This window comes from Sorex fumeus, unplaced genomic scaffold (genome assembly GCF_029834395.1).
Source record: "Sorex fumeus unplaced genomic scaffold, SorFum_2.1 ptg000063l, whole genome shotgun sequence".
NCBI classification, from domain to species: Eukaryota; Metazoa; Chordata; class Mammalia; order Eulipotyphla; family Soricidae; genus Sorex; species Sorex fumeus.
In genome coordinates, this window is record NW_026606120.1 from 56,458,853 (window position 1) to 56,530,135 (window position 71,283).

The window sequence follows — 71,283 nt, forward strand, 5'->3', positions numbered from 1 at the left end:
TCTCACCCTGTCTCTGTGGCAGGGCATTCCCTTTTGTTCTCTCTCTCTCCTTTTAGGTGCTGTAGTTTGCATTGAGTGGCAATCATGTTCAGACTATAGTCCACTTTCAGAATGCATCGCCCATCCTGGGAGGATCCTCCCAACACCCTTTATTTGGTGCTTCCTTCTCTATCTGAGCTTCCTTTTTCCTTCATATGTGCGGCTGGCCTCCAAGCCATGGAGTAAAAAACCTCCTGATATATGTCTCGGCTATTCTTGGGTGTTAGTCTCCTATTTTGTTACTTTATATTCCCCGGATGAATGCAATATTTCAATGTCTGTCCCTCTCTTTCTGACTCATTTCAATTAGCATGATGCTTTCCATGTAGTACCACTTGTATGTAAAATTCATGACTTCGTCTTCTCTAACAGCTACATAGTACTTCACTGTGTAGATGTACCAAAGTTTATTTAACCAGTCATCTGTTCTCAGGCACTCAGGTTTTTTCCAGATGCTGGCTATTGTAAACAGTACTGCAATGAACAAACAAGTGTAGATGTCACTTCGACTATACTTTTTTGCTTCTCTGGGATATATTCCCAGGAGTGACAACTCATAAATCGGAAGTGATACACGCAATTTTCTTTGAGGGTGATGGCAGAGTATATCCTTGAAAAAATGGTGACACTCCCCATTTATTTAGTATTTCTGTCGATGTTGCGATTAGTTAGAGCACACACCAGACATCTAACATTCTTTGCTGTAGCTGTGAGGACTTGAGGGTGTGAAGGGCCCATGTGGAGCTAGGATTTAAGTTGGGGATTTCATTCCTGCCACTAAACATAGCATATTGTACCCCCACAACTATATAGGGTACCTTGGGCATTGCCAGGAATGATTTCTGAGATAAGGGCCTGGAGGAAAACCCTTGGCACCACTGGATGAACCCACAAACCCCCAACCACACCAAATCAAACAAAATCAAGTAGTCTATCGAGAGATAGTCGCAGGAGCCATGGAGCAGGTAAGAGAGCAGAAAATACAGAGCCCCTTATTAGTCACGAAATGCTTCCAGCATCTGAGTCAACTTGTAACTTGGCACTAGGGACTCCATGCAGAACTGGACCTTTTTGTTCCGAGGGTCTGCACAGGTCTTCTTGTCTTCCTTAGTTATGAAGCTAGGAGGGAAGGAGAGGAAGATCACACACTGGGAAATTCTATGGACTTGGGAGACCCCCTTCCTGCCCAGGGCTTTCTACCCAGTCCAGCTTCCTTTCTCTGTTCCTGGAGCCCAGAGCCTCTCTGGCATCTCCTCTCCTTCCCTTCTTATGTCAGCTTCACTCCTGGGCTCTTCTCTTCCCCAGTCTCTTCTCCCTTGGGGCCTCTGGGATCCACCTTAAAGCTTGGAGAAATTCAGGGAATTTCCCTAACACTGTCCATCAGGTCTCCTCTCCCAGCCCCCAGAGCACAAGACATGTGATTGAACACCTACACGATGCCCCGGTGGGGGCACTCACTGCTGGTTTTATAATAATCTTTCATTCTCGAACAGATGAAGTTCTGGTACTTGCTATAGCAGCAGTCGATGTCTCCGCTGAAGGCTGCAGAAGAGAAAGGGCCATTTCACGAGAGAATCTGTTTGTAAAGGGGTCAGGTCCTTCCCCTCATTCCTGCAAAGTTCTGGGGAGAACCAAGATAGAGGGACTCCAAGAACATGTTTTTTTTTCTTCCTTCACAAACTGTCTGCATCTTCTTTCTCCCCTCGGTGGGGCTAGAGGCTAAGTTGTGTGTGTGTGTGTGTGTGTCTATGCACACGCGCACGCCATCTGTGTATGTGTGCATATTGTGTGTGTGCTGTCTGTGTGTGCTGTCTCTTTTTCTGTGTGTGCTGTGTGTGTATCTCTCTCATTCTTTCTGTGTGTGTGTGTGTGCATGTGTGTGTGTGTGTGCGTGTGTGTGTTTGGTGACCCGCACAGGTTCAAAGCAGTGCCAGGATCAGCTCTCCCAGGAAAGGAAGGATGTAATCATGATCAGACATCACCCTGTCCATGGGAACTCACCAGGGATGGCCAGGTGGTAGAAGGTCATAAAAGACGAGGGACCAGGGGCCCGAGTAGATCTTCCTTAGAGATAGTTACCACCCCCAGGACCCTCCCTTGCACCCACATCCCGCCGATAAGATGGGCCGCAACCATAGGCAGGTGAGTCTCAGGTTGGCCCCCTCTGCTCTAGACCACACCCCCCCCCTTTACCATATATCTCAGGTTCAGCTTCAGGCGGAGACATGGTCCTGGGCCCTATGTTGGAGACAGACATGGGGGTGAGAGAGAGGACAGAGAGGACAGAGAGGCACGAGTCTCAGTGTGTCCACCCGGTGTCCCCCTGACTCACTGCCTTATGTCACTTACCCCAGCAGCCTCAGTGCTGTGGAGTATGTGAGCATTTTCTTCCTTTTTACAGATGAGAAGCAGTTCACTGCGTGTCTACATACCACTTTAATACCAAACATACAATCACTTGTCCAAGACTGCTCTGGCTGCTCTCACCTTTTGACTGATGATTCCAATGCTCTTAGAACCATGGTGTAGCAGTGTCTCCTATCTGCTTCCAGTTCTTTGAGAAATATGTTGGAATTGGAATTACTGGTTCATAGTGAATATTCTTTCTAAAATTCGAAGAGTCAATATTCCTGTAATCACTAGTATCAAAATGGTGGATAAGGTATGTAGACCTGCATTGCACTAAGTCAATAACAAAACTTCTTTCTCATTTCCAGTTACCAATGGTATAGGTAGAACTTGTAAAATTAAAATTTTAATGGTCTTATAGTCCTGTAACAGCTTCCCAACTTGGTTATGTGCTAATTCTCCCACTAAATAGCTATGTGAGCTCAAAGAAGAAATCAATAAGACTGAAATGTCTGAATTTCATTGTTTGTAAAATGAGAATAATGAGGTGAACAGATGAAACTAGGTTATCTGAGAATAGTCTATCATTCAGGGTTACTAGGAGGATCCAAAATGTTTATCCAGAGGACGCAGGGAACAGTTTCTGCTTGAAGTGGTAAGTACTAGGTATGTGTTTCTGGATGAGTAGCTATATCAGCTAGGTGAACTTGGGGAAGTCACTTGCATGGCTGCTTGTATTTCCTTCACAAAATGATCATTTTTCACTAGATGATGTAACTTCATCACTAATACTGTAGATTTCTCTGTTTCTTTCTCCAAATTTTTAAATAACTCTTGTTATTTTCATTTACCCTAATGGTCTTAGGTCAGCTAGAAGCAGCTATCAAATAATTCAGGTCATGCAAAGGGAGAGATTAAATTCTCTAAGATCACCTAGTCATCTGTGTATATGTTATCTTTGGAGAGAGAGAGACAGAGAGAGAGAGGAGAGGGAGATAGGAAGAGAAAGGAAAGGAGGGGGGAGGATATATATATATATATATATCCTCCCCCCTACTACTACAGAATTTTTGTTTATTTCTTGTAATTATTTATTTCCCTCTCACCAGGTACCCCAGAGAGTGAGAGGCAGGACTGGATTGCAGAACATCAAAGATCAAACTCAGGACCCCTGCTTGCACTGAGCATTTCCTAAGCCTTTGAGCCATTTTCTGGGCCCCTTTGTTCCTGGGGATCCCCAAGACCAGAGCTGTCAAGCTTGCCTCAGTGTATGCTAAAGAAAGAGAAATCTTTGGGCTGATTTGCCAATTGTCTGCTGTAGGATCTCCCTGGTAGTTGTGAGGGGAGACCCTTTCTCAGCACCCATCTTTCCATCACACTATTTTGACCCCTCACTTTAGCCTTGCACTGCTCTACACATTAAAGTAGCTTTTTCAGAATCTACTTCACCCAAGACCCGAGGAGCCAGGAAACCTAACGATCTATAAGAGAAATAATGCCCAGAATAGAGTTATGGGCTAACTTATGTGAAACTTTTTCTTAACCCCTAGCTAAAGAAATCAGAGCACCCTAACTTATGGAGCATCTAGGAGAAATAGATAACGCATAGTGGCCCAGTTAGCATTACATGAAAGGAAGCAGACTTCTTTACCTATAAAGCCCTAGACAAAAGGCTTCTAAAAGCATTTCACGTGAAATTCCCCTTTCATTCTGAAACTTTCTTCCAATAAACACTTGCTACATTTTTAAAAAAAAATTTGTGTGCATCCAGTAGTATTCTTCCAGAACCAGGATAATCTGGGAAGACCAGAGACCCCACTCTCCTATGTTCCCATGTCACCACCAGACTTTGGTTTCCCAATGGTGCTCTAGCCAGGTGAGGGCTGGCAACCACTGAGGCATCTCCCTGGGTCCTGCTGCTGCCCTCAGCCAAGTGTCAAATCACATCTACATATTGAGTAGGGGCTATCACGGACCAGACCAGGAGTGACCACAGACCTAACCATCCATGAGAAGGTCACTGGACTCACCTTGGGTAACTGGGGCCGGGATGCCAAGGGCAGCCACAGCCAGCAGGAGCATGAGAAGGGCAGCTGCAAAGCGTTTCATTATCTGGTTGCTGGGTAGTTCCCAGGCTCAAGCACGCAGTTCGCAGATTCTCTTGGATCCAAGCTCTGCCTTGTTTTTATAACAAGAGGAGGATCATGGGAAGATTGGGAATGTTGTTCTCTGCCTAGATCATGGACAACACAGTCTTTCAAAAAAGGGTGCAACGATTGGGAAAGCCACAGGAAATAGAAGATGAAAACAACTGGATTCTGTGCCAACTGCCCCATGGATAGTGAAAAGAGACAGGGAAAAGTCTATGAAAGAAACTTCCTCTAGTAGATTCATTGAATTCCCCACATCAGAGCTTTCCCGAGTTGATAACCATTGAGTGCATAAATAGCATTTGTACAAGGAAAGAAGCTATCAGAGCGGGTTCTTGACTTCGAAAATCCAGTCATCTAATTGCTCATGGAAAATGGAGAGGTCCCAATCTTTAGCTTATATCTCCCTTTGCTGAGTAAACACTCTCTGCCATTCACTCAATCTCGTTATTGTAGGGTAATTAATTTTGTGTAGACACATTTGATTCCCAAATCCCATAGGCTCACATCATTAACTGCCCACATCACTTACTATAAAAAGAATCCCTTGGCCTGTGGATGTTGTGCAAATATCTTATTGTCTGAAGCCCAAACTCCATAAGACCTGAGAGTATAAGGTTGGCAAAGACACCAGTGATTGGGTGAAATGCCCCTATGTCGTGTTGATACTGTTGAGCTTGAAACTTTCCCATGAAATAGAAGCAGGCAGCCAGTATAAGTCTGTATTTTCTCGTGGAAAGCAGGTGCCTTGTTGATACTTGGTGTCTACTTTGGTTTGACATCAATGGTGTCAATGCTTACCATATCACTTTGACCTTGCCATCGCAACCTTGGTTCATTGCCTTAGCCCAAAAGAGACATACTCAGGATAAGTCGTTTTGCCCGTATGCTCATCAAATGCCTCCCTGCTATGCTCTACATTGGTTTCCATGCACACTTTTGTTCAGGGTCCAATTCTTGTCCAACGGTTCTAGAGGGCACAGGCCTGAAGATTGCTCAAGGTTCTGTATTTTGGATTTTTGCCTAATCGAATTGGAAGAACTGAATAATCTCTCACAAAACTTCAGAAGTAGAATTTACTCATAATGGTGGACCCAGCTGAGCTCATGCTTTTTCAGACTGGGCCCAGAACGAAGGTCATAGCTCAGTGTTACAGAGTGTCTGTTGGGGGAAGGGACAGCAGGTGAGAGAGTATAGAGCAGTAGTTCTTAAGTATATTACTTGCACAGCAGAGCATCATTTCAAGGTCCTCGAGCTCATTCTGCAGTCACAAGATGGGATTATATCAAGGCCATCCAGGGCACTCCCACAGTAGCAGCCTGCTTCTGGAAGCCTTTTATACCTTCAGCTGCTCTGCAAGTCGTGATGGAGACAGGGGGAACAGATGTCTATTCCCTCGATCTGTGGGTGGGGTGGGGGTGGAGACAGGAGTCTTTATTCCTCTTCACCTGGCAGGTCAATAAACATCTCAGCAGCAGAGAATTCCTTATGTGGAAGGAGCCACCAGTGTGAAGGCCCTGTGAGGTACTGGGACTTTGTAAGCCGGATAGTGTAGAATGTACTGTACTACCTCGCAGTTGCACCCACACTGCCAACCCTCTCTTGACACTGCAGTGGTGGCCAGAGTAAGAAACAGTGAGGCTAATTTGAGGTTTCTGAAAAGGACTGTATGCAGGTTGGTTCCCTAAAGGAGATGGAAGGAGTTGGTGTTTGCTAAATATTCTGCTACTTCTGCACCCCTGCTTCAGAGAGTCATCAATCCGAGCAGCTGGGTGCTTCCTCGCTCTGTCACCACTTTCTCTTGCTGTGTCACTGACTAACACAGAGAACCTTCAAGACTCAGATGGGACTACCAACACAATAGTACTTGGAGACTTCAACATCGCCTTATCACCTCTGGATAGATCAACACGAACAAAACCCAGCAAGGAATTATTGGCTTTGAAAGAAGTAATAGAAGAGAAAGGGCTTATGGACTTATACAGGGCTTTACACCCCAAAAAGAAAGAATACACATTCTTCTCCAGTGCGCACGGAACATTTTCCAAAATAGACCATGTGCTAGGACACAAAACACACCTCAACAGAATCAAGAAGATAGAAATAGTATCAGCCATCTTTTCAGACCATGATGCACTGAGGATAGAAGTGAATCACACACAGACACGGAGAACCAAATCAAACACCTGGAAATTAAACAACTCGATGCTGAACAATGAGTGGGTCAGGAACGAAGTCAAGGATGAAATCAAAAGATACCTGGAAACAAATGAGAATGAAGACACAAACTACCAGAACTTATGGGATGCAGCGAAAGCTGTATTAAGGGGAAAATTTATAGCTCTGCAAGCCTATCTTAAGTCGATAGAAACGATGCACATAAACAATTTGACCTCACAGCTCAAGACCTTAGAAAAGGATCAACAGAAAGAGCCTAAATCAGGCAGAAGGAAAGAGATCATAAAACTTAGAGCAGAAATCAACGACATGGAAAACAAAGAAACAATCCGAAAGATCAATGAAACCAAGAGCTGGTTCTTCGAGAAAATAAATAAGATAGATAAACCACTAGCAACACTCACAAAGAAACAGAGAGAGAGAACCCTAATAAATCGAATCAGAAATAAGAATGGGGATATCACAACAGAAACTAAAGAAATTCAAGAGATCATCAGAGACTACTTTGAAAGTCTCTATGCCACGAAACACGAGAACCTAGAAGAAATGGATAAATTCCTGGATCTCCCAAAGCTGAATCAAGAAGATATAGAGTACCTGAATAGACCCATTCACATCAAGGAAATTGAAACTGTAATCAAAAGTCTTCCCAAAAACAAAAGCCCAGGCCCAGATGGATTTACTAGCGAATTTTTCCAAACATTTAAAGAGGACCTATTGCCAATTCTTCTCAAGCTTTTCCAGGAAATTGAAAAAACAGAAACTCTCCCAAACAGCTTCTATGAAGCCCATATCTCTCTAATACCAAAAGGAAACAAAGACACCACAAGAAAAGAAAACTACAGGCCAATATCCCTGATGAACACGGATGCGAAGATTCTCAACAAAATACTAGCCAATAGAATACAACAACTCATCAAAAAGATCATACATCATGACCAAGTAGGATTCATCCCAGGGATGCAAGGATGGTTCAACATTCGGAAATCAATCAACATAATCCATCATATCAACAAAAGAAAAGATAAAAATCATATGATCATATCAATAGACGCAGAGAAAGCTTTTGACAAGATCCAGCACCCATTCATGATGAAAACCCTTGCCAAAATGGGGATAGAGGGGACTTTCCTCAATATAGTTAAAGCCATCTACCACAAACCTACAGCAAACATCATCCTCAATGGGGAAAAACTGAGACCCTTCCCCCTAAGGTCAGGGACGAGACAAGGATGCCCACTCTCTCCACTACTGTTCAATATAGTACTGGAAGTACTTGCAATAGCGATTAGGCAAGAAAAAGATATTAAGGGCATCCAGATAGGGAAAGAAGAAATTAAGCTCTCACTATTCGCAGATGACATGATACTATACTTAGAGAACCCTAAAACCTCTACCAAGAAACTCCTAGAAACAATAGGCTTGTATAGTAAAGTGGCAGGCTATAAAATCAATACCCAAAAATCCATGGCATTCCTATACGCAAATAGTGAAAGAGAAGCAAGTGACATCAAGAAAACAATCCCATTCACAATTGTGCCCCAGAAAATCAAGTATCTAGGAATCAGCTTAACTAAGGAAGTAAAGGACCTGTACAAGGAAAACTACAAAACGCTACTTCAGGAAATAAAAGAGGACACGAGGAAATGGAAAAATATCCCCTGTTCATGGATGGGGAGAATCAACATCATCAAAATGGCAATACTTCCCAAAGCACTATACAAATTCAATGCAATCCCTATAAGGATACCCATGACATTCTTCAAAGAAATGGAGCAAACACTCCTGAAATTCATATGGAACAATAAGCCCCCGCGAATAGCTAAAGCAATTCTTGGGAAAAAGAAAATGGGAGGAATCAACCTCCCTAACCTCAAACTCTACTACAAGGCAGTAATAATTAAAACAGCATGGTACTGGAACAAAAGCAGAGCTGCAGACCAATGGAACAGAGTTGAATATACTGACATTTCCTCCCAAACATATAATCATCTAATTTTTGATAAGGGGGCAAGAAAAGTGAATTGGAGCAGGGAAAGCCTCTTCAACAAACTGTGCTGGCAAAATTGGACGGCTACATGCAAAAAAGTGGGCTCAGATCTCTGCCTAACACCATGCACAAAAGTAAGATCAAAATGGATTTATGACCTCAACATCAGACCAGAATCCATAATGTTTATTGAAGACAAAGTCGGCAAAACTCTCCATGATATTGAAGCTAATGGTATCTTCAAAGATGTCACGCCACTGGCTGAGCAAGTGAAAACAGAGATAGACAAATGGGACTATCTTAAACTAAGAAGCTTCTGCACCTCCAAAGAAACAGTGACCAAAATACAAAGACAGCCTACAGAATGGGAAAGGATATTCACCAAGTACACATCCGACAAGGGGTTGATATCAAGGATATACAAGGTACTGGTTAAACTCCACAAGAAGAAATCACCCAACCCCATCAAAAAATGGGGTGAGGAAATGAACAGAAACTTTCGCAAAGAAGAAATTCGAATGGCAAAAAGGCACATGAGAAAATGCTCTACATCACTAATCATCAGAGAGATGCAGATCAAAACCACAATGAGATATCATTTCACACCACAGAGACTGGCCCACATCCACAAGAACAAAAGCAACCGGTGCTGGCGCGGATGTGGCGAGAAAGGGACCCTCCTTCACTGCTGGTGGGAATGCCGGCTGGTCCAACCCTTTTGGAAAACAGTATGGACGACTCTCAAAAAATTAGAATTTGATCTGCCATTTGACCCAGCTATAGCACTCCTGGGAATATATCCCAGAGAGGCAAAAAGGTATAGTCAAAGTGACATCTGCAATTGTTTGTTCATTGCAGCACTCTTTACAATAGCCAGAATCTGGAAAAAACCTGAGTGCCCAAGAACAGATGACTGGTTAAAGAAACTTTGGTACATTTACACAATGGAGTACTATGTAGCTGTTAGAAAAGATGAAGTTATGAAATTTACATACAAGTGGTACTACATGGAAAGTATCATGTTAAGCGAAATGAGTCAGAAAGAGCGGGATAGACACAGAAAGATTGCATTCATCTGGGGAACATAAAGCAACAAAAAGTGAGAGTGACACACAGGAATGGCTGAGATTAGTACCAGGAATTTTGCTCCATGAATGGAAGGCCAGCCACAGGCTCTAGGTGAAAAGGAAGCTCAGATAGAGAAGAGATTACCAAATGAAGGGTGTTGTGAGGGCCCTCCCAGGGTGGGAGAAGCATGCTAAAAGTAGTCGATAGACCAAACATGATTGCCACTCAAAGCCTCTCTTGCAAAACACAGTACCCAAAAGAAGAGAGAGAGAACAAGGGGGAATACCCTGCCACAGAGGCAGGATGGGACGGGGGGGGGGGGGGATGAGGGGGGGGATGCTGGGACCCATGGGGATGGATGACGGGCACTGGTGGAGGTATGGGGACTTGATCATTGTATAACTGAAACCCAAGCACAAAATTTGTAAGCCTATAACTGTACCTCATGGTTTTTCACTAATAAAAAAAAAAAAAAAAAGAAAAAAAAAAAAAGAAAAATGAAAAATAAAAAATAAAAAAAATAAAAAAAAAAAAAAAGACTCAGATGGGATAGATGAGTAGGATAGATGAGTAGTACTGAGTAGTACTGAGTAGTACTGAGTAGGGCCTTAGCACAGGGCAGGCTATAATCCTCTATGTGGCTGCTCCAGTGTCAGTTTCCCCAAAACCATCCTGACAGCAGCCAGAACATCCTAAGCACTGACCATGCTGTAGGTAAGGAGCTTTGGGCAACATGAACACTGTCCCCCACATTGAGATGAGGTGCTTCTGCCCTGAGAGTCTTCCTAGAAGGCTTTCCAATCCGGCCTGGGCCCCTCTCATACAGAAACCCCAGCATCCTGCCCTCTCTGCCATGTGACTGCTCTGACCACACCCTATGATACAGGCTGGCACTGTGTGCTTCTCCTGCGCACGCTGAGCTCCCCCACACTACAGGGGTATGGGGGTTAGGATCAGCCCAGGGATGCTCCCCTGTTCTTCTCGCTACTAGAGTCACTCCTGCTTTCTCAGATCTGCTCCTCCTCACTGGATGTTTTCTTCTGGTTCCTCAACTTCCCCTCTTAGCCTTTTCTTTTCCATCTCTCTCTATGCCCTGAATTATCAGAAAGTCTGTTTCATGCACTGTGCCTGGGGAGGGAAGGGAATCTTTCCTGCAGAGAATGCTGTTCTACTTCACTTGATGTTTGTTGTTTTGATTTGGCCAACCAGTAAATCTCATATCCCCTTTGTAACAACTAGAGTTTATGACTCCAGTTAAAATGCTTTTCCACCTCTTCTGCTCATGTTCTAAACCAGAGAACATCTTCGTCCAAATACTGCGTGAGGGCCAGAGAGATGCCTCAGTTGGCAGAGCACATGCTTTGCTTAGAGGAGGCAAGAATTTTATCCCCAGAACCAGAGGGTCTCCCAGGTACAGGGTGTTACCCCAAGCTCAGACCTCAGAGAAGCCCCTAAGTACTGGATGTGACCCACAAATAAACAAACAATAAAATAGAAGCAAAAGAAAACGAAACCAGTGTGTCACAGTCAAAAGCACGGAATTCCTGAAATGCTTTATGACACTCAAGGTGAATCCCGAGTTTTATTTCTCACTTGTGCTGCGAATTAGAGCAGGGCCGGGCCAGAGTTCATGGGGAGAAACCTTCTTTGAAGCCCCAAGTCAGAAGACAGCTGGTCTGTGAGAGGAGCTCAGAGATGGGCCTGTGGTCAGTCCCTGAAGCCAGGTCAGAGAGGCAGGATACAGGGGAGTGGGGAAAACAGGGTCCCCCTCACACAGGAGCCTGTGGCTCCATCAGGAGGTCCCCAGGTGTGTGAGCCCCCTTCCCTCACTGGTATCTGAGGATGGTTCAGATCTAAGGACAGCGGCTGAACCATGGGGTGTTGCCTTGTCTCTGCCCACATGACCAGGTCTCCACTGCAAGTGTGAGTGCCAGGAGAGTGCTGGAAGTCCCTCAGCGGAGTAGGTGATAGGAGAGTGTGGATGCTTCCAGAACTCCAGTGAATGGGCTCTCAGTTGTTGCCCCACACTGGAGGCCTAACTCGCCCCGTAATTGCCCTGTAATGAGTTCTTGGGGATCTGCTCTGGACCAAGTTGCCTTCTGGTTTCTCTCAGTCTTATCTGATCTTAGATTCTTGTGGTGAGTTTCTGGACCCTTTTCTCGGACTATTTATTTAAAAGTATAAATCTCAGTCCTCCTCTTTGACAAACACAGAAATCTTTCCTGGACTCTTATCAGTTTTATGTTCCTTTCATGTCTTTCTCAAGACCTCATGAGCCCTTCCCTTAAAATGTAATCTTTAAGGGCCTGAAGGATAATACAGAGGGTAGGGTGCTTGCCTCAGACTTGGACCATCTGGGTTCGGGTTCAACCTGTGATGTCTCAGAGTCCCTGAACTTGCAGGGATTGGTCCTAGAGCACAGAGCCAGGAGTAAGCACTGAGCACCATTGGATGTGGCCCCCAAACAAACAAAAATTTCGGTAATTCTGTTCATCCTTACATAGGGATTCTTACCAGCACGATTTGTATCTCATTGTGGGTTTGAAATGCATTTCTTTAATAATAAGTGATAGTATTTTCCCCTTGCCTGTAAGTCATGTGAGTCTCCTATGGAAGTGTCTCTTCATGTGTTTCCCACTTTTTAGTTTGTTTTGATTTGGGGGTCATATGTGGCTCTATGCTCTGGGACAATCCTGGAACATTCTGGCAACTGTAGGAGGTTGCAGAGATTCAACCCGAGTTGGTTGGCCTCAAAACAAACAACTACTCACTGTACTTGGCTCCAACCTGGCTTAAAATTTTTTTAAAGTGTGTCTACTTTGGAGTGTGAGGTCCCTAGTAGTGCTGGGATCGAAGCTGGGCCTTGCATGGACTAAGCCTGCCATGGAGCTCTAGCCCTTGCCCTGAAATAGGTGTTGAACAAAAAATCTTGGTTTTGTGTAGAACTCATTGTTTTATTCTGCTTTTTATGAGTCTGCAACCCAGGTTTTGTAATGATAAATAGAACATATGCTTCCATACTAGGAATGTAAATTTGCTAATTTATGTTCTTAACTTTTTAACTTTTAAGATTTTCTTAATGTACTATACTTTTTTTTAAGGCATCATTTAGGATGCTACATCCATTAAACAAATTGAAATATAGGCAATAAGGCAAAGAATGATGATTAGCGATCTCCCTGTTCCCGTAGGGGGTGTGAAGTGTCCATATGGTGCTGGGATTTAAGTTGGGGCCTTCATTTCAAACACTGATGGCTGTAGGGCAAAGGAGAGGCTCTAGCACAGGACTCTGGTCCACCCAGGTTCGCCCGGGTAAAGGTGTCATTGACACCGCCACCAGCACGACTTGTCACCTCCTCACTACCCTTTGCCCCCTGGACCTCACACTCCCATGGTAGCAGACCCAGTACTCAATACTATGACGGTGCCCAGGACCTTCTGCTTTGGCTACTGGAATATGGAGTTGCCATTTGTTGGCTGAGTGAGCCATGGGTCTGGAGCTACATCCAGTGCTTTCATGAGCCTATGTTCACTAGCATTGAGCTATAAGGGACCCAAAGAACTGTAGAGGGCCTGGGAAGGACACAGATCAGCATCCTCTCTCAGTCAGGCTTGTCCTGGGAGCAGAGGGATCCATTCCTCTAGAGCAGCTCCCAATCCAAGGAGGTGCAGCTGCAGATCTGCCCTTCCTCCTACAGAGTGCACTGCAGGCCCTCCTGGTGTCTTCATAGAAGGCTGAAGTCCTGACTGTCACAGAACCATGGAGGTGACCTGGTCATACTCTGTGGTGTGGCCTCACTGGCAGCGGGAAGCAGTTCTGGCAGGAAGGCAGGACTCCTCCTCTGTCATCTCCCTTTGACTCGTGGGTTCTGCATACTCAACTGCAGGGAAATGAGGGGCCACCCTGCTTCCTGACAATTGCTAGCAGCTAAAATCCCCCCTGTCAGCTGACCATGATACCTGAGATGCCCTGTCCTCCTTTAGGACCCAGACACAGGTTCTGAGACTTGTCTCCTTCACAGGACTCATCCCTGGCTTCCCTGCATGGCTGTTTGTGTGCTGTGTAATGGCTGTGTGGAGAGGATGGCGATTGAGGGGTTCAGTGGTGGATAGGGCAGAACTCCTTCAACCAGGAGGGAGGGAGGGCACCTAGACGAAACTGTGACCTCCAGAACCCAACTGAGTAGGACATATCTTTAGTCTCTGGGCTTATTATTAAAAAAAACACATAAATCTGAAGCTATACACAATTTACTTTGAGGATAAAGGTAGAGTATGTTTTTTAAAAAAATGGTGACACTCCCCATTTCTTTAGGGTTTCTGTCAATGTTGAGATTCGTTAGAGCACACACCAAACCTCTAACATTCTTTGCTGTGGCTGTGAGGACTTGGGGGTGTGAAGGGTCCATATGGAGCTGAGATTTAAGTTGGGGCCTTCATTCCTGCCACTAAACATAGCAGATTGTACCCCCACAACTACATAGGGTCCCTTGGGCACTGCCAGGAATGATCCCTGAGATAAGGGCCTAGAGGCAAATCCTTCGCACCACTGGGCATCCCTACAAACCCCCAACCACACCAAATCAAGCAAAAGCAAAAAGTGTATGCAAAGATAGTTGTAGGAGCCAAGGGGCAGGTGAGGGAGCAGGAAGTACAGGACCCATTAGGAGACATGAAATCCTTGCAGCATCTGCTCCAACTTGTACTTCATCACTAGGGACACCAAGCAGAACTGGACCTTTTCGTCCCGAGGGTCTGCACAGGTCTTCTTGTCTTCCTTAGTTATGAAGCTGGGAGGGAAGGAGAGGAAGATCACATACTGAGAAATTCTATGGACTTGGGAGACCCCCCTTTCTGCCCAGGGCTCCCCACCCAATCTGGCCTCCTGCTTCCTTTCTCTGTTTCTGGAGCCCAGAGCCTCTCTGGTATCTCCTCTCCTGTCCCTTCTTAGGTCAGCTTCACTCCTGGGCTCTTCTCTCCCCCAATCTCTCCTCCCTTGGGGCCTCTGGGATCCACCTTAAAGCTTGGAGAGATTCAGGGAATTTCCCTGACACTGTCCATCAGGTCTCCTCTCCCAGCCCCCAGAGCACAAGACATGTGATTGAACACCTACATGATGCCCCTGTGGGGGCACTCACTGCTGGTTGTATAATAATCTTTCATTCTCGAACAGACAAAGTTTGTGTACTTGCTGTAGCAGCACTCGATATCTCCGCTGAAGGCTGCAGAAGAGAAAGGGCCATTTCAGGAGAGAATCTGTTTGTAAAGGGGTCAGGTCCTTCCCCTCATTTCTCCAAAGTTCTGGGGAGAACTAAGGCTGAGGGACTCCAAGGACATTTTTTTTCCTTCCTTCACAGACTGTCTGCATCTCCTTGGTCCCCTCAGAGGGGCCAGGGGCTGAGCTCTGTTATGTGTGTGTGTGTGTGTGTGTGTGTGTGTGGTCAGTGTGTGTTTGTGTGTATGTGGGAGTGTGCTGTCTGTGTGTGTGCTGTCTCTGTGTGTGTATGTGTGTGTGCTGTCTGTGTGTATCTGTGTGTGTGTGTTCTGACCTGCACAGGACCAAAGCAGTGCCAGGATCATCTCTCCCAGGAAAGGAAGGATGTGATGGTGATCACACATCACCCTGTCCATGGGAACTCACCAGGGACGGCCAGGTGGTAGAAGGTCATAGATAACGAGGGACCTGGTGCCTGAATAGATCTTCCTTGGAGATAGTCACCACCCCAGAACCACCCCCTGCACCCACATCCCGCAGACAAGGGGGGTCGCAATCATAGGCAGGTGAGACTCAGTTGGCCCCCTCAGCTCTCGACCACCCCCCCCTTTACCATATATCTCAGGTTCAGCCTCAGGTGGAGTCATGGTCGTGGATCCTAGTTGGGAGACAGACAAGGGGGTGAGAGAGGAGAGAGAGGCACGAGTCTCAGTGTGTCCACCCGGTGTCCCCCTGACTCACTGCCTTATGTCATTTACCCCAGCAGCCTCAGTGCTGTGGAGTATGTGAGCATTTTCTTCCTTTTTACAGATGAGAAGCAGTTCACTGCGTGTCTACATACCACTTTAATACCAAACACACAATCATTTGTCCAAGACTGCTCTGGCTGCTCTCACCTTTTGACTGATGATTCTTAGAACCATGGTGTAGCAGTGTCTCCTATCTGTTTCCGGTTCTTTGAGGTATAAGTTGGAATTGGAATTACTGGTTCATAGTGAATATTCTTTCTAAAATCTGAAGATTCAATATCCCTGTAATCATCTAGTATCAACCAAACTTCTTTCTCATTTCCCGTTACCAATGGTATAGGTAGAACTTGTAAAATTAAAATTTTAATGGTCTTATAGTCCTGTAACAGCTTCCCAACTTGGTTATGTGCTAATTCTCCCACTAAATAGCTATGTGAGCTCAAAGAAGAAATCAATAAGACTGAAATGTCTGAATTTCATTGTTTGTAAAATGAGAATAATGAGGTGAACAGATGAAACTAGGTTATCTGAGAATAGTCTATCATTCAGCGTTACTAGGATGATCCAATATGTTTATCCAGAGGACGCAAGGAACAGTTTCTGCTTGAAGTGGTAAGTACTAGGTATGTGTTTCTGGATGAGTAGCTATATCAGCTAGGTGAACTTGGGGAAGTCACTTGCATGGATGTTTGTATTTCCTTCACAAAATGATCATTTTTCACTAGATGATGTAATTTCATTCCTAACACTGTGGAATTCTCTGCTTCTTTCTCCAAAATTTCAAATAACTCTTGTTATTTTCATTTACCACTTATGGTCCTATGTCAGCTAGAAACAGCAATCAAATAATTCATGTCATGAAGAGGGAGAGATTAACTTTTCTAAGATCAATTAGTCATCTGTGTATATGTTCTTCTGGGAGTCAGAAAGAGAAAAAGTGGGGGGGGGGCCTGGAGGGAGAGAGAAAGAAGAGAGAGAGAGAGAGAGAGAGAGAGAGATCTCCCTACAACTACAGAAATTTATATTTATTTATTTATTGTAATAATTTATTTCCCTGTCGCCAGGTGCCCCAGACAGTGAGGAGTGGGTTGGATTGCAGAACATCAAAGATGAAGCTCAGGACCCCTGCTTGCACTGTGCATTTCCTAAGCCATTGAGCCATCTTCTGGGTCCTCTTTTTTCCTGGGGATCTCCAAGTCCAGAGCTGTCAAGCTTGTCTCAGTGTGTGCTAAAGAAAGAGAAATCTTTAGGCTTGCCATGCCAATTGTCTGCTGTAGGGTCTCCCTGGTAGTTGTTAGGGGAGACCCTATCTTAGCACCCATCTTTCCACCCCACTCTTTTGAGCCCTCAACTTAGCCTTGCACTGATCTACACATTAAAGTAGCTTTCCCAGGATCTAAGCTCCTCCCAAGACCCAAGGAGCCAGGAAACCTTGAAGACCTTGCTAATGGTCTGCAAGATAAAGAATGCCCAGAACAGAATTAAGGGATAACTTATGTGAATCTTTTTCTTAGCCCCTAGCTAAAGAAATCAGAGCACCCCGAACTTATGGAGCATCTAGGAGAAACAGACAACGCATGGTGGTCCAGTTAGTATTACATGAAAGGAAGCAGACCTCTTTACCTATAAAGCCCTAGACAAAAGGTTTCTAAAAGCATTTCACTTGGAATACCCCTTTTGTTCTGAAACTTTCTTCCAATAAATACTTGCTACTTTTTTTCTTTAAACTTTGTGTGCATCCAGTAGATATTCTTACAGAACCAGAATAATCTGGGAGGACCAGGGAGACCCTGACATGCCATATTCTCATGTCACCGCCAGACTTTGACTTTCCAATGGTGCTCTAGTCAGGTGAGGGCTGTCAGCCACGGAGGCATCCCCCTGGCTCCTGATGCTGCCCTCAGACAAGTATCAAATCACATTCCCATCTAGAGTAGGGTCTGACATGGGAGGAGAAAGGTCACCACTGATCTGTCCTCCCAGACCAGGAGTGACCACAGACCTGACCATTCATGAGAAGGTCACTGGACTCACCTTGGGTGATGGGGGCCGGGATCCCGAGGGCAGCCACAGCCAGCAGGAGCATGAGAAGGGCAGCTGCAAAGAGCTTCATCTTCTTGGTTGCCGGGTACTTCCCAGGCTCCAGAATGCAGTTTGCAGATTCTCTTGGATTCAAGGTCTGCCTTGTTTTTATGAGAAGAGAAGGATCATGGGCAGATTTAGAATGTTGTTCTCTGCCTAGATCATGGACAACACAGTCTTTCAAAAAAGGGTACAACGATTGGGAAAGCCACAGGAAATAGAGGGTAAAAAACCTGGATTCTGTCCCAACTACCCAATGGATATGAAAAAGGAGGGGGGAAAGTCTATGAATGAAACTTCCTCTTTAGATTTACTGAATTCACCAATCAGAGCTTTCCCCAGAGTTGATGACTATTGAGTGCACAAATAGCATATGTACAAGGAAACTATCAGAGCGAGTCCCTGACTTTGAAAATCCAGTCATTTAATTGCTCGTGGAAAACAAAGAGGTCCCAATCTTGAGCTTATAGCTCCTTTTGCTGAGTAAACACCCTCTGCCATTCATTCAGTCTCTTTAATTTGGGTGATTAATTCTGTGCTGACACGTTTGATTCCCAAATCCCATAGACTCACATCATTTACTGCCCACATCATTTACTATGAAAAGAATCCCTTGGCCTGTGGATGTTGTGCAAATATCTTATCATCTGAGCCCAAATTTCATAAGACCTGAGAGCATAAAGTTGGCAAAGACACTAGTGATTGGGTGAAATGTCCCTGTGTAGTGTTGATACCATTGAGTTTGAAAGTTTCCCATGACATAGAAGCAGGCAGCCAGTATAAGTCTGTATTTTCTCTTGGATAGCAGGTGCCTTGTTGATACTTGGTGTCTACTTTGGTTTGACATCAATGGTGACAATGCTTATCATATCACTTTGACCTTGCCATCACAACCTTGGCTCATTTCCTTAGCCCATAGAAGGTCATTTTGACATGCACAGGATAAGTCGTTTTGCCCGTATGCTCATCAAATGCCTCCCTGCTCTGCTCTTCATTGACTTCCATGCATTGTTCAGGGTCCAATTCTTGTCCAAACCTTTTAGATGGCACAGGCCTGAAAATTGGTCAAGGTTCTGTATTTTGGAATTTTGACCTGATCAGACTTGGAAGAACTGAATAATCACTCACAAAACTTTAGAAGTAGGATTTACTCAGAATGGTGGACTAGCTGAGCTCATGCTTTTTCAGGCTGGGCCCAATTCCAAGGCCATAGCTCAGTGTTATAAAGTGTCTGATCAGAGAAGGAACAGCAAGTGGGAGAGTACAGAGCAGTAATTCCTAAGTATGTTACTTGCACAGCAGAGCATCATTTCAAGGTCCTCGAGCTCATTCTGCGGTCACAAGATAGGATTATATCAAGGCCATCCAGGGCACATCCCATATTAGCAGCCTGCTTCTGAAAGCCTTTTATACCTCCAGCTGCTCTTCTATTCGTGATGGAGGCAGAGGGAACAGATGTCTATTCCCTCTATCCTTGGGTGGGGGTGGGGGAGGGGGACAGAGTCTTTATTCCTCTTCACCAGACACATCAATAAACACCTCAGCAGCAGAAAATTCCTTATGTGGAAGGAGCCGCCAGTGTGAAGGCCCTGTGAGGTACTGGGACTCTGTGAGCTGGATAGTGTAGAATGTACTCTACCACCCCGCAACCACACCCCCCCCCCCCCCGTTGACCCTCTCTTGATATTGTGGTGGTGGCCAGAGTAAGAGACAGTAAGGCTGATTTGAGGTTTCTGAAATGGACTATATGCAGCTTGGTTTTATAAAGGAGATGAGTTGGTGTTTCTGTGCCCTGAATTATCAGAAAGTCTGTTTCCTGCACTGTGCCTAGTAGGGAAAGGATCCTTCCTGCTTTTTGGGTCACACCTGGCGATGCTCAGGGCTGACTCCTGGCTCTGCATGCAGGACTCACTCCTGGCGGTGTTCAGGGGACCATATGGAATGCTGGGAATTGAACCGGGTTGGCCATGTGTAAGGCAAATGCCCCACCCACTGTGCTATCGCTCCAGCCACAGAGAATGCTGTTCTACTTCACTTGGTGCTTGTTGTTTTATTTTGGCCAACTAGTAAATCTCAAATTTTGTAACATCTAGAGTTTATAAATGCTTCTTAACTTAAAAATGCTTAGTAAAAATGCTCTTCCACCTTTTCTGCCCATGTTCTAAACCAGAGAACACCTCCATCCAAATACTGTGTGAGGGCCCTAGAGATGCCTCAGTCGGCAAAGCTCATGCTTTGCTTGGAGGAGGACAGAATTCTATCCCCAGCATCACATGGTCTCCCAGGTACGGGGCGTTACCCCAAGCTTAGACCTCAGAGAAGCCTCTAAGTATTGGGTGTGACCAACAAAAAAACAAACAACAAAACAGAAGCAAAAGAAAACAAAAATAGTGCCGTGATAGTCAAGAACATTGGCCTGGCCAACAAGGAACTGGTCACTTCTGCAAACAGCAGGTGCTATTGGGCAGCAGAAACCTCAGTGAAAGACACTTACCGGAATTCCTGCCTATGGATGGAACGAATGCACAGTGTCACCCCTTTCCCGCTGTAGTGCCTTGCTGTGAAGGGAGAGCAAGGGCACAGGTCTGAGTCCCGGGTGTGCACCGTGTCCTGGTAAGGGGCCCGCTCTGGACTCAGTGCTCAGCCATGAACTTCCTGAAATGCTTTCTGACACTCAAGGTGAATCCTGAGTTTTTTCCTCATCTGTGCTGCAAATCATGTAGCTGTGCTGGCCATGGACAGTATAAAGGAAACACTCTTTGGTTTGGGGCAACAAGGAAGGGGCCCTTGTGTGGCTCATGGAACTCCTGGACAGAAAGCTACAGACCAGGGCTGGACCAGAGTTCATATGGGGAGACACCTTCTGTGAAGCCTCGAGTTAGGAGACAGCTGGTCTGTGAGAGGAGCTCAGAGAAGTGCCTGTGGTCACGCACTGAGAGTCAGGCAAGAGGGGCAGAAGATGGGAGTGGGAAAAGCAGGATCCCCCTCACACAGGAGCCCATGGTACCAGCAGTGGTCCCGCAGGTGTGTGTCCTCCTTCCCTCTCTGATGTCTGAGGATGGTTCAGATCTAAAGACAGTACCTGAGTCATGGGGCATGGCCTTGCCTCTGCCCACATGGACCAGGTCTCCTCTGCAAGCAGGAGGGCCAAGAGGGTGCTGGGAGCCCCTCAGGGGAGCTGGCAGTGGGAGGGGTGTGGATGCTTCCAGAACTCCAGTGATTGGACTCTCCTCAGTTGTTGCCCCACAATGGAGGCCTCACTCGCCCCGTAACTTCCCAGTAGTGAGTTCTTGGGGATCTGCTCTGGACTATGTTGTCTTCTGATTTCTCTCAGTCTTATCTGATCTTAGACTCTTGTGGTGAGTTTCTGGACCCCTTTCTTGTACTATTTATTTAAAAGTATAAATCCCAGTCCTCCTCATTGACAAACACAGAAATCTTTCCTGGACTCTTATCAGTTTTATGTTCCTTTCATGTCTTTCTCAAGACCTCATGAGCCCTTCTCTTGAAATGTAATCTTTAAGGGCCTACACAGGGTAGGGTGCTTGCCTTAGACTTGGTCCATCCGGGTTCTGGTTTAAGCTTTGATATTACCGAGTCCCTGAACTTGCCAGGAATGGTCCTGAGAACAGAGCCAGGAGGAAGCACTGAGCACTGTTGGATGTGGCCCCCAAAACAAAAATCTCATAGAAAGCAACTCCCCTGTCTCCTGCTCTTGACAGATTTTGGGGGCCTAACTATTTATTTCAAATGAGTTCATTTTCATTTTCAAAACGAACTTAACATTAGTTTTCATCATTGTAGACTTTCAGAGGCGTAAATGACACCTCTCTAAGTAGCCTTCCCTATCCCACCACTAGTGTTCCTGGGTCCTCCCAGCACTGGGAAGACTTCTTTCTTCATCCTCCCAGTCATCCCTGCCCTTTGAAGCAGCCACAATTTTCACTGAGCCTGGGAGTTAGTTTTCTTCTTTTTTTTCTTGTCATTGTTTTTGCATGAATTATTCATATTCCACAGAGTACTAAAAATAGCCCACAATTGTCTTTCATTTCCTGATTTATTTCTCTCAGCATCATCACATCTAGTTCCATGCCTTTTCTCACAAATCAACTATTTCATTGTCTTAACAGCCATGGAACTTCCATTGAGTATGTAATATCACAGCATTATCCAATTATCTATGTACAGACATTTTAGTTGATTTCATGTTCACAACCCTTTTAGAATTGAGGTAACATAATTTATAATATTCACTGTCCTCCTGTTGTTCATCAATTTGGTCAAGCGGGCCCAGTAACATCTCCATCATGAGACTTGTTGTTACTGTGTTTGGCATATTGAATATGTCACGGGTAGCTTGCCAGGCTTTGTCGTGCGGGTGAGATACTCTCAGTAGCTTGCCAGGCTCTTTGAGAGGGGCGGAGGAATCGAACTTGGGTCAGCCATGTTAGCTGCGTGAAAGGCAAACGCTGTGCTATCGCTCCAGCCCAATTTATAATATTGTTAATAAAATTTATATGAATGCATTGCTAACACCACCCTGCATTTTATGATCCATATTTTGTAATGATAAATTTTGGGGGGACATTGGTGCAGGAAAATGGGCACTCCCTTGATTGTGGCACTTGAGGGCCTTCTTCCCTCTGCCAATGTCCCTAAGACCCCTCCTGCCCGCCTCCCTTTCCTGCGACCTTCCCCCAGGTAAACTCAGATCTGTGAACCAATTATCTAGTTCCATGTTTTATCTTTTGTGACTAACGCTTCTGTGAATATAGGAATGCAAAATGTCATTTAATTAATGCATCTCTGAGCTTTGTATGGATGCCTTGTAGAGATATGCAGAATAATATGGTATGACTATTTCTATCCCTTAAGAAAACTCCATATTGTTTATAGAAACTGTATCAAGTTACAGTCCTGCCAACTGATACCAAGGCACCTTTTCTCACATCATTTCATTTTTTTCATTTCATCATCCTGTTATTCGTCGATTGCCTCGAGCAGGCCCCAGTAACATCTCTTTCATCCTAGCCCTGAGATTATATTCAAGGCTCTTTAGGAGAATGAGACCCATCATTGTTACTGGTATTTGGCATATTTGGTACGCCACGGGGAATTTGCCAGACTCTGCCCTGTGGGCAGGCTACATTCGATAGCCTGCAAGTTTGTCCAAAGTAGGAATGAGATAATAAGATGTCATTAAAAGATGTCCTGATAAGATGTCGTATGGCCGCGAATGCGGCCACGTGGTTCCGGGAGCTGGATTTTATAGTCTCTGAGTCTTGGCCGTTGATGGGATTACAAGGCGCCAGGGGGCCAGGTGGTGGGTGTGACCCACGCCTACTGGGATGTGGAGGATCTGGGTGGAAGATGCTCGACTCCAGTCCGAGTAGGCTTGGAGATTTTGGCCCCAGAACCCGCGTGGCTTTGTCCCTCTGCCAGTACCTTCATGTGTGCGGAGAGTGGTCTCAACATGGTGGTGGCTGGTCCTGGAGGTATTCGGCTGCCGGAGCCCTGCTCACATCATCACCAATATTTGGTAATTCTGTTCATCCTGACATAGGGATCCTTACCAGCATGATTTGTATCTCGTTGTGGGTTTATATGCATTTCTGTAATAATAAGTGATAGTATTTTCCCTTGCCTACAAGTCATGTGAGTCTCCTATGGAAGTGCCTCTTCATGTGTTGCCCACTTTTTAGTTTGTTTTGATTTGGGGGTCATATGTGGCTCTATGCTCTGGGACAATCCTGGGAATACTTTGGCAATCGTAGGAGGTTGCAGGGATTCAACCCAAGTTAGTTGTCCTCAAAACAAACACCTACCCATTGTACTTGGCTCCAACCTGGCTTAAAATTTCTTTAAAAGTGAATCTACTTTGGAGTGTGAGCGCCCTAGTGGTACTAGGGAATCGAAGCTGGGCCTTGGATGGACTAAGCCTGTCATGGTGCTCTAGCCCTTGCCCTGAAATAGGTGTTAAACAAAAAATCTTGGTTTTGTTTAAAGCTCATTGTTTTATTCTGCATTTTTTGAGTCTGCAACATTGGTTTTGTAATGATAAATAGAACATATGCTTCCACACTAGGAATGTAAATTTGCTAATTTATATTCTTAAATTTTTTTCTTAACTTTTTAACTTTTAAGTTTTACTTAATGTCTTATACCTTTTTTTAAAGGCATCATTTAGGAAGCTATGTCCATTAAACCAATAGAAATATAGCCAATAAGGTAAAGAACATTGATTAGTGATCTCCCTGGTCCCGTTTGGAGGGTGCTTAAATGGCACCGATGGCTGAAGGGCGAAGGGGAGATTCAACCACAGGACCCAGACTCTGGCCCACCCAGGTTATCCGGGGAAAAGGTGTCATTGCCACTGCCACCAGTACCGCTTTTCACCTCTTCACTATTCTTTGCCCCCTGGACCTCACATTCCCATGGCAACAGAGCCAGAACTAAGGCCCTGGTGACCAGGGCCTTCAGCTTTGACTACTGGAACATGGACTTACCATTCGCTAGCTGGGTGAACCACAGGGCTGGAGCCACTTCCTGCGCTTTTTGTGGGCCTGTGTTCATTAGCATTGAGGTATAAGAGACCCCGAGAGCTGCAGTGGGACCTGGGCAGGACACAGATCAGCATCCTCTCTCAGTCCAGGCCTGTCCTGGGAGCAGAGAGATCCACCCCTCTAGAGCAGCTCCCAATTCAGAGGTGCAGCTGCAGATCTGCCCTTCGTCCTACAAAGGGCACTGCAGCCCTCCTGGTGTCTTCACAGAAGCCTGAGGTCCTGGATGTCACAGAACCATGGAGGTGACCTGGTCATTCTCTATGGTGTGGCCTCACTGGCAGTGGGAAGCAGTCCAGCAGGAAGACAGAACTCCTCCTCTGCCATCTCCTTTTGGCTCGTGGACTCTGCACACTCAGCTCCAGTGCAGGCGAGGGGCTACCCTGCCTCCTGACAATTCCCAGCAGCTGAAATCTCCCCATTTGATGACTCCCTGAGTTTCCCTGTCCTCCTCTAGGACCCAGATGCAGGTTCTGAGAGTTGTCATCTTCACATGCTCATTCCTGGCTTCCCTGAATGGCTTTTTGTGTGCTGTGTGATGGCTGTGTGGAGAGGTTGGCGTTTGCGGGTTCAGTGATGGATAGTGCAGAGTTCCTTCAGCCAGGAAGGAGGGAGAGCACTTAGAGGAAACTGTGACCTCCAGAACCCAACTGAACAGGACATACCTTTAGTCCCTGGGCTTACAATGAAAAAAGGCACATAAATCTGAAATAATAGGCACAATTTTCTTTGAGGGTGAAGGTAGAGTATGTCTTTAAAAAAAAATTGGTGACACTTCCCATTTCTTTAGTGTTTCTGTAGATATTGAGATTCGTTAGAGCACACACCCGACATCTAACATTTTTTGCTGTAATTGATGGAACTGTCAATTTCATTCCCACCACTGCATTTAGCAGATTGTACCCCCACAACTGCATAGGGTCCCTGGGCACTGCCAGGAATTATCCCTGCCAAGAGACAAGCCCTTGGCAACACTGGACGTCTCCACTAACCCCCAACAAAACCAAATCAAACCAAAGCAAACAGTATATCCAGAGAAAGTCGCAGGAGTAGTGATGAGGGAGCAGAAAGTACAGGGCCTTTTAGTAGAAATGAGATCCTTCCAGCATATTCACCAGCTTGTACTTCAGCAGTAGGGATACCATGCAGAGCTGGACATTTTCGTCCCGAGGGTCTGCACAGGTCTTCTTGTCTTCCTTAGTTATGAAGCTGGGAGGGAAGGAGAGGAAGATCACACACTGAGAAATTCTATGGACTTGGGAGACCCCCCCACACACTTCCCGTCCAGGGATCCCCACCCAATCCAGCCTCCTGCTTCCTTTCTCTGCTTCAGGAGCCCAGAGCCTCTCTGGCATCTCCTCTCCTGTCCCTTTGGTCAGCTTCACTCCTGGGCTCTTCTCTCCCCCAATCTCTCCTCCCTTGGGGCCTCTGGGATCACCCCTCCAGCCTGGAGAGATTCAGGGAATTTCCCTGACACTGTCCATCAGGTCTCCTCTCTCAGCCCCCAGAGCACATGGCCCATGATTGAACACTTACACGATGCCCCGGAGGGGGCACTCACTGTTGGTTTTATAATAATCTTTCATTCTTGAACAGACAAAGTTTGTGTACTTGCTGTAGCAGCACTCAATGTCTCCGCTGAAGGCTGCAGAGGAGAAAGGGCCATTTCAGGAGAGAATCTGTTTGTAAAGTGGTCAAGTCCTTCCCCTCATTCCTCCAAAGTTCTAGGGAGAACCAAGGATGAGGGACTCCAAGGGTATTATGTCCTTCCTGGCAGGCTGTCTACTTCTCCTTGCTTCCCTCTGCACGTGCAGAGGCTGAGCTCTGTGTGTGTGTGTGTGTGTGTGAGTGCACGCATGTATGTGTGTTGTGTGTATATGTATCTGTGTCTGTATATGCGGTGACCCACGCAGGACCAAAGCAGGGCCAGGATCATCTGTCCCAGGAAAGGAAGGATGTGATGGTGATCACACATCACCCGCTGTCCATAGGAGCTGACCAGGGATTGCTAGGTGGCAGTAGATGGCAAGGTAGATATTACTTGAAGATAGTTATCACCCCCAGGACCCTCCCCTGCCCCCAACATCCCACAGACAAGGTGGGGGACAGCCCTGGGCAGTGTGTCTCATTTGGCCTCCTCAGCTCCCAACCACACTCCCCCTTTACCGTATATCTCGGGTCCATCATCAGGCATAGTCATGTTTGAGGGTCCTATATGGGAGACAGACAAGGGGGTGAGAGCAATGACAGAGAGGCACAGAGTCGCAGTGCATCCACCTAGCATCCCCCTGGCTTACTGGCTTATGTCACTTACCCCAACAGCTTCAGTGCTGTGGCATTTTCTTCTCTTTTACAGCTGGGAAAGAGTTCCCTGCTTTTCTACGGCCCATTTCAATACCAAAAATTCATTGATTTGTCCAGGGCTGCTTTGACTGCTCTCACCTTTTGACTGATGAGTTATCACTAACTTATCACCAATGCTGTTGTCACCACAGTGAACCAATGACTCTTACCGACTTTCAAAACTTTCAAGAATGAGTTGGAATTGGAATTTCTGTGTCATAGTGAATATTCTTTATAAAAACCTGAAGAAGTCAATATCTCTGTAACCACCTTGTTTCAAAGTGTGTATAATGTATGACGACCTCTATTGCATTAAGGCAACAACCAAACTTTTTTGCTAATTTCCAGTTACCAATGGTATAAATAAGGCTTGTTAAATAAAAGTGTAATGGCCTTATGTTCTTATAACAGCTTCCTTATTTCTTATGTGCTAATTCTCCCACTTAATAGCTATGTGAGCTCCAACAAGTGATCTAAGACTATAATGCCTGAGTTTCATTGTTCAAAAAATGAGAATCATGATATAAACAGATGAAACTAGGCTAGCTGAGAATAGTCTATCCTTCAGTGTTACTAGTTCGATCCAATGTGTTTATCCAGAGGATGCAAGGAATGGTTCCTGCTTGCAGTGGGAAGTACTAGGTATGTGTTGCTAAATGAGTACCTGAATTAGGTAGGTGACTTGAGACAGTCACTTGCCTGGCTGCTTGTATTTCCTTCACAAAATGATCATTTTTCACTAGATGATGTAACTTCATTCCTAATACTGTAGAATTCTCTGCTTTTTTTCTCTAAATTTTTAAATAACTCTTGTTATTTTCATTTACCACTAATGATCTTATATCATCTAAGAGCAGCTATCAAATATCAGGTCATGAAACAGGAGAGATTAACTTCTCTAAGATCAATTAGTCATTTGTATGTAAGGGAGTCAAAGAGACAGAGAGCAGAGAGAGGGAGGGAGAGAGAGATCTCCTCCCTACTACTACAGAGATTTTTGTTTATTTATTGTAATTATTTATTTCCCTCTCACCAGGTGTGCCAGACAATGAAGGGCAGGAATGGATTGCAGAACATCAAAGATGAAGCTAAGAACCCCTGCTTGCATTGAGAAATTTCTAAGCCATCGGGCCATCTTCTGGGCCCCTTTTATCCTGGGGATCCTCAAGACCAGAGCTGTCAGGCTTCCCTCAGTGTGTGTTTAAGAAAGATAAATCTCCTCCCCCACCCCAACCGGACCCTGAGATGCCGCCCACGAACGTCCCTCCCCCCCACACACACACTTATTAAGCTCCTCAACGGCCATGATCCCAGAGACACATAAACAATTAATGAATCTCATAACTGAGTGGCTCTTGGTAGAAATCTCTCCAGACCTAATTATTAAAATTTTAGAATTCTAAGATCATATGCTATTCATAACCAGCAATAGAAAACATTTTTTTCTAATGTTGCCTTTTTGGCAGGTCTGAGTGTTGGGGGAAAATTCCAAATAATAATGGTGGGACTGGTGTTGAAATATTGAATGTGATCAAAGTAGAGAGAGAGTAATGTGCAAATTATCTGCCACATAGGCAGGGGTGGGGGGGATGAGGGTATATTGGGGTTTTTGGTGGTGGAAGATGTGCACTGGTGAAGGTATGAGTGTTTGATCATTGTACAGCCAAGACTCAAACACAAAATGGGCTTGCCATGTCAATTGCCTGTTGTAGGGTCTCTCTGGTAGTATTAGGGGAAACTATCTCAGCACCCATGTTTCCACCGCACTTTTCTGAGCCCTCACCTTAGCCTTGCACTATCTATACATTAAAGTAGCTTTCCCAGGATCTAAGCTTCTCCCAAGACCCAAGACCCAAGGAGCCAGGAACCTTGAAAACTATTGCTAACAATCTATAAGTTAAAAAAATGCCTAGAACAGGATTATGGGCTAACTTATGTAAGCTTTTTCCTTAAACCCTAGATAAAGATGTCAGAGTACTCGAACTTATGGAGCATTTAGGAGAAACAAGCAACACATAGTGGTCCAGTTAGTATCACATGAAAGGAAGCAGACCTCTTTACCTATAAAGCCCTAGGGACGAAAGGCTTCTAAAAGCTTTTCACTTGAATGCCCCTTCTGTTCTGGAAACTTTTTTCGCAATAAACACTTGCTGTTTATTTCTTTAAACTTTGTTTGCATCCAGTAGATATTCTTCCAGAACCAGGATAATCTGGGAGGATGAGGGAGACCCTGATCTGCCATGTTCCTATGTCACCACCAGACTTTGACTTCCCAATGGTGTTCTAGTCAGGTGAGGGCTGTCAGCCACTGAGGCATCCCCTTGGGTCCTGCTGCTGCCCTCAGACAAGTGTCAAATCACATCCCCATCTAGAACAGGGTCTGTCACAGGGAGGAGAAATGTGTCCCCTGGTGAGTCCTCTTAGACCAGGAGTGACAACAGACCTGACCATCCATGAGAAGGTCAATGAACTCACCCTGAGTGACTGGAGCCGGGATCCCGAGATCAGCCACAGCCAGCAGGAGCATGAGAAGGGCAGCTGCAAAGCGCTTCATCTTCCTGGTTACAGGGTGGTTCCCAGGCTCCAGCATGTAGCTCGCAGATTCTCTTGAATCACAGCTCTGCCTTGTCTTTATAAGAAGAGGAGGGTCAGGAAGTCGTAGGCAGATTTCAAGTAGACAACAAAGCCTTTCAAAAAGGGAGCAAGGAGATTGGGAAAGTCACAGGAAATAGAAGGTAAAAAAAACAAAACCCTGGACTCTGTCTCAATTGCCCAATGGATAGTGTAAAAAGAGAGGGAAAATTTTATGAGGGAAACTTCCTTTAGGAGATTCACTGAATCCCTCCCATCAGAGCTTTCCCCAGAGCTAATGGTCTTTGCATGCATAAATAGCTTATTAACAAGATAATCAACAGAGTGGGTCCCCGTTTGTGAAAACCCAATCATGAAATTGCTCACAGGAAATGGAGAGGTCCTGATCTTGAGCTTGTAACCCCCTTTGCTGAGCAAACACCCTCTGCCATTCACTCAGTCTGGTTCTCTTGGGGTGATTAAGCCTTTGTTGACACATTTGATTCCAAAAACCCATAGGTTTTTGAGTCACATCATTTATGAGCCACATTTGCTATAAAAAGGATCCCTTGGTCTGTGGGTGTTTCACAAATACTTTACGGTCTGAGCACAAATTCCATAAAGCCTGAGAATATAAGATTGGCAAAGACACTAGTAATTGGGTGAAAAACCCCATACGGAGTGTTGATACTGTTGACTTTGAAAGATTTTCCTGGAACAGAAGAAGGTCCCTAGCAGAAAGCTTTATTTTCTCCTGGAAGGCAGGTGCCCTATTAAATCTCTGGTTTGACATTAATGGTAACAATAGTTTCCATGTGGTTTTGTCCTTGTCACTGCAATCTCTGGCTCGTTGACTTAGGCCTGCTATAGCTAATGGGAGGGGCCAGTAGACATGCTCAGGACAAGTCATTCTGTCCATATGCTCCCTGCTCTGGATGCTCTCCATGGGCTTACCCGACGGTGAGATGAAGTGCTTCTGCCCTGAGAGCCTTCCTGGAAGGATTCCCAATCGAGTCTGCCCCCCGCCCTGTCCTCTCTTACAGAAACCCCAGCATCCTGTCCTCTCTGATGTATGCACTGCTCTGCCCACACCCCAAGATACAGGCTGGCAGTGTGTGCTTCTCCTGTGCACGCTGAGCTCTCCCACACTAAGGGACCATGAGGGGTGGGGCAGGAGGAAGGTCAGCCGATGGAAGCTCCCATGTTCTTGCTCAGCTACTGGTTTCTTAGATGCTTATCTCAGATCCCTTATCGAGGGACATTTTCTGTCATACCTTCCAACTTCTCTTAGCCCTTTCTTATCAGGCCATGTCTATGTCCTGGATTATCAGAAAGTCTGTTCTGTGCAAGGTCACAAGAGGAAAGGAGTCTTTACTTCAGGGAATGTCCCTCTTTTCCACTGTGGTTGTTGTCTTGTTTGGGCCAACTAGTAAATCTCACATCCCCTTTGTAACAGTTAGAATTTATGTCTCCAGTTAAAGTGCTCTTCAACCTGCCCATGTCCTAAACTGGAGCACGTCTCATTCCAAAAGCTGCACGAAGGTCTGAGAGACGCCTCAGTGGGTGGAGCACATTTTTAGCCTGTGGGAGGCCAGAATTCTATGCCCACTTCTACAAGGTTTACCAAGTACTGGGAGTTGCCCCAGGCTCAGACCTCAGAGAAGCCTCTAGTTACCATGGGTGTGGTCCCCAAACAAACAAACAGAAGTAAAAGAAAAGCAAAACAAGTGCTGTGACAGTCAAGAGCGGTGGCCTGGCCAACAATGGACTGGTCACTTCTACACACAGCAGGGGCTATGGAGCAGCAGAAACCTCAGTGACAGACACTTATCTGGGTCTCTGCTCGTGGATGGCAGGATGTACAGTGTTGCCACTTTCCCGCTGTGGTGCTTTGCTGTGAAGGGAGAGCAAGGGCATAGGACCGAGTCCCGGGTGTGCACTGTGTCCTGGCAAGGGGACCGCTTTGGATTCAGTGCTCAGCCATGGACTTCCTGAAATGCTTCCTGACACTCAAGGTGAATCCTGAGTTTTATTTCTTACTGTGCTGCCAATCATGTAGCTGTGGTGGCCATGGGCAGTATGAAGGAAACACTCATTGGTTTGGGGAAGCAAGGAAGGGGCCCTGGTGTGGCTCACGGGATTCCTGAACAGGAAGCTACAGACTGGGGCCAGACCAGAGTTCATGGGGAGACATCTTCTGTGAAGCCCCAAGTCAGGAGACAGCTGGTCTGTGAGAGGAGCTCAGGGAAGGGCCTATGGTCACGCATTGAGAGTCAGGAAAGAGGGGCAGGAGATGAGAGTGGGAAAAGCAGGATCTACCTCACACAGGCGCCTGTGGCTCCATCAGGGGGTCCCCCAAGTGTGTGAGCCCCCTTCCTTTGCTTATGTCTGATCATGGTTCAGATTTAAGGACAGTGACAGAGCCATGGGATGTGGCCTTGCCTCTGTCCACATGGACCAGGTCTCCACAGCAAGCAAGAGGGCCAGAAGGGTGCTGGGAGCCCCTCAGGGGAGCAGGTGGTGGCAGGGGTGTGGATGCTTCCAGAACTCCAGTGAATGATCTCTCCTCAGTTGCTGCCCCACAAAATAAGCCTCACTCACTCTGGCGATTTCTTTTTTTTTTTTTTTTTGGTCACACCCAGCAATGCTCAGGGGTTACTCCTCACTCTGAACTCAGGAATTACTCCTGGTGGTGCTTGGGGTACCCTATGAGATGCTGGGGATCAAACCCAGGTCAGCCAAATGCAAGGCAAATGCCTTAACTGCTATACTATAACTCCAGCCACTTAAAGATTTTTTTTTTGTAGTGAGCATATGCTCTGAACCAAGTTGCTTTCCTGTTTCTTTCAGTCTTATCTGAGCTTAAGCTCCTGCTGTGGGTCCCTGGACACCCTTTCTCAGAGCTTTTATTTCAGAAACCTTATCTCTGAATTCTTTTTTGCCCTTTGAAGGATATAGAAATCTTTCCCCAGAGTCTTAGGGGATTTATGGTCCTTAAATGTCTTTCTCAAGGTTCTTGGAGCCATTCCTTTGAAATGAAATTTTAAGAGTGCAACACCCCTCTCTCCTGTCCACTGAGGCACCATGAGAGTCTAATTATATTCATTCTTAAAATTTAGATATACTTTTTCTTTCAAAGTGAAGTTGCTTTTAGCTTGCACTATTGTATGCTTTCAGGGGCTTAAAGATACTTTTTAAGTAGCTTTTCCCACCCCACTACCAATGTTCCCCAGTTCTCCCAGAACTGGGAATACACGCCCTCAGCCTCCTAGTCTACCCTGTTCTACCCTGGAGGCACAATTGTTCTTACTGAGTCTGAGAGTTAATTTTCTTTGCTTCTCTGTTTTGTGTCAGTCTTTTGACTTTAGTTATTTATATTTCATATATCAATGAAATTGTCCCACAATTGTCTTTTACTTCTCAACTTTTCACTTAGCATTATTATCTCCAGTTCCATCCATTTTCTCCCAAATGACACAATTCCATCTTTTTTAATGGCAGAGTAGTATTCCTTGGAGTATGTATACCAGTTTCTTTATCCAGTCATCCACATGTGGACATTTAAGTTGATTCCATGTTTTATCTTTTTGAATAATACTTCTATGAACATAGGAATGAAACAAAAAATTTAATTATTGTGTCCATGTCCATTATTCTTGGAGAGATCACTCCACTTGATCACTTGATATCCCGTTACTCATCGATTTGCTCGAACGGGCTACAGTAACGTCTCCATTCGTCCCTATTGCATGCTAATGTAGCCCAGTGGCATCTGCTCGTTCTAGGAACACAAAGAGCCTCAAACTGATCATTCAGGGTCTTGACGAAGAAGTCTGACCCATCTCATAGGTGGGCGGCCACACGATCTTTTGACATCTCGTGGAATCCAGTCGGTGATGGCACTAGTCCAGCGGTCATCTCTAAATCTCATTACGTGTCCAGCCCATTTGATTTTCAACGCCTTGGCAAACGAGACAGAGTCCCTGATTCTTGACCATCGATGGAGTTTGGAACTCCGGATTCTTTCTCTCATTTGAGTGAAGCAAGATACTCCAAGCATAGCTCATTCTATTCCTCTTTGGGAGACCTGAATAGTGTTCTCATCCTGTTTTCATAGGGCCCAGGTCTCTGAGGCATATATTAATGCAGAAAGAACAGTGGAATCAAAGAGATGTGCCCGGAGCCGGAGCTTCTTCATCCTCTTAGCTATTTCTTCGATGTTCTTGAAGGCATTCCAAGTCACTCTCTTCCTCCTGTGCAACTTAGGTGCCAGGTCATTCGTCATGTTGACTTCTTGACCTAGGTACACATAACTGTTGCATTCGGAGATGGTCGTCCCGTTGAGAGTAAATGGAATGTCAGGAACGAGACCGTTTCTCATAAACATTGTCATTGATTCAGCTGTAGTCCGATCTTTCCACACTCACGGTTGAAGTCAGCCAGCATTTGTGCCACTTGACTGGTGTTTGTTGTTATTAGAACGAAGTCATCAGCAAAGCGGAGGTGGTGTAGTTGCCAGCCGTCTATCTTCACTCTCATTCCTTCCCATTCCAGTCATTGCATGACGTTCTCAAGGGTGGCACTGAAGAATTTTGGTGAAATGGTATCACCCTGCCGAATCCCTCTCTTGACGTCAATGATCACCCCCCAGTAGAATGGTGAGATCTTGGTAGTGAATCCGCAATGCAGCTCACGAAGTATTCTGATGTATTGACTTTGAACGCCCTGTTTGGCTAGGGCCTCTATGACTGCTTCCATCTCAGCAGAATCAAAGGCCTTCTTTAAATCAATGAACATTAGACAGAGCGGCATCTTCAACTCCCCAGAAACCTCAATGAGCTTGGTTATTGTGTGGATATGGTCGATTGTGCTAATTCCTTTTCGGAAACTGGCTTGCTCACATGGTTGTCCTTCATCTAGTGTTCTGCCAATCCTATTCAGGATGACTCGAGTGAACAGCTTGTAGACGACAGAAAACAGGCAGATCGGGCAATGGTTGCCAATGTTGTGGATGTCTCCCTTCTTGTACAGCAGTACAGTCCTTCTGGTTTTCCATTGGGATGGAACCTTGCAGTCAGACAGGTAGCATGTGAAGAGCTGAGCCAGTGTATTGATGAGTACTGATGGCAGGTTCTTCAGGTGTTTGGATATGACCTTGCCTGGGCCAGGTGCTGTTCGCTTCTTTACTGACGAAATGGGCATGTCAGATTTAGGAAGGGAGAACTTTGGAAGTGACATATCTATCCTGCGGGATTTGGTATGTGGGAAGGTGGATGTGGCTATCGAAGAGATCCGAGTAGAAGTCATGGATAATCTTCTCCATTGCCCTTCTGGAAGATGTGATAGATCCATCAGGAGGTTGGAGGGCAGTCATCTTGGTCTTGTAGTTGGTGAAAGACAGGTGGGCATTGCAAATGCTTTTCCCAGCTTCTGCCTCATCTGCCAGCATTGTTGCTCTTCTCTCTTTGAGGTCTTCCTTTATCACTTCTCTGCCCTGCTTTGCGAGCTCGGACGTTCACTTGTGGTTGCCTGAGGCTTGCACCAAGTCACATTGGTGAATGAACTAGAGAGTTTTCGAAAACAGGAGTCTTTTTGTGGCTATCTCTCTCTAGGCGTACTTCGCACAATCATGGAGGTGCTGAACCAGTCAATCGTATTCCTTGTCAATGTTGTTAATGACGGCATCTTCCCATGTTGCAGCAATAGTGCCAGAGAGCTCCCAATTGGTGGTCCTTCTTGGATTTCTCTTCTTAAACTTTGCAGCCCTTTCTCCCTGCTCTGTGAAGTAGAATTTTGCATGAAGGAGACAGTGGTCCGATCCTGTTTGGAATTTTGGGACCACAGCAACATCAGTCAGGCAAGACTGTTGATTGAATATAATGTGGTCAATTTCATTCTGTAACCGTCCACCAGGAGACTCCCATGTCCAATGTTTAGGTTCGGCCTTCTGGAATTGTGAGTTGCCATGGATGGTCTTGGTCAACATGATGAACTCGGACAGTATCTCACCCTGTTCATTCCAGTCTAGGCCATGGGTTCTGATGTGGATTTCTTTGGCTGATCTTCTCGGTCCTATCTTGGCATTAAAATCACCGACAATGATCTTGTAGAAGGTGTGGTCTGCTTTATAGAACTTCTCCAGCTCTATGTAGAACTTCTCAATTTCTCCTTCATCATAATTGGATGTTGGTGCGTAGACAATGAAGATAGAAACTGCTGGCAGTGAGTCACATCTATTCAAGCGTAATCAACTGATTTGGGTTGTTAGGCATTCGAATGAATCAATGTTTATGGCCAAGTTCGTGTTGACAAGGACACCGATACCACTGATGCCTCTTTTGTCACATGTTCCGAGGAACAGTTCTTCCCCAGTGTTGAAAATGGTGTGATGTGATTGATGCCTTCTCGTCTTGGTCATACCAGTGATGCCGTACTTGATCTTTCACGCTTGTACCATCAGGTCCTCAATGGATGCATCCGATGCCAACGTACGTGCATTGAAAGTACAGTCATTTTTGTCCTTCTTCGTTTTGGCATCCTAGGTTGGCCCTGAGATTTTATCAGCCTCTCCTTCCTCATCCTTCTTAACGCTACCATATTGGTGGCTCTTACAGGGCCAGGGGAATGAGAACCATTGTATTTACTGACTTTGGCATATCAAATACACCACGGATAGCTTGCCAGGCTCTGCCGTGTGGGCAGAACACTTTCGGTATCTTGCCAGACTCTCTAAGAGGGATAGAGGCTTTTAGGGCTGCCTCTAAGCGTCCAGTGTGATCACTTTCAGATATTGTCATCCTGGTCCCTTCTCTATCTTACATACCCTCCACCCTACATACGTTTGTCATTGATTCTAACTATTGACCAGTCCTCCTAGTCTCTGTTTTTCCTGGCCATGATATGTCTTCTAATATATATATATATATATATATATATATATTATATACCACAAATGAACGTGGCGGCAACTGGTTCTGTGGGGCTTCACTCATGCGTGAGGCTTGGCCTGAGCATCCGGAAAGTGGCCTGGAGTGTGGCGGTGGCTGGGTAGTGGTGGTAGTGAAGGTCTGACTTCTTCGTCAAAACCCTGAACAAAAGGTTTGAGGCTCTTCGTGTTCCTGGAGTGAGTAGATGCCATTGGGCTACACTAGCATGCAACAGGAACAAGTGGAGATGTTACTGGCACCTCAAGCAAATCAAAGATCAACAGGATGACAAGTGCTACAAGTGATACCACAAATGAATGCAGTCATTCTGTATCTGTCCCTCTATGACTCATTTTTCACTCAGCATGATAGTCTCCAAGTTCATCCATTTATAGGCAAATTTCATTACTTCATTTTCCCTAACAGTTGCATAGCATTCCATTGTGTAGATGTGACACAGTTTCTTTATCCATTCATCTGTTCTCGGACACTCAGGTTGTTTCTACTGTGCATTTTTGGGCTCCTAGAATATATTCCCAGAAGTGGTATTGCTGGATGAAATGGGGGTTCAATTTCTAGTTAAATGAGAGCATTTTATTGGCTGATCATTCCACTGTTTCTTTCATATCCTCCTGTTTTTTATTGGATGTCCATTCCACTGTTTCTTTGAGCTCATTAAACATCCTCACCATTTAATTTCTGAATTCTTTATCAGAGAGATTATGTATGTGAGTATTCCTTGTTGAAACTTCTGGGCTCTTCTCTTCATTCATTCCTCATGGTGGGGATCTGGGCTGTTTCCCCCATAATTCTGTGGGGAAATATATAATTATGGAGGTGGATTGTTCCAGTTCACTATCAGTGTCCTCCTCTCACTGCCAGAGAGAACTCTGGACAGGTTCAGTTGATGGTAGTCTTCTCTTTCCTCTTCAAGGATATTATCTTCTTTTTTTTTTTAAGTTTTATTGCATCACCATGAGATACAGTTACAAACTTGCATGATTGCGTTTCAGTCAAACAATGCTCATATTACCTTCTTCTTTGATGCTTCTTATGATTTATGTGGAGCCTCTAGCGTTGATTCAGGGGATTTTTTGTAAGATTGTGTTTGTACATATTCTTCTATTTGACATTATTTTATTGGTATTTTGATTGGAATATGCTAGTTGACTATTGGCCTAATGTGGTTGGGGTAGTCAGGCTGTCCTTGTAAGAGTTTGATATAAGAAACTGAGATACAGTTTCAATGCACTATGAAAAGGGAAATTAACTGGCAGCTGGGAGCAGCTGTGACCCTAGAGGCCATGCCCCCCACCACTAGCAAGCCTGTGGGGGGGCCCTTCGTTGGTGCAGAACCTGGATTACATTTCTGAGTTCCACTTACCATGCACTTCTTAAAACGTAGGGGTTCCTTCTCACCTAGGCGTTCATTTGGGCACTGTGGCTGTCCAGGAGCCTTCCTGCTCACTGTTGCTGCTCAGCACACCTCCCCTACTTCTTTTTTGATTTTTAAAAATTAAAATAGAAACTTATTGAATCACTGCGAGAAATAGTTACAAAGTTGTTCATGATTGAGTTTCAGTCATATAAAGTTCCAACACCTGGCGCTTCATCAGTGTACATTTCCCACCAGCAATGTCCCCAGTTTCCCTCCTGCCACCGCCCCCCCCCCCGTCCCCGCCACCACCACATACACACACACACCCCAGCCTGCTGCTATGGCAAGCACTTTTCTTCTTTATCTCTCTCATTCTCTTTCTGTTTCCTTAAGGTATTATGGTTTGCTGTAAACTTACTGAAAGGGTATCATGTTTGTCCCTTTACCTACTTTCAGCACTCAGTTCTTGTCCAGTTGTTTCACTTAATTCTTAAACAATAGCCTAAGTTGTGGGCAGGTTAATTACTCAGTGAACTGAGTCCTGAGATGATGGAGTCTGGCTAGAGGCATCGTGGCAGTTTTGAAGTGTGGACATGAGCAGCTTCCAGGACTCTGTTTGAGTGTCCACTGGGCTGGCCCATCCCTCTCTGGATTTCACTGGACATCTCAACCACAAGTGGGTGTCTGCATACTTTTGGTGGCTGGTTAATCTCTTTTGAGATTTATTTATGAGTCTCTGGAGCAGGACTGGTAGATGAACTTACAGGGTGGTACTGTAGGTGATTAATGGGTATGACTCCTGGTACTTCTGAAAGTACAGTGAAGTGGAGGGAGATAGCCCATTTTGACTTCGAGAAGGCTAGGTGATTTCAATCACAAAGACCCACATACCTAAATTTTAGGCAGGTATTTTCTTGGTGAACTTGGTCCTGAAATGTTGAAGTATAGTCGGATCTATCTTGATTCTTTGTTTCGATCTTGGGCCTCACCCAGCAGTGGTCAGGGCTTATTCTGGCTCTGCACTCAGGGATCATTACTCCTATAGGGGCTTGGAAAACTTTATGGGGTTCCAGGTATCAAACCTGGGTTGATCACATGATGTTCTACCCAATTTACTATCACTCTAGTCCATCCATTTTGATTTTTTAAAGGAAATATCATATTGTAACCATAGGGTTGCTATCCATTTACATTCCCGACAACTGCATGTGAGAGTGCCTTTTCTCCACATCCTCACTAATATCCAAGATTTCTTTTCTTTCTGACACATGCATTTTCTCCAGCATGATGAGAATCTCAGTGTGGTTTTGATGTGCACTTCCCTAGTAATAAGAACCAGTGTAATGTTGCTCCCTCAAGGATTTTAACTGATCGTGTCAGGTGCCAGAGTGATAATCCAGTGGTAGGGTACTTTCCTTACACATAGCCAACCTGGGTTTGATCCCCAGTATCCTATATGGTCCCTTGAGCACCATCAGTAGTAATTCCCGAATACAGAATCAGGAGTAACCCCTGAGCATCACTGCATGTGGCCCCAAAACAAAACAAACAAACAATAAATAAATAAATAAACTGATAATGTGTGTAAACTTATTTTAAGAAAGAAATGAAATAAGAAGCACTTACAAAGATGGCAGCCGCTTCGGAGCTTTGTGGAAATCCAGGTATGAGCCGGTTGTGATGGAGCCACTGAAACCTCATGGGAAGGGGGGCGTTCCCGGCTCCTCCTTCACGCCCTACAGAGGTCAAGAATTGGCCCCCATGAGCAGCTCTCCGGCACGGCCATGGCTCCATAGAACAGAAGCCAATCTCATAATTATCTGACTCTCAGCAGAAATACTTCCAGGCTTAATAAGTAAAATACCAGAAATCCAAAATCACGCGGCCGCAATAGCGGCTGTGCGGCATCATTTGATTCTTGTAACCAGCTGTAGAAAACAAATTATTTCACAATGCCTTTTCAGCATGTCTGATTTGGGGGTGTAAACTCTAAATAATAATGGCGCATCTTATGTCGAAACAGTGAATCTAATCAAAGTAGATAGAGTGTTAACTAGAATTCATCTGCCTCACAGGCATTGGGAGGGTGGGGGGGCGTTTATTGGGGTTCTTGGTGGTAAAAAAAAAAGTATTGGTGAAGGGAAATGTATTTGATAATTGCGTGACCGAGACTTAAACCTGAAAGCTTTGTAACTTTTCCCACAGTGATTCAATAAATAAATTAATTAACAAAAAAGCACTTACTCATGTTTTATACTAATCATCATACATAAAATGGTCAAATAGTTAATTGTCTGCACTGCTTTTCCCAGATATCCATGTTTATTAATATACAGAAAGAAAAAAACCCAAAATAGTAGTCAAACCCTTAATGCAATCCCAGTTGGTTCCCATCTGTGGGGTTGCTGCTAACTGAAGCATGCCCCTTTGCAGGCCATTTCTCCACTCCCTCTTTCCTCAGTATTAGTGCTGAGTTGGAGGGTATGTTGCATGATGCAGGCACAAAGTCAAGTACGGGAGCAAAGCCTACAGTAGTAATCCTCTGCAGAGACATTATTTACTGGGGGCCAACTCTCAAAGTCCATGGGAGGACACCCCCCAACTCCTGCTTTATTTCACAAGCTGTAGAGAAGTGAGGAGGGGGCCAAAAGAAGCAACTGGTCATGATCAAGGGAAGTTTTCTACGTAATGGGGTTTGATGGGAAAAAAATATCTGGGTTTAGATGTTTCTCTCAGTCTAGTCTGATTTTTTTTGATGGTTCATTACTTAGATTTAATATAGAGTCAATTCAAATATTAGCATATTAAATATATTAATAGTAAAAGTTTAAAACTTGATTGGGTGAGTAAATAAAATAGGTCCTGTTTATTTACTTTACATATGTTTTAATTTGTTACATTAAAACCAGTTTAAGTGCACACACATTACTGTAACCATTCTTTTTGCTTGGAGGAAAGCTAGAATTACTGAAAAATAATGATATGCTTAGGATAAGGTACCAAAGAGAAAGGTAAAATGTATATTCATTATAACGTTTATTTATTTAAACAAAATCTGCATAAATCTGAACAACAACTATATCCACAATGGAAAAAAGTCTACTTGCCAATATAGTTTAGTTCATGTTTATTTAAATTTATTTTGTTTTTATTTCTGCGCTCACTCACAAAATATTATTGTAATGAAATGCCTAATTAAAGACAAAATCGTATTAATTACTATATAAAGCATAATTTTAAATTCTTCTTAAAGATAAATTTTAATGCCCATTAAAATGCTTTTTTGTCACTTAAATAATATCAGTATCTGTCTCTTTCTGAGTAAAGAAACAGAACAGTAAAAAAAATAAATAAAACCCAAGAAACCAAAAAAAAAAATAAAAGAAAGGAACAGAACAGTCAGTGAATGCCATATTGCCCATTTAATAAAGATGTAACAGAGAAAACGGGGATTCAGCCTAATTTGATCTTAGGCCTGTCACTCTGAGACACTTGCATGCCTGCAAGGAGAGCTATCACTTTGCCCCAGAAAAATTACTTTCTTGCGTTTTGTGGACCACACAGTTTCTATTACACCTGTCTAACATTTGTCAAATTAAAGCAGCCCTGGTGAATAAAAGAAATGGACACAGCCATGCTCCAATAAAAATTTATTTACAAAGCTGAACAGCACTTGGAGAAGACCCTTTCTTCATCCAAGTCTACGGCTAGCCATTTATTTTCCATCATTTTGACTTGGTTAAGATACTTGCCTTGAATGCAGCTGACCCTGGTTCAGGTACTATGTATGTTCCCCTGAACACCACAGGGAATAATTCCTGAGCTCAGAGCCAGGAGTAAGCCTTGAGCACCTCCAGGTGTGGCCCAAAACATCTTTATTCCCCCAAAAAGTATTAGGTATGGGGTCAGGAGATATCTCACTGGTTAGGGTCAAAGCATGGCACCCTAGTTCACCAAGGTAGACCCTAGAGCTGTTGAGCCCAAGCATTAAACTGCCTGGTTTGGAGGGTTGGATGTCACTAGAATGTCCCCTTGACACTGCGTAGGAGGAACTAAATACACATACATATATAGAGAGAGATGGTTTTAATAAAATGTCAAATTAGAAAATGTTTCTCATAAGCCTTTTGCTTCATCCATCTTATCCTACTAATAAAATTAGCAAAATATAAGAAGTTCTTGGTTAATGTTTAATCAAATAGAATACACTGCCCTTCAATAATCAGTCTCACTAAAATTTTTTGATTAAAAATTTTTGAGTTAGGTGATGAAATATTGAATGTGATCAAAGTAGAGAGTAATGTGGAAATTATCTGCCCCACAGGTAGAGGTAGGGTGTGGGATAGGGGTATACTGGGGTTTTTGGTGGTGGAAAATGAGCACTGGTGAAGGTACGGGTGTTTCATTGTATGACCGAGACTTAGACCCGAAAGCTTTGTAACTGCTCTCACGGTGATTCAATAAATAAAATTATAAAAAATGAAAAAAAAAGTAAGATGGAGTTCATGCACAATTCAATCAGCTAATCAGTGGCTGAATAAATGCAGTACTCCTACATTAAAAAATTTTTTGAGTTAAACTTCATTAATTAATTTCACATTTGAAGTTTTACAAATGTATCTATGTGCCCAATTCAGAACCTTCCAAATTATTCCTATAACAAATTAAGCTTACTAAGTGTAGAAAATTCAAGCTATGTTAAACACTGTAGGGGGTGGGGGGATGTGGCTAAGTGATAGAATACCTGCCTAGTATAGGCAGGGCCCCTGGGTTTGATCCATGGTCCACCACATACTGCTGGGCATGGATGACCCATAGTCCCTTGAGCACTGTCATGTATGGCCCCTATTAAACAGCAGAACAAGGGGCCGGAGTGGGTAGGGCACTCGCCTTGCATGTAGCTGATCCAGGTTTGATTGCCTATACCACATGTGGTTCCCCAAGTCCCATCAGGAGTGATCTCTGATTACAGAATCTGGAGTAAGCCCTGAACAGCACTGAGGGTGGCCTCCCAAAACAAAATAAACAAGCAAAAAAAAAAAAACCCAAAAATATTGCAATAAAGGCCAGAAGCATAACTCAATGAAACGAGAGCATGTTCCATATGTGGGGGGTCTAGATCTGACCCCTGGCACCAAATGGTCCCTTGAATACTGCCTGAAGTGAGCCCCAAGCCAGACCTTGGTATAGCCCCCAAGCGTTGCCAGGTGTGGTTCAAAAACAAACACCCCACAGCCACTGAAAAAATACAACCCAAGGAACAAATACAAAATATTGCAGTAACCTGTTTGTCTTCCCTCCCATTTTTCCTGAGTTACCATGATTAACAATAACTAATGATGGTTTCGTGCACCCACGGTTCTAAGCCCACACCCAACACTAGAATGCCTGCTTTCTTCCCATCAGTGTACCAAAGGACCCCCCCCCCACACACACACACACAAACACAGTTTGTTCAGTAGACAACTCTCCAGTTCTGTTACCCTTGGCAGTTGTTGCTCCCTTTATTTATTTATGTACCTTTATTTTAATTTTCAGAGATTCTGTTTTTTTAATGTTCTTTCTTTTAATTCAGAAAATTCTTTTAAATGTATTTAATGTGGATTTGACTTCCAAGTATTAGCATTTCATCCTTCCTCCTCCCCTTGCTGTGGATTGAAGTTGGAGCTTTGGGCATGCCAAATATATACCTTGCCTTTTGAGCTCTCTCCTGGCCCTAATTCCACTATTTCAATTGGTGGAAATATTCAGAGCAGACCCTGATTCATAATGCATACTTGTGAAAGTGTCTGTAAAATCAAAGACATAAGCAAATTGCCTTGGGAGAGGTTCAGTTTAAACTCCTTGGTTCTCTTTCTGCCTCCATTTTATTTCATTGGGGAGTGGAGGGGAGCCTGGAAAGGGAAAATAAATGCTGGGGAGGGGGGCCACACTCCTTAGGCCTTGTGCAGTGGGGCACTGCAGCAAAGCTTCAGGGGGCAAAGTGTGACTGGGTGGGAAAGCACAGAAAGCAGGACAGAGTCCTGTTTTGGAAGGTGGGGTGCAGAAACGATCTGTGGCTTTTCTACCCATCTCTGGGCTGTGGGGTCCCACCATGCTGGACCCCAAGGCTCCTACGGTCCAGCTGTTGGATGTACTTCTTCACCCAGTCTTGTTTGGGGTCAGCACAGATCTGACGCCCCCTTTTGGTTTGGAAGCTGTGGAGCAAGGAGAACAAGAGTGAGAAACAGGAGCCCCCTCCACATCCCTTCTCCAAGGGGGAAGCTCCCAGTCTCCTGCCCCATGTGGCTCCGGCAGAGAGAGCCTCCCCAGTTCTTACTGCAGGTCCCCTCTGTCTCTGGGAGCAGTAAAGGCCCCATTTGGCAATCCCACTTTCCTTCTTGCCACTGTCTGCGGCGAGCCATGCCCATCCACCCCCTCACTGTGGCCGCTCCACTTCCCTGGCCAAAGATTTCTGACTTTCAGACCTCATGGTGTTGGGTGCTATACTTACATGAACCCAGGCTTTGAGCACAAGTTACTGGTTCGAACATAACTTTCCACAAACTTGAGTGGGATTTTCCGAGGCAAGAAGGAAATACAGCAGACAACCATTTTTGTACCTTGTTCTGCAGGACAGATGGTTCATCAGCTGAAAGATTTTCTTTCTTTTGTTTGTCTTCTGGGCCACCTCTGGCTGTGCTCAGGGCTTACTCCTTGCTCTGCTCCCAGAAATTACTCCTGGTGGTACTTGAGGGGAGCATATGTGGTGCCAGGGATGAACCTGGATTTTCTGTGTGCAAGGTAAGAACCCTACTTGTGTACTATCACTCTGCCTCCCAGCTGAAAGGTTTTCTACTGCGATGCCAGGTCTAGCTCCCCATTGGAGCACTGGAGGGGGGCCAGGAGACATGATAGTCTACAGGGATATGGCCTCCCAACCTCCACGTGTTGGCTGTGTCAAATCTCCAGGCTTCGGGTTTTTGTAAACAGGAAGTCAAAATCTTTGAAAACTCACCAATTCAAAAAAAATTTTTTTAATTTTTACTAAAACCCCACTGCCATGCTTTGAACCAATACTGAGTGGCCACATCTAAGCACTGACTTATAGTGAAAGTCTCAGAGATTTTTCTCGAAATTGAAAAAAATACAAATAAACAGAGTTTATGATGATCTCCCAGTGTGCTGTGATACGATTATATATTCAAAAACAGGTCAAGTGTTTTCTAACAAAACCAGAATGCTCATCAAAGGCAAGAAAAGAAAGGAATATTCAAATGGAGGAACACTGGCACACTGTCCTCCCGTTGTTTATCGATTTGCTCGAGCGGGCCCACTAATGTCTCCATTTTGAGACTTGTTGTTACTGTGTTTGGCATATTGAATACGCCATGGGCAGCTTGCTAGGCTTTGCCACGCGGGCGAGATACTCTTGGTAGCTTGCCGGGCTCTCCGAGAGGGGTGGAGGAATCAAACCCGGGTGGAGGAATCAAACCCGGCTCGGCCGGGCTGGCTGTGTGCACAGCGGGAGCGATAGCACAGCGGGTAGGGCGTTTGCCTTGCACGTGGCCGACCCTGGTTTGATTCCCAGCAACCCATATGATCCCCCGAGCACCGAAGGAGTAATTCCTGAGTGCAGAGCCAGGAGTAATCCCTGTGCATTTCCGGGTGTGACCCAAAAAGTCAAAAAAAAAAATTTTTTAAATGGGGGCCAAAGAGACAGCACAGTGGGTCAGGTGCTTGCCTTGCACAGCTGACTCAGGTTTAATCTCCAACAGCACATTTGATCCTCCAAGCCCTCCCAGATTTCCAAACCAAAAAGCATAGAGATAGGAGTAAGCGGGTGAGTGCTGCTGGGTGTGCCTCCAAAAAAAACAAACAAAAATCATTTATAAATGGAAAGGGGTCAAAGAGATAGTACAGCGGGTAAGGCATCTTTCTTGCATGTGGTTGTCCCAGGTTCAATACCTGGCAATCCATACGGTTTCCTGAGGTTCCCAGGAGTAAGCCCTAAGCACCGCCAGGTGTCGCCCCCTGTCCCGCTCCCTTCACCTCCCCCCCCCCCCATACTGTACCTTGAATATTCAAAAGTTATAATACAAGGGCTAGGGAGCTATCTCAACAGGCTGGAGCTAATGTTCTGCTTGCTGCCACCACCCCCATCCTCGCCGTGGTTCCCCTGAACACTGCAAGGATCAACTGCTGAGCTGCTGAGCACTGCTGGGTGTGACCCCAGTAAGCTATCACCCCAAAATATGTCACTGTCTTCCCATTGCTCATCAATTTGCTTGAGCAGGCCCAGTAACATTGTGAGACTTGTTGTTACTGTTTTTGTCATATTGAATACATCACAGGTAGCTTGCTAGGCTTTGCCGTCAGGCGAGATACTCTTTGGAGCTTGCCGGCCTCTCCTAGAGGGGCGGAGGAATCAAACTCGGGTTGGCCTGGTTGGCTGGCCGCATTCAAGGCAAATACCCTACCCGCTGTGCTATCCTCCACACCAAAATAAAACCTGAAAAAGCAGAAAGCACTCATTTCCTCATTTGTAGATTGTCTTTGTTTTATAACAAACATTCTAGATAGAACTTGTTTGTTCATTTAATGCTGTTGGAATTATTGAAAGTGCATGCAAAGGGGCTGGAGTCCTAGCACAGCGGGTAGGGCGTTTGCCTTGCACGCGGCTGACCCGGGTTCAATTCCCAGCATCCCACATGGTCCCCCGAGCACTGCCAGGAGTGATTCCTGAATGCATGAGCCAGGAGTAATCCCTGTGCATCACTGGGTGTGACCCCCCTCCCCAAAAGAAAAGAAAAATGAAAAAGAAAGTGCATGCAAAGGCAATGTCCAGTCAGGTAGTTTGGGTAGATATTGCTTTGAAGAAACTTATTTCCTTTGTAGCACTGTACTGTAGCACTGTCTTCCCATTGTTCATCGATTTGCTCGAGAAGGCACCAGTAACGTCTTCCTTGTGAGACTTGCTGTTAATTTCTTTGTAAACAATGAATTTATTTTCTGAATTTGGATTTTTATTCAAATTGATATTGCTTGAAATGAGAGTCTATATGAATTAGCAAAGCTTTCTGGATTCCTATCTCTATGTTCCACATTTATAAATTCCTCTTTGTATTTCTTCAACAAAAGCATTTATAAAAAATAGTCTCTAGCAATTGTTCCAATGCCAATTTTTAGGACTTACTTTACTCACAAAGCTCACTATTTCTTGAAAAACCACTAGATCATCTCTCTAAGTCATACCCTCTATGCAAAAATCACTAATGTTTACCTATTGGTAACCTCACAACAGCTTCAAGCTGATGGACTGCAAGCCATTTCTTTCCCACATACTCCTATCCCAATTCCCCCAAATGCTTAACTTCATCCATCTGGTGTTTCTTGCTCTGGTTCTAGATTTCAGTGAATTTTATTTTTATTAATTTTTATTTTGGGGGGGGGATCTTGTTCTTCTTCACACCTGGGGGTGCTCAGGGCTTATTCCTGGCTTTGTGTGCAGGGATCACTCAGTGATGCTCAGGGGACCATATGCAGTGCTGGGAATCAAATCTGTGTTAGCTCTGTGCAAGGCAACTGCCCTGCCCACTGTACTATGAATCCAGCCCCATCTGTGGATTTCTTGAACCCAATAAAATCTGTACATTGAAACTTTAATTCTTATCTTACAGGAAAATTGTAGTGCTTTTCCCATGTTCCTAATTTCTCAACGGAGTTTTCTTGGGAGTTGGGATTTGGAATTTGGAAAAACAAATTTCCTGAGAAATGCTGAGAAGCAATTCCTAGCTGGATGTGCTAGTCGGGGTTCAGGGAGAACCCCATTGCTCTGTGTCTGTCAGGCTCCCTCCTCCCTGGCCTCAGGGGAATTAGGAGCTGGGAGCTTTGCTGTTGTTCAGGGAGCAGAACCTTGGACAAAAAGCAGGAAAGATACACATGACCTTAATTCTGTTTTTGAAAGTTGTGTAACTCCAGGCAGGACCCTCACCCTTTTTGATCTGTTTTCCTTAAAATGACAAATCATTGGATGAGGCAAATTCTATGCATATGTGTTAATATACAGACAATTGTTTTATGCAATAAAATTCTTACCACCTCCATTAACCTATGCAGAACTTGAGACTCAGGAAGGGGCAGAGAATGTCAGAACTATTTCATATGTAGCACTGTACCACTGTCCTCCCATTGTTCATCGAGTTGCTCTAGTGGGCTCAGTAACATCTCCATTTTGAGACTTGTTGTTACCATATTTGGCATATTGAATACATCAGGGGTAGCTTGCCAGGCTCTTCCGTGTGGGCGAGATACTCTCGGTAGCTTGCCGGGCTCTCAGAGAGGGGTGGAGGAATCAGACCTGGGTCAGTCGGGTCGGCTGTGTGCAAGGCAAATGCCCTACTGCTGTGCTATCGCTTCAGCCCATTTCATATGTAAAATATCTAAAAGTTGCCATTCACAAATAAGATTGGCCAGGACCCAGCTGAGGCTGTCTGGGAGCCCAGAGTTGCCGGCCGCTCCACCTCCATATCAGCATTGATCGATGGACAGCTGACACCCGGAATAGACATTTCAGACATTATGGTTTGATGAGGGAAATCGCCTTGAAATCCATTCCTACTGCCTGGTAAAGCTGTTTACCCATTCTTGCATTGCTGTTCTGGAGAAAAACACGTTCCCTTTTGTGGAGGTGTCCACCCCCGGCCTGGTGCTTGACATTCCTGACCCCACCTACTGTCTCCATTGCTCACCACCACCCTTTGGGAAATGGTGATCCTGCAACGGTTTGCAGTGGGAGATGGAATTGGGGAGAGCACTGGAAAACTCTGTGGCTGTTTGCACTCCTAACCCCTACCCCTTTACACAGCGCTGCTTCCCTGGTGGCAGGGGTGCAACATGAAGGTTTCAGAGTTCCCTGTGAATCTGGCTGACATTCAGCTCGGGAGACATGTTTGCAGGGAACGTACATCCCAGGGTCTTGGCTAGGCTGCCTTCGCCCCAACTTCAGGCCCTACAGAGGGGCAGCCTTGCAGTTCAGGCAGAAGCAGCAGTGAAGGGAGTTAGGACACCCCAAGTCTCATCTCTGCTGCTTCCTCTATATACCCCGCAGGTGTTTACTGCATACCAGAGGCATTAATGGATGAGTCCACAGGGAAAGAAGAGACGCTAATACAAGGTCTCAGACTCAGTGGATCCCACAGCAGTTGAAGGTAGCTTGATAGTGGGGACCCCTGGGAAGTAGGACACATGTTCCCTGTGTAAATGGAAAAACACCCCTGGTCTCTCCAGCCCAAAGTTATCTGGAGGATACTGGTTCACAGGTCAGCTTGGTTTCTTATATTCAAAGTTCAATTCAAATATTGTAAAGCCCATCTCAACCCCAAAGATAGATGGGTCCTGGGGGCATCCACTTTCCTGACTTCTGCTCAGCGATGGTTCCCGGCCAACCTCCCAGGAGGCTACTGAGCTACTAAGCAGGAGCTGGAAGACTCTGGGTTGGGTCTTCTGTACTGGGTCCTCCTGGGCCAGGGAGGTTATCTCCCGAGGTTGGTGGTCATCTCCCTCAGGAAGGAGCGTAGGTCCCTGGCTCAAGAGTGAGGGAGAGGTTCCTACTAATGAGAAAGAGGCTGTTTTACAGGACCCCCTTGGACACCCTTCCAGGACCACGCCCACCTCCTCCCAGCAGCTCAACCTCTCGCTACTCTCCATGTTGTGGGTTCTAAGGAAAGAAAATCACAGTACTCACCTTCAGCGACCTCTGCCGAGGTGAGGATAACAACCGCGAGCAGGAAGGCCCAGGGGAGCAGGCTGACCCTCATTCTCCTGTTGTGACCAGCTGCAGGTGCAAGATTTGGAGTTCTCTGCCTGTTGGCAATCTGGGTTCTGAGCCACAGTTATAAGAGATGGTCGGTCAGGAAGTCACATGGGAGGAGAATCTAAGATTGTGTGGGTGGTGGTGGGGGGTGCACTGGAGAATCTGGACTTCTGGAAACTGGGTCAATCTACTCAAGGGAAAACAGAAGGCGGAGAATGACTCTCCCTTTGACAGCTGCCTCTGATGTCTGAGAGTTTCTGGATTGGGAAACCCAGAAACCAGGGGGTTGGGGTGGAGACGCCCTTCTGCCTGGCCTGCCCCAAGAGGTCTGATTCAGACTGCCCCTCTGTGAGCTTCTCTCTGACTTTGGACTGGCGGTTCACAGGGATTCAGTCTGTGGCATCAGGGCCCCCAGAATAAAACCAATGAGTTCTACACTTCGTCTAACCCTAGAACAGAGTTTGGGTTTAGGCCTGAGTAGAACGGGCAAGTGGAGAAATGGGCTTAGAGGGAATGAATCTATCCATCCAGGATGAGACCAGAACCCCTCACTGAATCTGGGGTGCGGGGACTCTGTTCCTCAGCATCCCAGGAAGAGGTTGGGTCAGCTCTGCCTTGGGGTGGGGCAGGGAGCCCTGCCTGCTGGATGGAGCTGGAGGGGGGACAGAGAAGCTGCTGAGCTGGTCACTGGGGAAAAAGACAGGGACAGATGCCCGTGTCTAACCACCTTGGAATTCAAGGCAGTACCCACACAGTTCCTAGGGTTCCCTTTCACAGGGCAGTGATCAGACCTATGTTCCCATCTGGAGCACAATTTCCCCTCTTGTCACCTCAGGTGTGTGCTAGAGGGTGGGTACCAAGGTTTGGTTAGTGGGGAGGGATGGTGAGGATCATGGGCTGAGGGGCTCCTTTCAGTGCCAGTGCAGAGGTGAGTGAATCTGCAGGGACTCTGTCCCACCCCTAGATAGTGACTCTGAGCCACCTCCGTTCCCACCATGTTCAGATGATGCCTGTTAACTGGTTCCCTTTTTGGGGAGAGGGTGCTCCAACATCTGGTGGTGTTCAGGTGTTCAGGGGTTACTCTGTGATCAGGATCACTCCTTGTGGGCTTGGGAGACCGTATTGGGTGCTGAGGTTCAAACCTAGTCAGCTGCATGCAAGGCAAATGCCCTACCTGCTATACTATCACTCGGGCCTCTGGTCTCTTATTTCCCATGTGGACAAAGACATCCTATAATGTTTACCAGTATGAGCATCTGTGTAGGTGGACAGTTTGGTGGTGATCTGCACCCATCACCCTTGCATCCTCCAAACTCTGCATTTTGCAGAAGTGAAACTTGTCCCATTACACAGTGAATCCTTGTCCCCTTTTCTCTGCTTTCTGGAAATCATCCACTTCCTATTTCTGTGACTCATTTCTTCAGACTCCTCCTGTCTAAAGGGGAATCCTATTGAAGAGACATTGGCCGTTTGGGTGACTGGCTTATTTTACTTAGCAAGGTGGTTCCAAAGTTCATCCTTCTGCTGCCAATGTGATCATTACTTTCTATTAATGGCTGAACAATATTTCATTTTAGGTATTTTATCCTTCATCTTGGATTTTATGTTTTAGCGATTGTGAATATCCCTGCTATGAAAGTATACATATCTCCGAGCTATCCTGTTTTCCTATTTTGTGGGTGTATACCAGAAGTCAGATTGCTGGATCATATGGTAAATCTGTTTTCAATTTTTTGAAGAGGTGCTTCCACGGCAACTATATTGTTTACATGCATGCCAACTTCTTCTTATTTCCTGTTTGTTGCATTGTTGTTGGTTTAGTAGTAGGCATCCTGTTGGGTGCATGGTGCTGTCTTAAAACGTAAACAAAGGGCTGAAGTGATAGTACATTGCAGAGGGCGTTTGCCTTGCATGCAGCCTACCCAAGTTCGGTATCCCATATGGTTCCCCGAGCAAAGCCAGGAGTAATTTCTGAGTGCAGAGCCAGGAGTAACCCCTGAGCATTGCTGGGTGTGACCCAAAAGGCCAAATAAAATAAATGAATGTAAACACCTGTGCTTTAAATATATATATCAGCTTTGTATCAGTGGGGTCCCAGGAGCATTTGCTGGCAAAGATAATGTTTTCCTAATTAAACAAAAAGCATTTTTATGGAACTAGAGAGAGAGTACAGCAGGGAGGGTCCTTGCCTTGCACATGGCTGACCCAGTTCAATCTCTGGCATTATGTGTGGTCCCCTGAGCACATCCAGGAGTGATTCCTGAGTTCAGAACCAGGATTAACCTCTGAGTACCACTGAATGTATCCCCCAAACAACAAACAAACAAAACTCTCCAAAACCAAAAAAGCATTTTTAAAAACCTTATTTTTGTCTCTGTGATTTACAATAGTGTCAACACTGTGGATGATGATGAGGTTTCATGCATGCACCATCTTAAGGCAGCATCTTCCACCAGCGTGGCAGTTTCCTTCCACCATTCAGCAACAATAAAAAGTGTAAGGCCCAACTGTAATGGAAGGAAAACTTAATCTAATCAGACGCATTGTCTTTAGACCTGAAATTCACCACTTAGGGAGAGAGGGAGAACTTTTGAACATATTAATGGAGATTTCAAGTTGCTCTAGCTCCTAAAAGGACTGTATAACAGATACATGGTCCTGGGGAGTGACTTTTGGCTCCTCTGTTGGCACCAAGACCTTCCACAGACCCAGGCACTTTTACTCAATAGCTGCCCGCTGAGCTTCTCTACTGGGTTTTTCAGAGGCCCCAGCACAGAGGCAGACAAGGAAGGTCCAGCCTAGCCCTTTTTCTTCAGAGCTGTAACTTCTAGGGACGAGGTGGCCAAAGGTGACAGCAAACAGTGGTGGGTGAGAGCTAAAAGGTAGGAAGAGGGACCAGGGAGAGAATCAGAGGGATGAACCTCATACCTTACATGCACCTTCAAAGTGCCCTGGTAACCTCTGAGCATCACATGTCAATATGCCCAAGCACCAAACTGTTAGGCCCATGTAACTAGACCTAGAGTCTCTGGAAGTGATCCCAGGGCCCCCAGCACTGTAGGGAAGCACTCCTACCCCACAACCCCACGTCATCCCCGCCTCAGCCCCCTCTCCCTGACACCCCAAAGAAACTAGAAAGAAAATAAGGAGCTGATGTGATAAAGCCAGCACTGTCTGCACTGTACTGCACTGTCCTCCCGTTGTTTATCGATCTGCTCTAGCGGGCCCAGTAACGTCTCCATTGTGAGGCTTGTTATTACTGTGTTTGGCATATTGAATATGTCACGGGGAGCTTGCTAGGCTTTGCCGTATGGGCAAGATACTCTCAGTAGCTTGCTGGGCTCCCCGAGAGGGGCAGAGGAATCGAACCTGGGTTGGCTGGGCTGGCTGCATGCAAGGCAAATGCCCTACCACTGTGCTATTGCTGATAAAGCCAGCAGGTACATGAAAGTTACTTCTTAGTGTTGTGCCCAAATTTCAGACCCCCAATTGCAGAGAGACCCAGTTTCACACACGATAATGCAAAAGCAAAGGAACTTTATTACTAGCCCGAGTGCTAGCTCGAGCTAGGGTCCAAGTCTCATCCAACACAGTGGAGTCTTGACAAGGACCTCGACTCCAATTCACAAGCAGTTTATATAGGATTCAGTCAAGAAGTGGTTTATATACTGATCTATTTTTAGCATTGCCTTATTACAACAGTGGTCAGCAATTAGACAGCAGGTACCAGTAAAAGTTTGGAGTTCTTTCCAAGAAGAGTATGGTGACCCCTACTGACTGTCCAAATCCAAGTGCTCAGTTCTTATCTAGGTGAATTACTCAATTGGAAGTTTACCAGAATCTGCAGTTCTGCTTTGGGGACACAGAAACTGTGGCCTAGCTGAGATTTAATGTTAGCTGCAGCCTGTCATGGCGTCAGTTTGGGTCTCACATTAGTAAGCCAGATAGGGTTGGGGGTGAAGTCCGCTTAAGTGATATTATTTCAGCTGGGCCTTATTTGTTATTTTTAAGTGGGGGGGGTGGGGGGGACCTTACTAGAGTGTTCGGAACCACCAGAGTTATCCCCAGTGGTGCTCAGGATCAAAACCAGGCATGGACTCTAGCCCTTTGACCTAGTCCCCAGCAGAAATTTTCTTTTATTTTTTTTTACATTTAAAAGTAAATTTGTTGAAATAACATTGCAATGAACATTAAACATTACATAAGTTTCATGCATTCATCATTATAAACCAATATCTGTATGTACTAAAGAAAAAAGGAAGTATTTTTGTTTAGTTTTAAATATAAAAATCTCTTAGTAAAATTCTTATTCCCCTTTTTGTGTTGAGGTAACAGCATTGCAACAGTCCCCATACTATTATTTTATACTTGCAATGCTTCTTCACCATCCCCACTGCCAGGGGGCCCGTAATGCTCCACCTCTGACCCACGATCCCTTCTTCCCTACATGAACTTTCTTTAAAATAGAAAAGAATTGTAACCCCTGTGCATCGCCGGGTGTGACCCAAAAAGCAAAATAAATAAAATAGGGAAGAATTGAATCCTTTTGACTCAAGGTCAAAGGGAAAATTACATAATAAGGTGGAGGGCAAGACTGGTAAATCAGAATCCTACGGATAGTTTAGGGAAAACCTACTTTAGTTTGCTTGTTTGTTTTTTTGTTTGGGGGCCACACCTGGCACTGCTCATGTTTTACTCCGGGCAGGCCTTGGGGGAATCATAAGTGGTGCCAGGGATCAAATTCGAGTTGGCTGCATGCAAAGCAGATGACTTATCCATTGTACTATCTCTCCAGTCCCCATAAACTTTAACTTCTGTATGTCTTGTCTCGGTTTCTCTTTGTTTCAAACCCTCTGGTGTTCAAGGCTTTCTCCTAGCTCTGACCTCCAGGACCAGCCACCACCATGCTGAGACCACTCTCCGCTCACATGAAGGTACTGGCAGAGGGACAAAGCCACGCGGGTTCCGGGGCCGAGATCTCCGAGCCTACTCGAATTGGAGTCGAGCATCCTCCACCCAGATCCTCCAAATTCCAGTAGGCGGGGGTCACACCCACCACCTGGCCCCCTGGCGCCTTGTAATCCCATCAACGGCCAAGACTCAGAGACTACAAAATGCAGCTCCCGGAACCACAACATCTTATCAGAACATCTTTTTATGATATTTCATTATCTCATTCCTACTCTGGACAAACTTGCAGGCTATCGAATATAGCCTGCCCACAGGGCAGAGTCTGGCAAACTCCCCGTGGCGCACCAAATATGCCAAATACCAGTAACAATGATGGGTCTCATTCTCCTAAAGAGCCTTGAATATAATCTCAGGGCTAGGATGAAAGAGACGTTACTGGGGCCTGCTCGAGCCAATCGACGAATAACAGGATGATGAAATGAATGAAATGAAATCCTCCACCCAGATCCTACAAATTCCAGTAGGCGGGGTTCACATCCACCAACTGGCCCCCTGGCACCGTGTAATCCCATCAACGGCCAAGACTCAGACACTATAAAACCCAGCTCCCAGAATAGACATCTTATTATCTCATTCCTACTTTGGACAAACTGGCAGGCTACCGAATGTAACCTGCCCACACTGCAGCGTCTGGCAAACTCCCCGTGGCATACCTAATATGCCAAATACCAGTAACAATGATGGGTCTCATTCTCCTAACTCTGACAGAGCCTTGAATTTGGCACTTTTTAAAAAATCTCAGGGCTAGGACGAAGGAGACGTTACTGGGGCCTGCTCAAGGCAATCGACAAATAACAGGATGGTTGTGATCGTGATCTTTTTATTTTATCCTTGTCTAGGTTTTTCGCTTGTTGTGGTCCACCTACTTTTAATATTCTGTAGTTTGTTGTGTGTGTATATATATATATATACATATATATGCAGAACTTTTTTTTTTTTTGCTTTTTGGGTCACACCCAGCGATGCTCAGGGGTTACTCCTGGCTCATGCACTCAGGAATTGCTCCTGGTGGTGCTCGAGGGACCATATGGGATGCTTGGAATTGAACCTGTGTCGGCCATGTTGGCTGCGTGCAAGGCAAACGCCCTACCCGCTGTGCTATCGCTCCAGCCCCTATATGCAGAACTTTTGTATGTGAGTTCTGTGCTTAAATGTGCACAACTTTTCTTAATATGCCCCCTATGAGTTATGTCCTCTATATGGTTATTTTTAAATTGATAGAACTAAATAATGTATTATCAAAAGAACAAACTAAGATGTTTCTATTAAAATTAAGATTTTCTTAAATATATTCAATTGGATATTTTCCCATGCAAAACATAAATATTAATTTTTAAAAAGAAAAATATAGCTCGAACTAGCAAGACAATAGAAATATTCACAAAAGGCAGTAAATATTAGAAGGCCAGAGAGACTGTATAGTGGGTAGGGTGCTTTGTACCTGATCAACTGGAGTTCCATCCTCAACACCACATATTCCTGAACCTCACCAGGAGTGAATGCTGAACACAGAGGATAGAATAAGCCCTGAGGATAGCTGAGTATGGCTAAAAAAAGAAACCAAAACAAAACAAAACAAACACAACAACAACAAAAACCAAAACAACAAATCCAAAACTCCTCCAAAAGCTCCAAACTGGAGTATTAGAGAGTGGTTCTAACAGTGTTACTATAATTAAAGTCTTATGCTTGTTCTTCATATACATTGTAGCATCATATTTAGCAATTTTTATGTATATGTGTATACTTATTGTCATATTTGCACATATATACCTTCTTGGTATTTAGAAAATAATTTTGTTTAGCTTACATGAGACAGAAATATTGACCACAGAGGGTCTAGGTTATGTTCAGTCTCTATCACCAGACAACTAAACATCAGCTGTCATTTGAGAAAGCACTGCCAATTTACTCAAATATCAGAATATAGGGGTTGGGGTGAAGCTGAAGAAACTTCTAGAATATAGAGATCTGGGGGGGAGAGTAGTTTCCCCCCCCCCACCCTCGTTTCTTTTAGACCCTCTTGGTGGTGCTTAGGGGCTACTCCTAGTATAGAGTTTTCAGACCTCCCAATGGTGCTGGGTGCTGGTGATGGTGCTTCATGTGGTGCAAGGGATTTAATCCAGGTTTCTTGCATGCAAAAGCATGTCCATTAGACCACTGGGCTATCTCTTCAGTATGGAAGGATATAATTTTAAAAGAGGCTATTCAGTTTTCTCACAGGGTTAATTTCTGCAGCAAATGTCTTCCTCTCCGGGTTGATTTCTGCAGCAAATGTCTTCAGTTCTTGTTTGAATGAGAGTGCTTTTATTCTGCTCTCAAATCTGAATGACAGGTAGGGAAAAAGACTCAAGGTTGAAGATGCTTTTTATTCATTACTTTGAATATATTAATCTATTCCCTTCTTATCTGTAGGATTTCAGAGATATGTTATTTCTCTTGTACGTGAGGTTTTATTTTTATCTTGCCACTTTAAGTAGTACATCTCTTTCTTCGGTTCTTGAATTTAAATTGTTGTGTGTCTTAGTGTTCTGCGTGTATTTTGTTTGGAACTCTAAGTTCCTGATCTGTACCCAATTCTCCCTTCTCAGACTGGGGAAGTTCTCAGCTGTTTTATCTTCCACTAGCTTTTCTTCCTCTTTCTTTTTCCTCTTCTTCCAGAATTCCTGTGATCTGAGATCATTTTTCTTGCTATTGTCATATTGCATATTATCTTCAACTTTTTAAAGCATGTCCCTATTGTCTCTTCTATTTGGATGAAGTTTTTGTCTCTAAGCACACCAATTTGGTTTTAAATTTCTACTGGGATTTGCTACTATAGTCCTTAGCTCCTTCTATTCAGGTGGAACGAATTTTTAGTGCTTGGCTACAATAAATGAGAAATCTCTCATTTGATGCTTTCTTTGTTTCAGTTGCCACTGAGCACTGAGAACCATTGAATTGTTCTGAGGTCATTCTTAGAAAACTTGAGGATTTGACTAGACTTTTGTCCCCACTTGCTTTCCTTGTTCACACCCAGTTATTCTCAGGGCCTACTCCTGGCTTTGTGCTCAGGGATTCCATATGTAGTGTGGGGGATGAAACCTAGCCATGCGCAAATGTGGCCAGGTGCAAGTTAAGTGCCCTAACTCCTATACTATCTCTTTTTCACCCAAATCCTCTTTTGGAGAAGCAACCAAACCCATAGAGATGGGAACAGTGAGCTCCTGAGTGAGGAGCCAGAAAGGCAAAGACCCAAGGTGGGAATGGGCAGATGCATTTGAGAGAGAGTTGGCTGGTTGCCTGGTGAGGCAGGAGTGGTCAGAGAGGATTTATTGTGTGGAGATTGTGGGTCATTCCATTTCACCATGTGGGCACTGTAGATGGTGACGAAGGAATTCATATTCTGGTGGGGTGTTGGGTGCAGTGTTTGGGGGAGTGGGTGTGTGGATATGGCAGGGACACCTGCTCACAGCTTTAAGAGAAAGCAAGGAAGAAAAGGGAAGTTTCTGGCCCTCCCCACTTTGATCCTGGAGGTGGGCAGAGAAAGTCTAAGCTGTCTGCTTTTTACTCAAAATTCAGAGCATTAAGTAGTACCAGTGTTTCCCCATTCCTACCTATTTATAAAGGATCTTGGGTGTCTAGTACTGATGGCTATCACTCTCCCTGGGCAGGGCTCTACACTGGCTTTTGTCCCCCTGGTTAGCAGGGCACCAAGTGTAGGAGGCACATACACAGGAGGACAGCAGCTGGCTGGGGCAGCACTTGGGTTTCTATGCCTATGATACTGAGTTGTCTGCCTTCCATGCCTTGGGAAGCATCATGCAGGCTGTTCTTCCTTAAACTTCAATCTGACCGGCTGACTCTACTTCCCTTATTTAGAGGTGAAGTCTGGAGTAGGCAGGGGTGGGGCATATTTAGACACCAAGAGATTTTGGAATAAAGATCTTTTTCTTTCATTCCCCATTTTCTTTAAATATCATGGTTTACGAAATTGTTCATGATGATTTGTTACATCCATTCAATATTCCAACACAAATCACACCACCACTGTCATCTTCTCTCCATTATTGTCTCCATTTTCCCAACCACTCCTTAAGCCTGCCCCCAGAGCAGGCCCACAATAATTTATTTTATATTGCTTGTTGCAAATAAAAAAATTTTGTGAAAATTGTTGTATCTCACCATGGGGACATTAAGTAATTTTCTGAGGGTTTACTAAGCTGTTCTTGCAAGAACAGCCCAACAGCTGAAGACCTCCGGGCCCTAGCCAAGGCCATGCTGGAACCACTCTCCACACACTTGGATGAGCCTCACGCATAAAAGAACTGGCAGAGGAACCCAGGTGTGTGGGACCTGGGGCTGAGATCTCCAAGCCTGCATGGTTTGGGACTGGACCTGCCAGTTGCTAGACAGTTACACCCACCAACTGCCGTGTAACCCCAATAACGGCCAGGATCCAGAGATTATCACACTCAGCTCCCGGAAGCGAATGCGGCCTCGTGACATCTTATCATCTCATTCCTACTTTGGACAAACTGGCAGGCTACTGAATGTAACCTGCCCACATGGCAGAGTCTAGCAAACTCCCCGTGGTATACCCAATATTCCAAATACCAGTAACAATGATGGATCTCATTCTCCTAACCCTGAAAGAGCCTTGAATATGGCACTTTTAAAAAAAAACTCAGGGCTAGGATGAAGGAGACGTTACTGGGGCCTGCTCGAGGCAATCAACGAACAACAGGATGGTCGTGATCGTGATCGTGATCTTGCAAGATAAGCCTTCTGTGCTAATGTTTTTATTAGGCAAGACTGGTTGGCTTCTATGTTACATCCCATCCACTCTGGTGTGCTGTTATTGGGATGTCAGTGTTGTAGAGTTGGGAGGTATCACTCTAGAAAATCCAGAATATTCAAATAAGCAGTTAACTGGGGAGTAAAATATTCAACTGGGCATGGCTACCAGGTCCTCTGGAAATATGGGGAGGTAGGGTGGGGTGAAGTTGCCCATCTCAACTACTAGAAGGTCTGGAGATTTCAGCCACAAAGATCGGTGCACCTGAAGTTTACAGCGGATTAAGTTCTCTATGATGCTCAGTTCTGAGGTAGTGAAGTCCAGCCTAAGGCATAGTGATGGCTTTGGGGTATGGGAGTGGCTGCCAGGGCTTTGTGTGGGTGGAAGCTGGTCCACTCTGTTCTGAGATGACCCCAGGGGTCTCAGCCGGGAATGAGTGTCCTAGAAATTTTTGCTGCTAGTTGATGTCTTTTAAGATTTATTTCTGGGGCCCTGGAACAAGGCTAGTAGAAGAGCTTACATGGCAGTGATGGTGCGATGTCAGTTCTTTTGTTATTGTTGCACCCTGACACATAAAATGGTGCTGACCCCTAAGAGACTGTCTGTTAGTTTCTATGCTGTCACTATTTTTTTTTTCTACAGAGCACAGGAGACTTTTCTTGGGGGGGGGGGGTGTGTATGTGTGTGTGTGTGTGTGTGTGTGTGTGTGTGTGTGTGTGAGTATGTGCATGCGCGTGTGTGGAGTTGGGGGGCAAGTTGGGCCCATACCTAACTCTGTGCTCAGGGATCACTCTTGGCAAAAGCAGATTTTTTTTAATGCTGAAGATCAGGGAAAAAGTCACTGTTCTGACAAATTGTTCCAAGTAGATTGACCTCCAGGCATAACACAAACTCTCTGCTTTGCTCACATGTGAATTTTTTCTTTTTCTTGCAGTGTTGGGGATTGAACCCATGACTTTACATAGGTAAATAATTGAGCTCTCTTACTTAGTCACATACTGGCCCTATTAGCATCTTATTTTATCTATGAAAAAACGTTAAGTGAACAAGCCTCATAATGATGTAGGCAGGTAGACAGGAAAAGACCCTCGGCAATAAAACTTAGGTCATCAAGACTTTTGGGAAGGAAAATTCTAAGGTTGATCCACCCAGTGGATACAGAAAACAGACCTAATAAGACCTTCAGCACACCCTGAGGAGACTGGACCCCTCCCCATGAAGGAAATTCTTTGAAAACCCTCTGGTCCTCTCTTAGTGATTCAGCACAGAAAAGATCTAGCAGGACCAAAAGGTCAAGAAAAGGAGTTTCAAGGGCCTCACCCAATTCTACCCACTTGGCAACAACCATAGCAATGGACTCTAATCTGGGTGGAGGCCTCACATGGGGGCAGGTTGGAAAAATCCTATAAAAGTCTCCTTGAACAAAGGAAGGGCGTGCATATGCTGCCTGAGCCCATGTGCTGCTTGTGCCCATGTGGCAGAACACATATGGCACCCAAGCACCTGTGTTACCCACATTTCCCCTCTTGAGGTGTATACTTTTATGCTTTTGATGTAGGCAGGTAGATAGGGAAAGGCCCTCGGCAACAAAACTTAGGTCAACAGAACTTCTGGGAGGAAAATCCTAAGACTGATCCACCCTGTGGACACAGAAAACAGACCTGATAAGACTGAACTTCAGCAGAACCTGAGGAGGTTGGAGGACCCCTCCCCATGAAGTTCCTCAAACCCTTAGACCTCTCCCTTAATCTGATTAAAATGTGATCCAGCCCCGAGAAGACTTCAGAACTTCCGGATCAAGACAACCTGAGAAGAGCCTATAAAAGACATCATGAACAAAGGAAGGGTGTGCATATGCTGTCCGAGCCCCTGTGCTGCTTGCACCTGTATGGCCGAGCACATGTTGTGCCTGGGCACGTGTCGCCCGCGTTTTCCCTCTTGAGATGTATACTTTTATGCTTTCCTATCTAATGCTGGGATGTGTGTAAGGGCTCTCTCTGCCCTGGGAGGAACCCACATTCTCTCTTGGGTGTGTTATTCTGTCTCTCTAACTCACCACTCTCTCCCACTTTCCCTTTCCTTATTCCCTTCAAAAGCCCTCTAAATAAAACCTGTTTACTTCACTGCTTGTCAATTCTTGAAATTCTTTTCTGCGTGGTGAGACCAGAACCCAGTAATTCTGGGTCCCAGGTGGCAGAGGCAGATCAGGAGAAAGTGACTGTTTTTCTCCTCCGGACTCTTGTGAGCCACCTGTGGGGTCCACTGACAATCACTTTCATGTCTAATGCTGGAATGTTTGTAGGGGCTCTCTCCGCCCTTGGAGAAGCCCGCTTTCTCTCTTAAGCATGTTACTCTCTACTCTCTCCCACTTACTTTCCCTCCTTTCCTTCAAAACCTCCAAATAAATGAGTAAAACTGATTTGTTTTACTTCACTGCTTGTCTACTCCAGAAATTCTTTTCTGCAAGGCGAGACAAGAACCCACTACCCCTGGGTCCCAGGTGGCAAAGGCGAATTGGGACAAAGTGATCATCTTTATCTTCTCTTGACTCATGTGAGACACATTGAGGTCCGCCTACATCAGTATGACCAACACACACATACACATTTCAAATTCCTACCACTACCCCAGTTCATTCCGTCTGGTAGGGGCTTTGCCAATCCACCACTGCAATTATAAGTTTCTGATTTTAGACAAACCTCCTCTGTTACTTTGTAATAACTCATAATCAGAGACCCTTTTCACTCTCAATTACACCAGGAAATTTTGGGTCTTTTTAAAAGCCAAATGTCAGTTGTATTGCCAATTTCACATTAACTGTGTAATGCAAGCGAAATTGTGCTTTTCTTCTTAGACTCTACTTATTGGATGTCACTGACGAAGGGTTAGGTGAGTGCCACAGCCCTACTACAACCCTCAGCCCTGTAATTTTCACTGCCTGACTTTGCCTAGTGATTTTTAAAAAGTGAAATATTTTAATTTAAACTTATAATTTATTTGGATAAATACAATTATTGTATCAAATAAGACCGATTTACCAATGAAAAGAAGAAGTGAGAGTGTGGGAGAAGTGGCATTTCAGTGCATTTAAGGAAGAAGTGTCAACTCAGCAGACTTCAAGCAGGAACTTCTTTTAACCAACAAGAAGACCTCCAGATATCTTAGCTGAAAGACTCCTCAACACGCTCTAATTTTCCTTACTCCGAGTTTAGACACAGTACAAATCCCCAATACTTTTATTTTTGCACACCTTTCTCCTAAGGACATAATCAGAACTGCGATTTTAGAAAGCACTTGTTATGTTTGGGCAGAATGGACTCTTCTGCAATGCCTTTTTCTTCCACCACCTGGTGGACATTGGGTTGTAGTTGGAATAAAGCTTGGGAGATTTTGAATAAAACTATTCGAAACAAGTGTGTACTCATCTTTGGACATAGAGAGGGCAATGATAGGAAATCAGAGGGAAAAAATGTGAAGGTTCTGTGCGGATGGAGCCCTGAGCATGTAGGAGGATGTGACGTAGGGTTCACTCTGGCTACTTACTGTCTGCCTGGAAGGACATCTAATTTAATTTTGATATTAGTAAGAACACTAAAGGGGAAAGGAAAAACCTTAATTTCTTTCAGAAGCAAAATGATGAGCAGTGATGCTCTTGAGTCTGAATATATTTGTTATTTATTTTTGACATATGAAGAACAATAACCCTTATATAAATTGTATGTATTTTTTCTAAAATTAGGGAAGTAGCTAGGTTTCTGAGTTCTGTGTAATCTTATGAGTAATTATCTTCCCTAAATTTTCAGTGTTAGACAATGTCACTTCCCCCTGTTGCTGCAATTTTTCTGTGTAATTTACCAGGATGTTGAATGCAGTTAATTCTGTTGCAAAGAAAACAAAAAAACACAAAAACTTTTGTTTCTTTAAAATAAAAGACCATGATATAACTTCTTTTTTTTTTTTTTAGATTTTTATTAGTGGTGATGTAACCTCTTGCTCCCTGAGATAATATTCCCTGGAGATAACAGACATAGTCTTTCCCACGATTCCCTGCAATTTCCTCCCTTTTAAGAAGGTAGAAGAGGAGAGAGTCACTACCTGGGGCTTGAAGTGTCCCAAAGGCAAAGGAGAGAACTCAAGACTAATGGAACCCTCTTTTCAGTATCAGGTTAGATTTCTCATTGACAGCATTTACCAGCACATTGAGTATCCCTGAGGGGGAACAGCGAAGGGAGACTGTCTGCACTGCACAGGAACAAAAGGATACTCCATAGCTTGGAATCACTTAATCACTTAACTTCCTGTTAGTCATCGATTTGCTCGAGTGGGCGCCAGTAACTTCTCCATTTGTCCCTGTCGCGTGCTAGTGTAGCCCAATGGCATCTGTTCGCTCTGGGAACATGAAGAGCCTCAAACCGATCGTTCATGATCTTCACGAAGAAGTCTGACCATCTGGTAGGTGGGCAGCCACGCAGTCTTTTGACATCCCGTGGAATCCAGTCAGTAACAGCTCTAGTCCAGTGGATTTAATGGTCTTTAAATCTCATTACGTGACCAGCCCATCTGATTTTTGACACCTTGGCAAATGAGACAGCGTCCCTGATTCTTGATCGTCGACAGATGTCGGAACTCCTGATTCTTTCTCTCATTTGAGTGAAACGTGATATTCCAAGCATAGCTCTTTCTATTCTTCTTTGGGAGACCTGAATAGCGTTCTCATCTTGTTTGCGTAGGGCCCAGGTCTCTGAGGCATATGTTAATGCAGGAAGAACAGTGGAATCAAAGAGATGTACCCGGAGCCAGAGGTTCTTCGTCCTCTTAGCTATTTCTTCGACATTCTTGAAGGCGTTCCAAGCCGCTCTCTTCCTCCTGCGCAGCTCGGGTGCCAGGTCATTTGTCATGTTGACTTCTCGACCTAGGTACACATAGCTGTTGCATTCGGAGATGGTCGTTCCGTTGAGAGTGAATGGGGCATCAGGAACGAGGCTGTTTCTCATGAACATTGTCTTCGTAAGATTCAGCTGTAGTCCTACCTTTCCACACTCACGGTCAAAGTCGGCCAGCATTTGTGCCGCTTGGCTGATGTTTGGTGTTATTAAAACAATGTCATCAGCAAAGCGGAGGTGGTGTAGTTGCCGACTATCTATCTTCACTCCCATTCCTTCCCATTCCAGTCGTCGCATGATGTTCTCGAGGGTGGCACTGAAGAGTTTCGGTGAAATGGTATCACCCTGCCGCACCCCTCTCTTGACATCAACGATCACTTCTTTGTAGAATGGTGAGATCCTGGTAGTGAATCCGCAATACAGCTCACGGAGGATCCTGATGTATTGGGCTTGAATGCCCTGATGGGCTAGGGCTTCAATGACCGCTTCCGTCTCAGGCTTTCTTTAAATCAATGAACGTTAACAGAGCGGCATCTTGAACTCCCGAGAAACCTCAATGAGCTTGGTTATCGTGTGGATATGGTTGATGGTGCTGAATCCTTTGCGGAACCTGGCTTGCTCGCATGGTTGTCCTTCATCTAGTGTTCTGCCAATCCTATTTAGGAGGACTCGAGTGAACAACTTGTAGATGACAGACAATAGGCAGATCGGGCGATAGTTGCCAATGTCATGGATGTCTCCCTTCTTGAACAGTAGTGCGGTCCTGCTGGTTTTCCATTGGGACGGAACCTTGCATTCAAACAGGTAGCGAGTGAAGAGCCAAGCCAGTGTATTGATGAGTACTGATGGCAGGTTCTTCAGGTTTTCAGGTCTGACCTTGTCTGGGCCGGGTGCTGTTTGTTTCTTTACTGACGAAATGGCGTCGGAAGAGCCTGGCAAGCTATCCGTTGTGTATTCAATATGCCAAAACCAGTAACTACAACTGGTCTCATTCACCTGACCCTGAAGGCTTCACCGACATGGCAGCACTGAGAAGGATGAGAAAGGAGAGGCCGACAAAATCTCAAGGCCGACCTAGGCTGCCACAACGAAGGAAGACAAAAATGATCGTCTGTACTTTCAATGCACATACCCTAGCATCAGATGCATCCATCAAGGACCTGATGGTACAAGCGCAAATGATCAAGTACGACATCATTGGTCTGACCGAGACATGAAGGCACGAATCTCACCATGCAATTTTCGACACTGGAGAAGAATTGTTTCTCGGAACATGCGATAAAAGAGGTGTCGGAAGCGTCGGTGTCCTTGTCAACACAAATTCGGCCAAGAGCATTGATTCATTCAAATGCCTAGCAACCCAAATCGGACGTTTACATTTGAATAGATGTGGCTCACTGCCTACAGTTTCTATCTTCGTTGTCTACGCACCAACATCCAATTATGATGAAGGAGAAATTGAGAAGTTCTACATGGAGCTGGAGAAGTTCTATAAAGAAGACCACACCTTCTACAAGATCATTGTGGGTGATTTTAATGCCAAGATTGGACCGAGAAGATCAGCTGAAGAACTTCACATCGGGACCCATGGCCTAGAATGGAACGAACAGGGTGAGAGACTGTCTGAGTTCATCATGTCGACCAAGACCATCCATGGTAACTCACAGTTTCAGAAGGCAGAATCTAAACGATGGACATGGGAGTCTCCCGGTGGACGATTCCACAATGAAATAGACCACATCATATTCAATCGACGGTTTTGCCTGACTGATGTCGCTGTTGTCCCAAAATTTCGAATGGGATCGGACCACTGTCTCCTTCTTGCAAAATTCTACTTCACAGAGCTGGGAGAAAGGGCTGCAAAGTTCAAAAAGAGAACTCCCAGAACGACCACCAACTGGGAACTCTTTGGCACTATTGCAGCAACATGGGAAGATGCCATTGTTGACAACATTGAGGAGGAATACGATCGACTGGTTCAGCACCTCCATGAATGTGCGAGGAAGGCCAAGAGAGAGATAGCCACAAAAAATCGTCTATCTTCGAAAACTCTTGAGCTAATTCGCCAGCGTGGTTTGGCACATGCTGCAGGCAACCGTAAGCTAACGTCCAAGCTCGCAAAGCAGTGCAGAGATGCGATCAAGGAAGACCTCAAAGAGAGAAGAGCAGAAGTACTGGTAGATGCGGCAGAAGCCGGGAAAAGTATCCGTAATGCCCGCCTGTCCTTTGCCAACTACAAGACCAAGATGACTGCCCTCCGACGTCCTGATGGATCCATCACATCCTCCAGAATGGCAATGGAGAAGATTATCCATGACTTCTACTCAAATATCTTCGATAGCCATGTCCACTTGCCGACATACCAAATTCCACAGGATGGGTATGTCGTTCCCAACGTTCTCCCTTCCGAAATCCGACATAGCTTGGAAGTGGGTCTCAAATGCTTGGGGGAAAGGAAACTCAGATAGAGAAGGGAACACCAAGTAAAGGGTATTTGGATAACTAGATCGGGATGCGAGATGTGTGCTGAAAATAGACTATAGACCGAACATGATGGCCACTCAATACCTCTATTGCAAACTACAAGACCCTGAAGGAAAGAGAGAACAAAAGGGAATGCCCTGCCACAGAAGCGGGGTGGGGGAGGATGGAGGGGGTTGGTGGGAGGAATATTGGGATCATTGGTGGTGGAGAGGGATGGGTACTTGATCATTGTATGACTGAAACGTAAGCATAAAAATTTGTAAGTTTGTAACTGTACCCCACAATGATTCACTAATAAAAAAATGTTTTTTAAAAGGATAATACTAGGGGGTATGGTGCCGCCAGCAGGTCAATCTGTACCTGTGAGGCGAGTGCATCAGCAGCCTGATGGCACCGTCAGACTTTCAAATACCCCAAAATTGCTGCTGTGCCTTTGGCCAACCCCAAAAACTTGGAGCAAAGTTTACCAAGAAAGTAAACAGCCAAAAGTTAGGTATATGGGAGACACACCCACAAACCACCTCCAGCTCAGCTATATAATTGGAGGCATGGCCTCTCTGGTTCCTGATCAAACTGCTTAATGGCCATGATCCCAGAGACTCAGAAACAAATCTCCGAACCCAAAGGCTTTGAGCAGAAATGCATCTGGTCCTGCAGTAGGTTACTGGCGCTGGACCACTGCAGGTGGGAATAGGTTTTGTGCCTTGGCCTGTTTCCTCTGGCGGCCCAGTGACTGCCATCCTCCAGAGGCCACTGGACAGTCAGGTTTGGACCTGCAGTGACGAGACACGCGGGGCCTCACCAGATGGGAGTGGAACTGACCCTTTCCTTCCCATTCCAATGAGACCCCGAGTTGCTGCCTACAAACGGCCTCTCTGGCTCCTGATCAAGCTGTTTAATGGCCATGATCCCAGAGACTCAGAAACAAATCTCGAAACTCAGAAGCTTTTGGCAGAAATGCATCTGGACAGCATACAAGGTGGCCACCACCTCAGAGCTTATTGGAAAGCCAGGTATGAGCCAGCTGTGACGGGGCAACTGCAGTCTTATGGGAAGGGGGGCGGTACTGTCTCCTCCTTTGTGCCCTACCGAGGTCTTGAGTTGCCCCCCATGAGCTGCTCTCCATCACGGCCATGGCTCCAGAGGCAAAAGCACTTAATCCAGATCCTGGCAGCTTGCAGTAGAAAAGTGAATGGACCATGTGTAAAACTATGGCACCATGCCTTCCCGGGAGGGAAAGGGTGTTGCTCCCTTCCGCCTTTTTCCTCCCCGGCAGCAAGGTGGCCACCGCCTCAGAGCTTATTGGAAAGCCAGGTATGAGCTGGCGGTGATGGGGCAACTGCAGTCTCATGGGAAGGGAGCTGGTACCAGCTCGCCCCTCATGCCCTACCGAGATCAACGAGTTGCCCCCCACGAGCAGCTCTCAGGCACAGCTATAACACCAGATGCACAGAAACCAATCTCATAATTATCTGGCTCTTTGCAGAAATCCAAAATCACGTGGCCGCTATCATGACTGCACGACATTATGTGATTCTCATAACCAGCTATAGGAAACAAAGTATTTCACAATGCCTTTTCAGCAATTCTGATTGTTTGGGGAGAAATTCTAAACAATGATGGTACATCTTTTGTAAAAAATAATGAATGTAATCAATGTAGAGAAGAGTTAAGTAGAAATCATCTGCCACGCAGGCATTGGGAGGGGTGGGAGGGGGGTATATTTGGGTCCTTGGTGGTGAAAAATGAATACTGGTGAAGGGAAAAGTGTAATACTATGTAATACTATAATCTGTATGTCACCAAACAACTGACTCTTGAGATAGTAGAGCATGTGAAGCACTTGCCTTGCACACAGCTGGCCTGTTTATTTTCACTGTTGAGTTCTGAGAGTTCTTTACACATCTTAAATAACTCTTTTGTCAGACCAGAAATGGTTTGCAAAGATTTCTTCCCATTCTGTAGCTTATCTTTTCATCTTCTTGATAGGGTCCCCTGAAGAACAAAACTTCTAGAGCTGGATAAAATTCAATTGATAAACTTTTCCTTTACTGAATTATGCTTTCTATATCAAATATGAGAACTCTTTTCTCAGTCATATATTTTGAATATTTTCTCTTATACTTAAAAAAAAGACTTTGATAAATTTTCCCTTTTACATTTAGGACCACGATTCTTTTTGAGTTCATCTTGATGCAGGAATGGTGACAACAAGTCTGCATAGTTCCCAGGATTCTTCAATATTTTGAAAATGAAAATATTGAGTAATAAGATGCTCAGATTAAGAAATAGAAAAGTTATTGGAAAGTAGAAGAGAAAGAAACTACCCAGTCATAAGCCAGAAGAGTGTGTGTGTGTGTGTGTGTGTGTGTGTGTGTGTGTGTGTGTGTAGGAAAACTGAGCCTTTGTGTTACTATCAAGTAACTACAATGTTTACAGAAAATTCAAGGATTATATAGGTTGGTCTGGCTAGCTTCAGACCTTTTGGATTACCTATTTGGCCATGGACCTTGAGTATTATCCAGTCTCTTATTTTCCGTGCGCCTAAGGTCTGGGGCAGAATATAGATTTTGGGGGAATTGTTAGCTTTCTATTTATCAGAAAGAGTCAGGAATTCACAAGAGTGTTAAAAATGTAGGATGGGAGAAGCCAAAAATGGGACTTCTCACTGCAGCTGGCAAAGGGAAACTGAGGCTTCCTCTTTCAAGTTCCTCTCTGGCATGGGAGTTTACTTTCCTTTCCTTTCTCCTTTCCAAGTAACCTTTCTATTTCCAACTGACCAGTTTCCATATCACTCAGGACTTGGGCTGAGCAGTGTTCTAGGGACATAGTAGGATGTCTCCAGAATCTGTAGAGTTCACCTAGATACAAGGGTCCTTTGTAACAGGAGAAGCCCAGGCAGCAATTTGTCTTTTGCTTTGAAGAGGAGATCCTGCCATGTGCTGACTAGGTTATCCTTCGGCCTTTAGTAAGATGACTCACCCCTATACTTTCATTCGCCTTATCTGATGGCTAAGTGCTCTTGCCTGGCCCCTGTTGGCTTAAGGAGAGACATTGACAAGGGTGATAACAATGGGCCAAGTTTTATGGCCCAGTCATCAGCACTCAGCTGCAGAGGAGCACCATCATGGAACTTGCTAGTGATGTGGTTGCCCTCTGGCAAGTGAATCCTGGTGGCCTTAGTGAACAGTGTGTTCTCTGTGCTTTCCCAGTGAGCACTTTCTGCTGGGTCTTCCCAGCCATACACAGTATGTCCATCCTATCAGTCACCTTGACGAACCTTTCCTCCTCCATTTGCCATGGCCACTTGGGTGTTTTCATTCCACTTGGCAAGAGTCTCTGCTTTCCTGTAGGCTTCTGGGATTGTCCTGGTACTACATATGAACTGATCCATGGTGAAGCAGACAGGCACATAGTGTGTGTTTGGGGAGGAGCAGGGGGTCCTGGCGACATTTTTTTCTTCCTCTCTGTATTTCTTTATACTTAGCGGGTAGGGCGTTCGCCTTACACGCGGCCAACATAACCAACCCGAGAACGATTCCTCCACCCCTCTCGGAGAGCCCGGCAAGCTACCGAGAGTATTCGATATGCCAGACACAGTAACAACAAAGTCTCCAATAGAGACGTTACTGGGCCCGCTCGAGCAAATCGACGATCAACGGGAGGGCCTTTACCTTTTTACCTTTACCTTGGAACCTTAAGAGTCAGCCTTTGTGGGAAGTAAGATAGAGGGGTTAGGAACTTGTCCTGCACTTGCTTGACCCTGATTCAATGCCCAGCACAGCATATGCTTCCCGAGCACCACAGGAGTGATCCCTGAGCATAAAACTGGGAATAGCCCCTGAATACTGTTGGTTGTGGTCCAAAAAGTAACAGACAATTTTTTTTAAATGTAGGAGTACTGCTATTTGTTCAGCCATTGATTAAGTTGTTTCAATTGGGCATGAACTCCACATTACTTCTTTATTTTATTGTATCACCGTGAGATAGGTTACAAAGTTTTCAGTTTTCATGTTTGAGATTCAGCCATACAATGATGGAACACCCTTTCCTCCACCAGTGCACATTTTCCACCACCAATGTCCCAAGTATCACCCCCCCCCACACACACACACACGTCGCAATCCTCACCCTGCCTCTACGGCAGATAATTTCCCCAATTCTCTCTCTCTCTCTCTCTCTCTCTCTCTCTCTCTCTCTCTCATTTTGGGCATTAATTTTGCTCTAATCTTCCCACCACCATTCAAGCCTACCTGCCAGGGGCAGACTTTAGATAATATATTTTCCATAGCTCTTTTTGAATATCACGAGAGCTTACACAGCCACAATTGTAAATGTAACTTTCTAGATTGTAAATGGTTGGGTTTCAGAGACATTTCTGTGTGGCACTAATCCATTTTGGGATTCAATTGGGAGTCTCTGGGCTAGGGCTGTTGGTGTTCTAAGATGGTGTCCAGAGGAGGCTAATTGTGGGCATAACAGCCAGTCTTCTGGGTGGGCAGGGACACGGGGAGGGACAGCCCAGGTCCTCTGCCACCATGCGACCTGAAGATTTAGTCCTGAACCCGCATACCTGGGTCTTGCTTGTGGAAGTTCTTGGTCACCAGTATTCCATCTGGAATAGGTGGGGAGACTGCACCTGTTCCATCTGGGGTGTCCCGGTGATATTGGCTTGGTATGAGGTCCAGAGAGATCTCTGGACCTGTGGTGTCTTCTGAGACTTGCTGCTGTCTCTGAACCAGGGCTGTTGGTGCACCAAGATGGCTCTTGGAGGCA

The 71,283-nt window shown here is 45.1% G+C and overlaps 3 protein-coding genes across 3 annotated transcripts; all 3 read right to left on the reverse strand.

Annotated features, from left to right (window-relative positions):
* Nucleotides 1-1,034: 1,034 nt before the first annotated feature.
* LOC130035041 (C-C motif chemokine 4 homolog) lies at nt 1,035-4,497 on the reverse strand. Its single transcript, XM_056126527.1, has 3 exons — nt 4,419-4,497; nt 1,473-1,581; nt 1,035-1,158 (listed from the first exon to the last, which is right to left on the reverse strand). Exons 1-3 carry the CDS (start codon nt 4,495-4,497, stop codon nt 1,035-1,037), a joined length of 312 nt encoding a protein of 103 aa, XP_055982502.1.
* A 20,965-nt stretch (nt 4,498-25,462) lies between these two features.
* LOC130035042 (C-C motif chemokine 23-like) lies at nt 25,463-29,313 on the reverse strand. The gene is made up of 4 exons (XM_056126528.1): nt 29,199-29,313; nt 26,547-26,591; nt 25,917-26,025; nt 25,463-25,589 (listed from the first exon to the last, which is right to left on the reverse strand). Exons 1-4 carry the CDS (start codon nt 29,311-29,313, stop codon nt 25,463-25,465), a joined length of 396 nt encoding a protein of 131 aa, XP_055982503.1.
* Nucleotides 29,314-43,102: 13,789 nt separating this feature from the next.
* Nucleotides 43,103-49,527, reverse strand: LOC130036105 (regakine-1-like). Its single transcript, XM_056128078.1, has 3 exons — nt 49,324-49,527; nt 44,092-44,206; nt 43,103-43,795 (listed from the first exon to the last, which is right to left on the reverse strand). Exons 1-3 carry the CDS (start codon nt 49,394-49,396, stop codon nt 43,663-43,665), a joined length of 321 nt encoding a protein of 106 aa, XP_055984053.1. The 5' UTR covers nt 49,397-49,527; the 3' UTR covers nt 43,103-43,662.
* Between the last annotated feature and the right edge of the window lie 21,756 nt (nt 49,528-71,283).

Coding starts and splice junctions, on each gene's coding strand:
- LOC130035042 (XM_056126528.1), bottom strand. CDS start 29,313: ATGCTGGAGCCTGGGAACCACCCTGTAACCAGGAAGATGAAGCGCTTT. Junction 26,592..29,198: donor CCCGGCTCCAGTCACTCAGG/GTGAGTTCATTG, acceptor TCTCCCATATAG/GACCCTCAAACATGACTATG. Junction 26,026..26,546: donor TGATGGACCCGAGATATACG/GTAAAGGGGGAG, acceptor TCTCCTCTGCAG/CCTTCAGCGGAGACATTGAG.
- LOC130035041 (XM_056126527.1), bottom strand. CDS start 4,497: ATGAAACGCTTTGCAGCTGCCCTTCTCATGCTCCTGCTGGCTGTGGCT. Junction 1,582..4,418: donor CCCGGCCCCAGTTACCCAAG/GTGAGTCCAGTG, acceptor TCTCTTCTGCAG/CCTTCAGCGGAGACATCGAC. Junction 1,159..1,472: donor TGCCCCCACCGGGGCATCGT/GTAGGTGTTCAA, acceptor CTTCCCTCCTAG/CTTCATAACTAAGGAAGACA.
- LOC130036105 (XM_056128078.1), bottom strand. CDS start 49,396: ATGAGGGTCAGCCTGCTCCCCTGGGCCTTCCTGCTCGCGGTTGTTATC. Junction 44,207..49,323: donor CTCGGCAGAGGTCGCTGAAG/GTGAGTACTGTG, acceptor TCTGTCCTGCAG/AACAAGGTACAAAAATGGTT. Junction 43,796..44,091: donor TGCTCAAAGCCTGGGTTCAT/GTAAGTATAGCA, acceptor CTTGCTCCACAG/CTTCCAAACCAAAAGGGGGC.